General features: G+C 43.4%; 6 protein-coding genes and 1 non-coding gene across 19 annotated transcripts; 3 read left to right on the top strand and 4 right to left on the bottom strand.

Annotated features, from left to right (window-relative positions):
* Positions 1 to 6,615: 6,615 nt before the first annotated feature.
* On the top strand, positions 6,616 to 9,175 carry marcksl1a (MARCKS-like 1a). Its single transcript, XM_028984841.1, has 2 exons — positions 6,616 to 6,902; positions 7,943 to 9,175. The coding sequence occupies exons 1-2, from the start codon at positions 6,819 to 6,821 to the stop codon at positions 8,501 to 8,503; spliced, it is 645 nt and encodes a 214-aa protein (XP_028840674.1). The 5' UTR covers positions 6,616 to 6,818; the 3' UTR covers positions 8,504 to 9,175.
* A 1,265-nt stretch (positions 9,176 to 10,440) lies between these two features.
* On the top strand, positions 10,441 to 10,559 carry LOC114803017 (5S ribosomal RNA). The gene has a single exon (XR_003751858.1). It is a non-coding gene; the product is annotated as a 5S ribosomal RNA (ribosomal RNA).
* A 3,091-nt stretch (positions 10,560 to 13,650) lies between these two features.
* Positions 13,651 to 19,625, bottom strand: LOC114791274 (interferon alpha-inducible protein 27-like protein 2A). Of its 3 annotated transcripts, none has more exons than XM_028981977.1 (7): positions 19,614 to 19,625; positions 18,610 to 18,636; positions 18,208 to 18,369; positions 14,930 to 18,112; positions 14,815 to 14,844; positions 14,565 to 14,726; positions 13,651 to 14,194 (listed from the first exon to the last, which is right to left on the bottom strand). In XM_028981977.1, the coding sequence occupies exons 1-4, from the start codon at positions 19,621 to 19,623 to the stop codon at positions 18,030 to 18,032; spliced, it is 282 nt and encodes a 93-aa protein (XP_028837810.1). In that variant the 5' UTR covers positions 19,624 to 19,625; the 3' UTR covers positions 13,651 to 14,194; positions 14,565 to 14,726; positions 14,815 to 14,844; positions 14,930 to 18,029. The 3 variants fall into 3 exon arrangements, with proteins under 3 accessions (XP_028837810.1, XP_028837801.1, XP_028837792.1); XM_028981968.1 differs by lacking the exon at positions 19,614 to 19,625 and adding an exon at positions 18,745 to 18,987; XM_028981959.1 differs by lacking the exons at positions 18,208 to 18,369; positions 18,610 to 18,636; positions 19,614 to 19,625 and having other exon boundaries at positions 14,930 to 15,060.
* Positions 19,626 to 20,474: 849 nt separating this feature from the next.
* Positions 20,475 to 25,359, bottom strand: zfyve21 (zinc finger, FYVE domain containing 21). Of its 2 annotated transcripts, XM_028981322.1 has the most exons (8): positions 25,184 to 25,359; positions 24,171 to 24,221; positions 23,852 to 24,020; positions 23,242 to 23,317; positions 23,071 to 23,162; positions 22,299 to 22,352; positions 21,373 to 21,503; positions 20,475 to 21,259 (listed from the first exon to the last, which is right to left on the bottom strand). In XM_028981322.1, exons 1-8 carry the CDS (start codon positions 25,307 to 25,309, stop codon positions 21,224 to 21,226), a joined length of 735 nt encoding a protein of 244 aa, XP_028837155.1. In that variant the 5' UTR covers positions 25,310 to 25,359; the 3' UTR covers positions 20,475 to 21,223. The 2 variants fall into 2 exon arrangements, with proteins under 2 accessions (XP_028837155.1, XP_028837163.1); XM_028981330.1 differs by lacking the exon at positions 22,299 to 22,352.
* Positions 25,360 to 26,909: 1,550 nt separating this feature from the next.
* Positions 26,910 to 50,053, bottom strand: klc1a (kinesin light chain 1a). Of its 6 annotated transcripts, none has more exons than XM_029001250.1 (16): positions 49,644 to 50,053; positions 46,072 to 46,345; positions 45,608 to 45,838; positions 44,419 to 44,497; positions 42,372 to 42,600; positions 41,408 to 41,495; positions 40,862 to 40,963; positions 39,115 to 39,288; positions 38,641 to 38,740; positions 38,209 to 38,261; positions 37,956 to 38,023; positions 37,572 to 37,680; positions 37,221 to 37,382; positions 32,859 to 32,989; positions 30,323 to 30,383; positions 26,910 to 28,617 (listed from the first exon to the last, which is right to left on the bottom strand). In XM_029001250.1, exons 2-16 carry the CDS (start codon positions 46,342 to 46,344, stop codon positions 28,552 to 28,554), a joined length of 1,926 nt encoding a protein of 641 aa, XP_028857083.1. In that variant the 5' UTR covers position 46,345; positions 49,644 to 50,053; the 3' UTR covers positions 26,910 to 28,551. The 6 variants fall into 6 exon arrangements, with proteins under 6 accessions (XP_028857083.1, XP_028857099.1, XP_028857091.1 ...); XM_029001266.1 differs by having other exon boundaries at positions 37,248 to 37,382; XM_029001258.1 differs by having other exon boundaries at positions 37,956 to 38,014.
* A 372-nt stretch (positions 50,054 to 50,425) lies between these two features.
* bag5 (BCL2 associated athanogene 5) lies at positions 50,426 to 62,922 on the top strand. 4 transcript variants are annotated; one of them, XM_029001332.1, is made up of 4 exons: positions 50,426 to 51,256; positions 58,160 to 58,472; positions 59,855 to 60,498; positions 62,214 to 62,922. In XM_029001332.1, exons 2-4 carry the CDS (start codon positions 58,197 to 58,199, stop codon positions 62,740 to 62,742), a joined length of 1,449 nt encoding a protein of 482 aa, XP_028857165.1. In that variant the 5' UTR covers positions 50,426 to 51,256; positions 58,160 to 58,196; the 3' UTR covers positions 62,743 to 62,922. The 4 variants fall into 4 exon arrangements, with proteins under 4 accessions (XP_028857165.1, XP_028857155.1, XP_028857145.1 ...); XM_029001322.1 differs by lacking the exon at positions 50,426 to 51,256 and adding an exon at positions 54,323 to 54,389; XM_029001312.1 differs by lacking the exon at positions 50,426 to 51,256 and adding an exon at positions 54,532 to 54,864.
* coa8 (cytochrome c oxidase assembly factor 8) lies at positions 51,449 to 54,976 on the bottom strand. Of its 2 annotated transcripts, none has more exons than XM_029001343.1 (5): positions 54,788 to 54,976; positions 52,510 to 52,707; positions 52,351 to 52,414; positions 52,190 to 52,280; positions 51,449 to 51,738 (listed from the first exon to the last, which is right to left on the bottom strand). In XM_029001343.1, the coding sequence occupies exons 1-5, from the start codon at positions 54,911 to 54,913 to the stop codon at positions 51,606 to 51,608; spliced, it is 612 nt and encodes a 203-aa protein (XP_028857176.1). In that variant the 5' UTR covers positions 54,914 to 54,976; the 3' UTR covers positions 51,449 to 51,605. The 2 variants fall into 2 exon arrangements, with proteins under 2 accessions (XP_028857176.1, XP_028857186.1); XM_029001353.1 differs by lacking the exon at positions 54,788 to 54,976 and adding an exon at positions 53,716 to 54,674.
* Positions 62,923 to 69,066: the final 6,144 nt, after the last annotated feature.

Genomic DNA, 69,066 nt, shown 5'->3' with positions numbered 1-69,066 from the left:
TACATGCTCGCACATCGAGCATGTACCTCTCACGCACCTTCTTTGTGGTTCTCTCAGCCTCTGCACCATCTCGCAACAAACACGTACTGCACACACCTGGCCACAAAATGGCACAGATACCAAATGGTTAAAAAAAACGTTTCTCAGGAGATCGCCAATGAAAAAACTGATCAATTTACACATCTCTGCAACACCATCTTCCATTCTGTCCTTTTTACCAAAACGCCTTGAAGACACCATCATTAGACAAACTTCTGGTGGTAGAAATGGCTCTTTAGTGGTCTTCGTTCCGGAGGTCTCAATTTCTGCTAACAATTCTTGTTGGCTTGTTTACCTGTTTTTGAAAATTTTACATTCCACCAACTAGTTGGCAACACTGCTTCAGCCCTTTTTTATTCATGTACCAAAAATGATGTTTTTTCCTCTTACAGCACATTGTGTGATTTCGAAGAACATGAAGAAAGGTGACTGGCAAAGACAATCCAACGCTCCATACAAATAAGCATGATTTGGTTGCTTGGTCTGATTCTGTTCAACTGAGTTGATTTCTCTATTCCACACAGAAACTTGAACCTTTGTGAAAGTGTAATGTCTGTATCAGGAAGTGTTTGTTGAAGGTTCTATGTGATAAATTTGATTCTCCTCCTTTGAAAAGCACTGAGTTAATTACTCCATAATGCTGCTGTCCCTGGATGACCTTTTAGGGTGTGCGAAGGTGACAGCGCGATTTCGGGAATGTATAAACACTTCGGGTTGGCGGTAGAACAGCTACTGTCTCTGGAATAAACAGATCTGCTCCATATGGTAAATTAGCAGCTAAATCCATTGCAGGTCATGTTCCTCCTGCGGCCCCTCATTTATTTTTTATTTTTTCAAAGATAAAAGAGACCCTAATGGCCTTAACTGGGTTCAACATCCCATTAGGAGCGACCACTGTCACTGGTTGTCTGACAAAGTTGTAAATCTTAAGGCCAACGAGCCGCCCAAGCATTCAAGCCATCATAAAACCAGTGTTAAAGAAGACACTGCCAGCTGTTAAGAGGCCAGTAGCTGTACGTACAAGTGTGTCTGCAGTCAATATGTCTGGTTATGGGTCAGTGAATGACGAGCCTTACTTTTTTATTTTGGTAATCTTATGTTAATGTAGCTCCCTTTTTTTATATTGTCTTGCCTCAATCCTCATTGTTCAATACAATATTGTACATACAAACGTACAATGGTCAATTGGTATTGTGGTGGAGCTGACTGACCTTTTACTGAATTATATACTTTTATACTTGTATTGTATTGTAACCTGTTAAAGTATGATTAGTATGGTTCTACAATGAGAGTGATATTTCTTCCAGAAGGGTTATTTAAAAGAAACTAAAAACTCCAAGTCATTAAATATGGGCACCTTGTATTATTCATAATGTGAGATCCTCTCAGTAAGTCAACTATGAGTAGAGCATCTCCACGCGACGAGCTCAACCCAAGGACCTGAAGCCTCATCTGCTTATGCCATCAAGGTTGCATGATGACGCTTCTCATGTCATTGTCAGAGACCATGACTACACAGTGACCACATGTTTCTGGTGTTCTGTTGGTCCCCACTCTTATACCGAAACATGACCCCATTCACATCCAGCCAGCCCTTCCCCCACGTTCACTCCTGTCAATCCACTACAGCTCACTATAAATTTCCCGATCGGATGTAAGACTGTACTGGTCAACGGCTTTTACCAGAATACACTAAGGTCACAGTGTATATACTCCTATTATATGGTGTTTGGCAAATTCTAAAGTTTCCCTTTTTCCATTTTCACTTTCCACTGCTCCTTTCATTTTCTCTCAGCATCCTCTTATTCTCTGAGTCTCTCTTTCTTTGACTTCCACAAACACACACACAACAGAGAGAGAGAGGAAGAGAGAGAGAGAAAACTCATTATTCTCTATTTTTAAGTGCCTTTATGTATGTACCATTTGTGTGGACAAAGTGGGGCTCAGTGAGGAAGAGTGATGGTGGCAGGCCCCACAGACCCATAAATCACCCACCACCTGATGAGAGCCCCCATTCTACTCCCTGCACCACTTCACTGATCAATATCTAATCAATCAACTCTGATCACTTTCACACAGTCACACAAACCATCTTGACCATTTTTTGGAAGATCTGTGTTTATTAGGAATTTAGCACAAATGTTTGTGCTGCTGCTTCTCAAAAAGGAAACCAGGGTTTGAGTTCTGGCCTGGGTTCCTCGTGTAGTTTCCTCTGACAGTCAAAGACATGCAGGTTAGCTGAACCGGTGATGCTGAGATGTGTATTTAGCCAGAAATGGAGTGTCCAGTGGGTGGTAGTAGCCTAATGGGTAAGACATTTGCCTATGAACCACTTCCCCAGACTTTGGACTGATCTGGCCTCTATTATCCATGAACTGGAATAAATAGGTTTCTGTAAGGATGTGAGTGTAGTTGTCATGGAGAAGATCAGTAGAACATTTAGAAGAAGGATGAGGGATGTATTGGATGCGACCCTGGAATAATTTTTTGTTAGATACAGACCCCGTTCTGTAATCATTCTGGAGTCTTGTGATTATGTACATGCTCTCACTTGTTTTAAGGCTACAGCAGTGACACTGCCAGTTTTCTCTTTGACTCTGCCCACTTCTGAGAACAAGACAGTCTTTGAAGTTGATGCTAAATGAAACTGAAAATACTGGGAACACAACCAACATAATGGAACATAATGGAACACCCCATATTGAGAAACCAAGATTCATGAGGTCAGTCCAGGATATTCCTCTGTCCCGACCGGAAATCTGCAGTTCTCATAATTTCAATCAAAATCAACCTTTTCTACCTCTTCAGAAAGAAAAGTGTAAGAACCTTTGCTTAAGAAAAACATTAACTTGACATTTAGACCACAACACAGTTCTAACACGATTTCTCTCCTTGCAACAGATATTGTGAAAATGTGGCATTAGCGTAATAAAAGCTTTAAAGTCATAGGATCAGAAACCATGTACATTGCTTTCATCCAGGTCGCAACTGGCTTATGATGCCAAGGTGTGCTGTCAACAGGAAATGTAGAAAAAGGCACCAGAGCAGCAGGGTGGCCCCCCCCCCCCATGAACATCAGAACGCAACTTCAAAGTCAAAAGCAATTATAGTGCCGCAAACAGAATAAAATACAGCCAGTCTGAAGCATTTGCTGCAACATGCCACCGTACACAAGCGACTTGAAATCGATTTGAAATTGTTAACTAACGATCACTAATGTCGCTAATTTCCTGTAAGAAGACGCGCGTATGAACATGGCGACATTGTCGAGGCGGTAAGATATCTCGTGCATTTTTTAAGCAGAAGCCTGGTTGGGGGAGGGAGAGGAGTGGATGGGGGATTGAGGGCAAAAGATGGGGGGTTAAAAATAGGTCAGTGTCGTACATGTTAAACGCACTCTGCAAACATGTGCCATGGCAACCCAGCTGCAGTGGCAGATGGGTAAGAAAAGAAAACTGGAGCAAAATGACATACTTTTGGTCCCGCCATCCTCAAGTTTTCTGTTTTTGTGAAGTGGAACGTGTGTGCAACATGTGCATTTGAAACGGGGAGTGGGTGCTTTTTTTTTATTTTTTTTGGGAGGGGGTGGGTGGGCAGTGATGTACTCTATGTATGTGTTTAAAATACCAGTGGTTATGTGGTTTCTGAATAAACATGCTTCCCTTAAACACCATTAAACCATTATGGCCTGATTCTGATCTATTGGCCAAATAACCGAATCAGTTCAACGGCCTCCAGGGCAGCGAACGAACGGCCCGCCTCCCCGCCACCGCGCGGTCGGCCATTCGGGCTGGAGTCTGGGCTGCGCTGCTCAGTGTGGAGAAATGAAGGCAGAGAGGCCGTAAAAGAGAGCAAGACAGGCAGAGGGAGGGAGGGAGAGAAAGAGACAAGAGAGATGAAAGGATTACAGTGAGACAACTGGCCAAAGCTCAGGTCCTGGTTTATCCACAAGCTTCAAACACACACACACACACACACACAGTCTCCCTACATACGGAACGTGGCATGAAATTTGGCAGGTGAACGTCGCACGGATGTGAATGTAACCAGAAAAAAAATGCTTTACTCTGGGCTCAGGGCTGTCTGTGAGTTTGCAATTATTAGGAGTGATGAGCGATATGTCATCTTTCCTCAGACACTACTTGTCAATTTTCATTAGGTGGCAATGTGTGTGAGTTACGAGGATATTTCTGTACTTTTAATTGGCATTACATTGGAAAACTGACATTTCAAACTGAGCCCATATTTATGCAGAAAACGGAAATACATTTGTTGGAAAACAAGGAAATATATTAAAAATTACGTGACCATATTGGGTGTTATAATGTTTCTGACTACATTTATGGGATTTATCAGATGCCCGTATCCAGAGCGACTTTACAGGGACAGTCCCCCCCCTGGAGCAACTTAGGGTTAAGTGTCTTGCTCAGGGACCCAATGGTAGAAAGTGGGATTTGAACCCACTAGGCTACTACCACTAAGGCTTTCTGTGAATCTCCCATGGCAACGTGGATTTTCCCAATGAAAAAATCATCTGGGTTTTATTTACTGATGTACGCATTACACATATGAAAACAATGCGTGTTAAACATTTCATATTATGTTCTGGGAACTTGAATTCTGACAAAAATGCTGTGATTGACTAATTTGGTTGTATCTGTACCTGTATGTGAGCGTGTATGTGTGTGTAAACAGTACCAATGGCTAATGGCATACTGACCCACTGACACCGCACCTTCAGCGCCAGCAGCTGTCTGCTCTGTCTCTCCCCTTCCCTCCATCCCTGCCGGTCACCACACCTCCCTCCCTTCCTTTACTTTCTCCAGATATCACCTCCCTACGTCCCTGGAGACTCACATACACTTCATGAAAGATGAACTGGTTGGTGGTCTCGGTTCTGCTTCATATTAATACTGATGTCAGCATTTTGAGTGCTTACTGAACTTTTTTGATCTAAAAATAAAAAAATGATGACAGAAAGCTCTGGGCACAAACATGGCCGCGTTCGTACTCTTTTAAAAAAAATCCCCGCTTTTTTTTCCACACACATTCGCTGTTGGGGAGATGTAGCAGTCACCATGGCAACCAGCAGAAAGAAGTGCTCGCCAGCGATGCTGAAATGATAGGGATGCATTCTGAGGGACCAAGTCGGCCTCTGTGAGGGAGGTCACTGAAATCAGAAGGATGGGTACAATTTAAAAAAAGAAATCGGTCTCTGTCTGTCGGAAATGTGTCGCAAAAGGAAAATTGCGTATCGTAATTCCTTTCACACGTTCCTTTGGATGAATTTGGTAACCCACCAAATAAATTGGATTCATTCATTGAATGGCTCTGTTGAGATTAGTCACAGCTCCTCATCTGTGATTAATCTCTCAGTGATCTCTTACAGGCCAAGAAGAATGTTCGTCAGTCCGTAGAAATTAGCAGCCTGGAATTACACAATGGACTGTATGTCATGAAATCTGGAAAAATATCGCAAATGACATTTCATTTGTCCAAGCCAGAGGAATCGTGCCACGACTCATGTCTTGTGAGAAGACATCTCCAGCGTTCCGTGGGAAAGGCAGACAGGAAATGAGGTGTGGCGTGGTTCAGCCAAACTGCTGCTGAGGTGTGAGAGCCCCGAGGCTCTGATACGTTGTCTGATGAGTGCAGCTTTGCCAGGATTCCCCTGAATTTCCCTTCTTCCTTGTCACAGTCATCTCCTTGTAAAAGTCCTCCGGCACATTTCCAGCATTCTACACTGGAAATGGTGCTTATGGGAAAAAAGCATTTCAGATATTCCTGTTCTTGATCAATACACACATATACACAGCATATCCCGGGGTGGGGTGGGGGGGGAGGGGGGCACTTCCTCTCTGGAAATCATCCTGCTCTTAAGGAGGCCTAGAGAACTGGGTGGCATACAGCATTCCCCACATTCCAGACCCTCCTCCAAAGAAACATGAAACACACTGTCTGTGGGAGCTGACTGGGGAAAGAGGGGGAAGAGGGGGAAGAGGGGGAAGAGGGGGAAGAGAAAACTTACTGGACCTCAGTTTTTGTGTGACGTTTCTCCAGCTCTTGGGAATTTTGTGGCTAAAATCCAGGACCCACTCACTTGGAAATTCCAAAGCTTATGTCCATAACTCAAACTGTCCCTGATGCTATTTTCCACAAATGAGTATTGTGGAGAGACCCACGTTGGGGGTGTTGAATCTGTGTGAATCTCCTGCTTAGTTTTTTAACTAAAGTTTGTTCATTTAATGTTGCTTGGAAATCTTAATAGGCAAGTTTTGACAATCATGGTCTAGTGACCTCAATATGTGTTTGATGTCAGATATTTAAAAAAATGCATCTCCCATTCAGCTGATTTTTACATATAATTCATAAAAGATCAAATCAGAGATAAATGAAACCAACATTTTATAAAAAGCACCAAACTGTCCCTTGACCAGGTTCTCACCATTCGGCCATGTGCGGAGGGATCTGCGAGGCTCGGCTGCGGATTGGTCGCGCCGCTCGGCCACGCCCATGGGTGGAGTCCTGCGCGCTTTTTGAGGCTCGGCTGGACGCGCTCGCCAGTCGCCGTGTCGCTGTGGACGGGGCGGGTCGCATGCTAAAAGCGCGCCAGGGCGAAACGTGGATTTCTCTTCTTTTTTTTTTTTTTAAATTCACGCCTCTCCGCTTCTGGCTCGAGAGTCTCGAAGGAGTTCTCGTTGCGAGTTTTTTTATTTTTCTTTTAGTTTCTTTTTAGGGAACGTGCATATATACATTTTTAAAAAGCCGATACAGAGAGGATGGGTGCTCAGTTGTCTAAGGGTGGAGTAGCCGCGGATGGGAAGGCGGTGGCCGACCCAGCAGCCGCCAAAACGAATGGCCAGGTAAGCATCCAGCCAGCGTGGGGGTCTGTACATCCATCCTTTTATAGTGCGCAAATCTAGTTTTCACTCGGATTCTTATTTTCTGCAAGTGAGGTGTCTAGACGTCTGACGTCTGGAAATTATTGGAATTATTATAACTGATCGTTTTCAGTTAATTGGCTTTAATTCCACTAATTTATGGGAGAGCTTTACAGTCCGGAATTGTATTGGTTTTTGGTGCGCCCGGCTACGGCAGCCAGGCATTGTCCCCCTGTTGATTTCTCTCAAACGTGGTGAGAAATCGCTGCTTTTTTGGAGTTATTAAATGTGCTTACAGGGCACGTCGGTCGAGTATTTTTTAAAATGTATGTTCGTATTAATGCCGCTCGGTGAGCCGGACACGTTTACTGTGTTTGGCGCTGAGTGTGGCAGAACAAAAGGCGCAACGAATGCAAATGAGGTCGATGCGCGGCGCATTCTGCCGAGTTGCGAACAAAGCCCCGTGCGGGCGGCGGGGCGACGCCACGCCACGCAGCCGCCCACCTCTTCACGGGCTTCGGCGGCGTGGCTGGAGCCTCCACGCCGCGACTCTGGGGCGAAGGATGGGCTCCACGTCTCACGTTCGACCGGGAGGTAAGAGGGTCCGGGACGCGGGTTGATGCTGGAAGATACAGACCCCCACTTTTTTTCTGGGGGGGGGTGGTGGGTGACTGGCGAGGCGAAATCAGATTTAGGCGTTTTGAGTGTCCCCACACCCACCCAGACACCCGCTATATTGTCAAAACTGTGTGCGGAGCACTTTGGAGGTTCGTAATAACGCCGGTCTGTATCGCCACGCTGAAATCTCTTTGTTCCTGGCGAGCCACGCTGACGCCCGGCCGTCTGGTGGAACGCGGGCGCCCCCCAGTGGCCGCGCCGAGATTTTTTTTTTTTTTTTTTTCTCGGTTCTGTGCTTTTGTGTGACGTTTCACGTTCATAATTTTATGCCAGATTCGCAGTTTTTGTGAAATGCAACCCGTATATTATTCAATTGGCTAAATGGTTTTCCCTGCTTCCCTTAGGAGAACGGCCATGTCAAGACCAACGGAGACGTGTCTGCCAAGCCCGATGGTGACGTGGCTGCTGATGGCAACGGCACAGCAGAGGTCCCCAAGGAGACCGAAGCTGGAGCCAGCGATGCCATAGAGCCAGCCCCATCTGCTGAGGGTGAAGAGGCTGCCAAACCTGAAGGCGAGGCCGCTAAGGATGCGAAGAAGAAGAAAAAATTCTCCCTGAAGAATTCGTTCAAGTTCAAAGGGATCTCCCTAAAGAAGAACAAGAGTAAGGGCAGCGAGGAAGCAACATCGCCCGCAGCCGAGGAAGCCAAGCCTGAGGAGAATGGCCACGCCACTGAGGAGGTGGCCAAGGAGGAGGAGGCGGCGGCAGTAGCACCAGAGAAGGAGGCTGAAGCAGCCAAGGAGGAGGCAGCACCAGAGAAGGAGGCCGAGGAGAAGCAAGAGGTGCCTGCTCCTGCTGAGGAAGCCCCACCCACTGAGGAGACTCCAGCTAAATCTGAGGAACCCAGCGCCCCGGCTGAGGTCACGACACCTGTGACCTCTGACCCCGAGCCGAAGGCAGAGTGACCTGGCTACACCACATCTGGACTTGTTTTGTTTGACTTCTTCTCTTGGTTTTTGGTTATTTTTTCCCTCCAAGATTGAAATATATAAAATATATATGAGACTCTTGACACATTTGCGGAGTTACAGTAGAGAAGAGGGATGACTACACACATTTTTTTTTTTTTTGGCCACCTCACTTCTGAGCCCATGTCAGTAACCACGAGGAAGAGGACGGAGTAAAATTTTGTGACTATCAGGAGTAACGCCACATTTTCCCAGCTCACAAACATTTTTATTAATCATCTCTTGGGATTTTAATATTGCTGACCTGTTTTATGAGTGAGATTTGACGTTTCACTCAGTATGAAGTGACTTTCAGGATGGGGTTTGAGTTTTACATTCCTGCATTTTACCTTCAACAAAATAAGTATTTTGTGCTGTATAGAAAACAAAATCCCAATGAGGGGAGTTTGCTTAGTCTGTGTTTTTTTTTTTTTTTTTTTTATTTGCCGTGTCAGCCATTTTCATGTTTAAAAAGTTCATTACATTGTTTTGTACAGGCTCTTTTTCATATCCCTGTCTCTGTACATAACTTTTGGGCTTTCTTTTCTTTTTCTTTTTTTGTTAATGTTGAAATATGCTAATGGTTTTATTGTAACATTTTATGGGCAAATAAATGTTGAATCCCCTCAATTTTTCCCTTTTGCCTCTTTCTTTGTGAATGTAGATTTTGTTGATTCGTGAGGAGTTTGCTTTTTATTTTATTTATAATATTTTATTTACGTCACTGAAAGTGATGTAAGTGGTCAATGGATTTTTAAGACTTTTTATTCTTCTTAGAACCACTTTCTTCATGTAGGGGTAGTAGCCTAGTGGGTAACACACTCGCCTATGAACCAGAAGACCCAGGTTACTACCATCGTGTCCCTGAGCAAGACTCTTAACCCTAAGTGTCTCCAGGGGGGGGACTGTCCCTGTAACTACTGATTGAAAGTCCCTCTGGATTAGGGCATCTGATCAATGCTGTAAATGTAAACGGGTAAGTAAAGTCTTATGTTTCATGTCCAGATAAACTGCACATCAGGAAATTATTATAACCACAATCACAACTCATGTGACTGCAAGATGTTTTTTTGTGATTCAGTGAATATCACATGTGGAGAGATTGATGTGATTTGTCAATTTAAGGTTTGCTCGAGCCACTTTCAGAGCATTTCTTTTTCCACTTTTCAGGGCCAGACAAGAACCGTTCCCTTTCCTCCACAAGCCGCCCTCCATCTACTCTTATTTGTGGCCCAGATGCAAGCCTTGTTCTCCACAACTGTCTAAATTATGAAATAAGTCACAATACAGCTCCATTGGAAAGTGACATTTCATGTCCGACACCACGTAGGGGCTTGAATGGTGTTTCATGTCTGACTAAGCAGATTAGATGCTGAATTATAATTGGAACCTTGCATTGGAGGCACCAGAAGGTGTCTGAAAGGAAACTAAATCAAAAATGTATTTATACATGTGCATGTCGGAGATACTGTAATATACAAATGAAATGAGCTACATTTTATACTACTAATAAAATGCAGACATCATTTTGTCTCATTGTTTCGGTTTGTCTGTCATATTGCGATTAAACTACAAGCGATGGAACTGGTTGTTATCAGATTAAATAAAAGAAAAGTAAAGATGTAACTGAGCTGTAGCACTTGAGCTACTTAAGTTCTGTTTGTGTGAGGAATTACTCACAACTTTTCACTGATACAGAGGGGGTCACTTACCAAACTCGGGACGTGGCCTGTGCTAAAAAAACCCGCAGCTTTCCATAAAACAGGAGAGCGTCTTGTGGTCACCACCACGTCCTCGACCTGCACAATCACGGGCTCCACGGAAGCCTTCCTGCTAGTAGAGGTGAAACCATTGCTTCCTTCCTCTTAAAAGCAGCCTTTCCGACAGCAGCTCTCGCTTACGGCCATACCACCCTGAGAACGCCCGATCTCGTCCGATCTCGGAAGCTAAGCAGGGTCGGGCCTGGTTAGTACTTGGATGGGAGACCGCCTGGGAATACCAGGTGCTGTAAGCTTTTCTCTTTTTTTTTTTTTTTTTACCCCAAACCCTTCAAAATGACCAGCAAACTAACATTACAATATGGAATTCTGATCTATAAACGATCTATAAATCTGTTTGTCTGTCTAGACAGCAGTTTAGGAGTGTGCGTCAACTCACTACGGTGGATGCGGTGAAACGTTCTGCAACGTAAACAGTGACCTCTAGAGGAAATGTTGTGTTACTTCGTCGCTCATTGGCCCTAGCACACCAGCCCAGGACCTCCACATCCATGTTCACCTCCATAATCATCTGAGACCTCCCACCCATACAGGGTCTTACAACCCCAATGCCTGACATTCCATCACACCGTGGTCCAGTTCTGATCTTCATAAAAAACCTTTAAATACTGCCTGTCCAAAAAAATCTCACCAGCAGGATTTAACAAAGCAAATAGGTACAATTATAGTGACATGATTAGTTGGCACATGTGACACACCGCAGCAGTAACGAAATGTGTCCTCTGCATTTAACCCATCACCCTTGGTGAGTAGTGGGCAGCCATGACAGGCGCCCGGGGAGCAGTGTGTGGGGACGGTGCTTTGCTCAGTGGCACCTCAGTGGCACCTTGGCTGTAACCTTCTGAACCTTCCAAAAGTTTGGACACACCTTCTCATTCAATGTGTTTTCATTATTTTCATGACCATTTACATTGGAAGATTCTCACTGAAGGCTTCAGAACTATGAATGAACACATGTGGAGTTATGTATGTAACAAAAAAAGGTGAAATAACTGAAAACATTTTTATATTCTAGTTTGTTCAAAATAGCCGCCCTTTGCTCTGATTACTGCTTTGCACACTCTTGGCATTCTCTCGATGACCTTCAATAGTCACCTGAAATGGTTTTCCAACAGTCTTGAAGGAGTTCCCAGAGGTGTTGGGTCTCCACTTTTTGTTAAGTCCATAACTCCACATGTGTTCATTCATAGTTTTGATGCCTTCAGTGAGAATCTACCAATGTAAATGGTCATGAAAATAAAGAAAACACATTGAATGAGAAGGTGTGTCCAAACATTTGGCCTGTACTGTATTACACAGATTTTATATGAGCCATTTATGATGGTTTTAGGTATTGTTGGTTTTTTCCACTCGTTTTAGCCAGTAGGGGGTGAATTGGTCACATCGGTACAGGTGTACAGTCGTGGTCAAAGGTTTTGAGAATGACACAAATACTGGTTTTCACAAAGTTTTCATCAAAGGATGCATTATTGTTGGCTTATGGTGGCGCTCACCTTTTCATCTCCGGACAATCATTTTTCCAGATACCCCAAACAATCAGAAAGAGGCTTTAGCCCAGTCCTCAGCACTCCAATCCCTGGACTTTTTGCAGAATATCAGTCTGTCTGTATGTTTTCTTGGAGAGTGGCTACTTTGCTCCCCTACTTGACACCCGGCTGTCATGATCCAGTCCAGTTTCATGTTCGTTCTGTGCTATTATGTTTCCTGAGTGGTTTCAACTGTATATGATTGTATAAAGCTGCCAAGTTTGAGTCAATGTTTCCCCTGTCCTGTTCACCATGTATTAAACCCTGTTTTGTGACTCATGCATATGTGTCTGTTACGTCCCTGGTCTAGGGTCAGGGACATAACAACACTTATGGCTAACCGTTTATTACAAACATGGACATTGAAACAACAAAACACACACAAAACAGGTCTGGCCAGTCTAAGTTAGTCTTGTCTTCTGGTCACAATCCTTCACACCAACAACACCCTCTCCTCACACCACATCCTCCTCTTGTCCCAAAGCAGATGCCATTTTGAGTCCTCTTCCCTATTACAGCCCACCAATCATGGCAGGAAGTGGGAGGAGTCCAATCATGGGCTGATGTGGAGCCACCCTGCAACATTTACAGAGAGAGAGAGACAGAAAGAGAGACGCATACAAACAGAACACACCCATACTCTGCCACGGGACGTCACAGTGTCCTTCTTCCTTGCCATGTCCAGCCATCATTCCAGATCTACTGCCTCGCCAAGTCAAACCAGCGTGACACAGGCCATCCTCAAAAAGTCTTCACCTCACTGTGCATGCAGATGCACTCACACCTTCCTGCTGCAATTCCTCAGGAAGCTCTGCACTGGTGGCACCCCGATCCTGCAGCTGAATTATATTTAGGATACAGTCCTGGCGCTTGCCAGACTTTCTTGGGCACCCTGAAGCCTTCTTCACAACAATTGAACCTCTCGCCTTAACGTTTTTGATGATTTTCATAGCAAAGAAAGACTTTGCAATTCGTCTGATCACTCTTCATAAGATTCTGGTTTATATGCAAATTGCAATAATAATAAAGGAAGCAGCAAACTTTGTGGAAACCAGGATTTGTGTCATTCTCAAAACTCTAGGCCACCACTGTAGAGCTGGCACTTTAATTGACAGAGTATGGATGGTAGAAGAAAACACTTTTTTTTTGTACCGCAGCCATACTAGTGCTCCATAACTGCACACCACACACAGCACAAGCACGAGATCAGTGCAGATTCCTACTAAATGGGAACGCTACCCAAAATAGAACGTTGAGAATCTTTTAAAAATGTTTTAACCCAGCCACTGGAAATGCATGTGACAATCTGCTTCTGGGTGCTGGTCCTAAGCACGGGTAAATGGGGAGGGTCTGCATCAGAAAGGGCATCCGGCAGACTGAGACCAACTTTTATAAGAATCAGACACCAATTAAGGCAGAACACTGAGTGAAATTAAACTTGTGGAAAAGGCATGAAGGTGTGCAGTGTGTTTATTTATCCCAAGAATATCAGGATTGCACTGACTGGATCTAGATATGCATTATTGAATTTGGATTCAGTAGGCAATGAAGGGTCATTGCTTAGCTTTCGGTAATGGTTTGGAGATGTGTGGTTTTTGGTGCCTCTCCAGGTAATATCATATTTCCCCACTTGCACATTTGAAATGAACAGTATTTTACCAGGTCATGTACTGTGATGCCCCATCACCCAAAAACAAAAAGGATCCTTGAAAGCAAGGCATCGGCAACATCTTGACCCTCCAGGCTCATGACGAATGTTGAAGATGTGCGTCCAACTTGGTACAACAGCACAAAGGCAGGACACAATTGTTAATTTTTAATCAACAGAGCAATGTTTAAGGAAATTGGGTACAAATATGAAGGTCAGAAAAACAGGTCATATTGTGTGACATACAGAACCACAAGCTAGTGTCTGGGATTCCCTACCTCACCCCTATATGACAGCGAGAAATTTCTTGACCTTCCTCACCAATAACAAGTAAGGCCATGAACAATGCTAAATCATTGATAAATCATTTTTGACCGAACAGAACTTTATATGACATTTATGAGTAAACATGAAATCTACTTAGTTACTCTACACATACAAGCAATCAGCGAACACTTTCAGACAGTAAAATCATTCGTACACATACAGGGTGACACAAGGGTGAGAAAACAATGAAATTAACAAAACGAATAATTGCTTGGTCAGAAACGCCGGCGTGATTTTGGTGTGTGATTTTATGCTGAGTCTTAATTCTAGCAGCAATCTAGCACACATACAGCTGCGGAGGCCATATAGCCCACAGCCCCTCCAACCGCCCCCACCACAGCCGTAGCTCCTCCGGATAGGCCAGCAGCACCTAAGACGAAGCAGTGCCCTGTTTACATTAGATATGCGCTTAAGACTTTAAAAGTTACATTTTAACACTGACTTGGAGTATTGTTTCATGTATTTATTGAATTTGCACAGGGACGACACAACAAATATACCGCGATCCGCAAGCCGACAGGTAATGGCACGCGGATTGTGGATCCAGTATTCTATGTATTAGTGGATTGTCTTCTGTGAGTTACAAATAAAAGCTTCCATATAAATCAGGGAATTAAATAGAGAATTTTTGTTTATTATATTATTGTTATATATTTTTGTTTATACGTACATTGCTTGATTAATAACCATTTCAGTCCTGAAATACTAGCGTATGCTGAATGTGTAAATATATGACCCACCCGCGGACTGCAGAGCAGCCACCATGCCAGTAGCGGCCACCCCTCCTCCGTTGGCCACTGCTGCAGTGGACATCATCGCGGATGCCACTGACCCTGCCACTATTCCAGCGCTGGTGAAGCCTGCAGCAGCCAGAACTGCAGGGGCCACCGCCACGGCACCAGCTGCACACAATTTTTCTTTAATGAATTAAAAATTTTGGTCAAGGTGTTCAGTCTCATAACACAAGATAAAAATGGAAAATAGTCCTACCGCTTCCCAGAACAACAGCTGCAGTGGTACCTACATGGAAAAGAAAAAATAGCTCAGGACTATTTCAATGTGAACAGAAGGCAATTTTGAGACAACGAGACACAGTTTTACTTACAAAGATCCATTCTGAGGTCGGATGATGTTCTGATTCACCACACGACCTTTATAGAGTTTGGGCCCGCATGGAGGCAGCGCTATACAGAGAAACGAAACTTAACAAGGAATCCACGCCCATCTGGGGTTTAAATCAACTCAGTTCTCATGAGACGGGACATTTTTTTCATGACTCCACCATCTCATTTAAATAACAGCTAAAAACATTCCTGGGCTCTTATTCAGACCTAATTGGTCTTAGGCTTTTTAATTGTTTTTTTTTTCATCCTTTTTTTGAGAGAGGGTTTCCCCATCGGTTAGTATTTGCTCTGTTTGTTGGCATACAATCCCTTACTGTCTGTGAAAGACTTACTTCATGGTCGTTTAAGGCCTCCATACCTGTCAGTCAATTATTTTTACTAATATTGTGATTGTTGTGTTTGTATCAGTGACATTGACATAGGACCCATTTAAAACTATAATAATAGTAGGAAGAATAGTAAGAATAGTAAGTAATCCCACTCTTTGTGGATTAAGGACATTATATATGATATATGAATACATTATACATTATGTATGTGTGTGTGTGTGTGTGTATTATTTATTTGTTTGTTTGTTTATTTATTTTCATTTAATCTTTTACTCGCTGAACGGGTATTTCAGGTCACAAAAACTTTGACCTGATTCTGTTTATGTCTTACATCTGACACAAAACCTTTTAAAGTGTTTCAAATCATGCAAAGAATATGAAAAAAAAGAAAAAGAATATGAAAAAAATATGATTCTGAATAATTTTTCTGTAGCATAATACTGTGAGGGTTTTAATAGAAGGGTCCACAATTTACGGTAAATCAACATTAATTTTAATTTTAAGTTGCTTAATTATTTTATTTAGGTTATTCTAATGTATTTTATGGTTTGATTAACTAAGTTACAATTAACTCAAGTACACCACTATTACAACTGGTTATCTTACAAATATGATATTTTTAAAACTTATTTAAATAACTACATGATTTACTTAAAACAAGCGCTTTTAACAGTTTTATAAAAATTGAAGATTACTTTTTACTGTGTATAAAGCTGCCCTGTTCATTTCTGTTCACGTTTTGTGACGTCGTGCAATTGCGTCCTTCTTCCTTGTCCAATTTCATCCTCATCTCCTGCCTAGTCATGCCACCAAGGTTGTGACAGAAAGACCCGACCCGCACTTGGACGCAGCAGACGCCACCCCACTGAGATCAAAGAAGCCGCGACTCGCCGGGAGGACGCCAGCTTCCTTGTTCCTGGCCAACGTTGGCTTCATTTTCTCCAGGGTCCCAACCCTGCCTCTCAGTCCCGTGTCTGGTGGTGTTGAAGGTGAGGAGCGGCCATTCAGCGAGGCGAGCCGGAGATTGACCATGAGCAGCGTGTGCTGGCGGATGGCGGACGAGGTGCCGGTACCACACCTCCTGAAGCTGTCTGCACAGGACTACCGCCGCTCGTCCATCGTGAATACTGGGCCAGTCATCATTCATTTACCATTCATCTCAGTTGTTCATCTTCTCATCTCAAATCGATTCTTCTCGACTCATCTCATCGATTCATAAAGACTCAGTGTATGGGCTACCTTCCCTCCTTCGTGGACTGCTTTGGCGGGCCCACCGGGTGTCGTGCCCAGGAGGGGGGGTACTGTCATGACCTGGTCCGGAAAGGGTTAGTTTCATGTTTGCTATGTGTAATGTTCCCTAATCGTTTTCATCTGTGTCTAATGTATAAATCTTCCTTCTTCAATCTCCACCACTTGATCTTTGGCTCTGCCTTCACTATCCTCCTCCACTTGAGTTCCAAATGTATTCTACAAACCATAATCCTGTGCTGACTCTCCTACAGCATCCTTCAAATTGCTCCTCATGCACAGGATTTAATCGAACTTTGTGCTCCTTCCTCTCCGCTTTTATGTTAACCTGTGCACCTCCTTCTTCTTCTAAAAAAAAAAAGATAATCGCTACGTGCTAAATCTACTACAATCTGACCTTCTGCATTCTTTACACTGTACCTACTTCCTCATCAGCTTTGTTGCCTTCACCAGTGTGCCCGCTGATCTCACTACTGGCGAATGACCTCTCCCTCTGCCTTCATACATGATCTTTCTCACCCATCTCACACCCTACCTGCTGGGTATATGCACTGAAAACATTCATCATCACCTCTTCTTTTTAAACACATTCTCTCCTACCCTTCTTCCTTTCCTTCCTCCTCAGCCAACTCGGCCCAATTGAGGCTAAAAAGTAATAGTGGCAGTCACTGTTAACGGATCCGGTGTGGAAATTTCTGTACTTGTCCACACACTGATATGACATTAATCCGGCCTTGGGACAGGCATTAAAGAAATACACCGGCAAGTGCCTCCCTAGAGGCTGGGTTACGATTAAACATTTGGCTATTACAGTATTTCATAATGTTGTACAGAAATGTGAAAAACAATGTTCACTACAATTGAGCACTAAATATTTAATCAGCACAGACTGCAATGACAAGCCAGGATTTTTTTTTTGCAGACCAAACTAAATTGTAATTTCTTTTGATTATTAAGATTTCTTAATATTTATGCAAGACATATTAGGCACATAAATCATAAAACCTGTCTAGTTTTCTAAAAATCAAAATCATTTTTTTTGTTCTCACATCACCAGTGTAACACCAGCATTGTTAGTTTTCTGATGAACCCAGTGACAAAATTGACAAAAATTTTTGTTATGAATGGATTTTGTCCACTTTCTTTTTGTACATGTAAGCAAATGCAGGCAGGTGGTTAAAACTGCAACTAAATCATCTGCACGCCCATCCCAGCAATCCTGGCCATCTACACAGCATACCTCATAAACACAAAGCTCATAATGAGTTATTATCACACCCTTCACTGGAACTTTTCTCCATTCTACTCTCTGAAAAGCAGTGCGCAAAGCAAAATGTTCACCTGAAGTTTCTGCGGAAACACTGTAAGAGCCTAAATAATGTTAATAGTAACATTCATGAAACAATATCTCCCCTTAATTTAGATTAACTTGTGACAGCATGGAGACATAAAAAAGAAAACACCAAGTTCAAGAAATGATAAATGCAGCAACCTTAAACGACAGCTAGAACAGAGATGCCACCCAGCCCAAAGCCCCACCGATCGCCCCCGCCGCAGCCGTGGCTCCTCCGGACAGACCAGCAGCACCTAGGAAATAAAACCCTCTTTTTTTTATGCACACAATAATATTAAATCCGGGAGGGGTATTGGACGGCCAACTTGAACTCATTGAATAAACGTACCTGCGGACTGCAGAGCAGCCACCAGGCCACCAGCGGCCACCCCTCCTCCGTTCGCCACTGCTGCAGTGGACATCATTGCGGATGCCACAGACCCCGCCGCTATTCCAGCGCTGGTGAAGCCTGCAGCAGCCAGGGCCGCAGGGGCCATCGCCACTGTACCAGCTAAAAAAAAAAAAATCGCATTACCATATGTTTTTATAAGTCTATGTTTATGTGACTATATGACACATAATATAGACATGTATATATTTTATGGTTGTATTTTATATATATATATATGTTTATATAGACACATCATATAGACATATATGTAACACAAATACATAGACACAAACATGCATATTCATATCTGTATACACACACACACACACACACACATATATACAGAGGGAGAAATCATACCGGCTCCCACAACTGTTGCAATGGTGCCTAAAAATAAATCAAGAGGAAAAATATAAAATTAGTTTAGAACTAATTTAGCAGAATAACAAAGCAATCATTGAACAATTTCAGAACTGGAAAACATCCCCTACTCACCAATATCCATCTTCTGGTTGTATGTTTTGTGCTAAGACTTTATGACTTTGCGCTAAGAGTTTATATAGAGGCGGTGTAGAGGCAGGGTGGTGTGAAAAATGAAACTTAAAAATCCTACACTGTAAGGGGCGTGTGAGTATGCAACCATTCTCCGCAACTTCATTTAATATATAATACCACAGTGGTCCTTTAATCTGCATGAATTTACATCATGACTAGATGGGTCTCTGTTCTGGCTGTAATCATTAAGCTTTTCTACACTTATATAAGTTCCCGCTGCCATAAATTAGTTTAAGGAAATAATCATTCATGATGTACTTTGTGTTTATGATACATGTTATGGGGTTTATGAATGGGATTTCTGATGATTTGATTGCGGTTTTGTCCTCCCAGGTCTCTCTCTGATAAATCTGAAATAGAGAAACGCATGTTCACATTGTACATGACAAGCTTGTCACAATGAGTACCTCACACAGGTGATATAGGAGGACCAGAAAAGGAGATTATTACAGTAAATGGAAGATTAGGAAAGGGAGACCAGTATAGATTTAGCGCCACCTGGTGGCCCAGAGGCGCAGGACGTGACAAAGGAACTTAACTTTTAATTAGTGTGTCAAATTTAATTTGACACTGCGATCACAAGTGCACGCATAATATTGTACTATTCATTGTCGGACAGATTTGCGTTAACGAATGGGGTGGAAAACGTATTCACACCCCCATGCCTGAATCATGAAGGCATGATTAGGTCTGGATCTCGTGTGAATATGTTTTGAACTGAGTGTACAGGTTTACCTGAAAGTGTAATTGTGAGACAGAAGCAACACAGAAGTGATTCATTTCAGGACTGAAAAACATCCCATAATAACCAATATCCATCTTCTGGTTTAATGTTTTGTTAAGACTTACAAGTGTATATAGAGACAGGGTGGTATGAAACTTGAAAATCCTACCCTGCAAGGGCGTGTAAGTATGCGCCCATTCACCGCAACTTCATTCTGGTGCTGATTTAACAGGCACAGCGTGTGAAGGCGTGATGGTCTTGGGTGTGTGAATGTGTGTCTGACTTGCATAAGACCGGTGTATAAGGCCTAGTGGGCAAGGTAGTGGAGCCGTAATCGAAATGTAGTCGGTTCGAATCCCGAGCAACCCAAGGGTGATGGGTTGAATGCAGAAGACACATTTCATTGTGGACACATATTCAGATTGAGGAACTGATGTCAATACACATCATATGCAGAGTAGTAAAATGCTAAAATTAAATGTTTATTTATTGATCCAGTATAAAGACTCCCTGTAATAAAGTAAATATATTGAATCATTTGAATCCACATTCCAATCATTCAAGAGTGTTTTAAATCAGCCTGAATTACAGAGGGGGAAAAATTAAGACATTGTAAGCCTCGTAACAAAAATCCAGGTAATATGAAGCTAAAACTACATTGCGTTTTGAGTATATACACAATGTGTGCAAAAGTAAGAGACTAATATTATACATAAGGCCACCAGCCGTTAAATTTTCAATGGCAGCTCTGACAGTGGATCCAAATCTATTCAAATAAAACTGACCCAGAAGTAAGTGCTTTGGGGAAATAAATAGAATTAATACTGTGTTCAGTTTTATCTGAGTGGAGAGTGTGCTGAGGGTTCTGGCTTCCAAGATATAGGAAAACAGATACTGATCTTCAAAAAAAAAACAAAAAAAAAAAAACAATAAAAACAAGACAATGTATTTGTACAAAACCATCTTATTTTTAACGTCCACCCCCAAAAGTCAACATAGAAACACACATATTTGTAGAGATTAAACAGAAATTAGTTGGTCAAACGTAGAAAGTCAGCCAGAAGTAAACATCTGGCATAGCGCTGAAGGCTAGATATGAAAGGGCAGTTATTATGATCATTGGATTAAACCAATTTAAGTACTTGGATTTAGAAACATTGTTTCATAGCAGCATAAACAGTTTAGTTACTCAAAAGGAATGAGCCAAGGTGTACAGTCATTTACCTCCACATAAACCAACAAAAACACATTATAGTTAAAGTGTAGTGACTGTAGGCATTTGCACAAGTTGTAGGAAACAAAACAAATACAAGTGCTTTAAAAAAAAAAAAAGTTATCAGAAATACTTCAGCAGTAAAAAGTACAATAGCATTGTGTTAAAATAGGAATATCTGACAAAATATTTTTGTTGTACAAAACATTCATACTACTAGACTACATTTAAAGCATTTATTAAACGTGTGTGTATTTATATGTACTTATATTTCCATATTGCACTAGAATAAGTGAATAACGTAGAGCAGCAGACACCCAGATGTTCAGTCGGAACAGGAAGCAGATTCCAGAAACATGGAGGATTCTCATTCTGCAAATGAGCCATTAGAGACAGACGAACAGAAAACACTTGGTTGTTGGTTTTCTTTCTCTCTCTCTTTGCCTGTCTGTCTGTCACTCGGCCGGCCTCCTGTGTTAGTGTCACTGGTCCCGAGACTCATAAAGAAGTCTGGCAGCCTGGACAAGAACAGGAACCATGTTCAGTAAACTTCATGTCTACATGGATGATCTCATATTTTACAGGGGGGGGGGGGGGGGGTTACACAACACCGTTAAAAAAGTAGGTTTGCCTTGTGCATGGCTGCAAACCAAGATGCTGCAACTTTCTTGTCCTCTGCCGCCTCCATTCGGAGCTGCTGGGAGTCCTGAGATCCGGGGGGCTTGTACTGGAGCAGCATGCCACTGGCCCGGGAAGTGCTTCCTGAACACACACGGTCACAGAAAAAAATAAAAACTCAACTTCATCATAGAAAACTGTCCACGTGAGACCGAGAGTGTCAGAATACAAACTACAGCCAATACAGCTGCCTACTGATAGTTCAGATGGAACTACTGCCATTCATGGCGCGACTCGGGTGGCCGAGATCTCAGGACAGGCCATGCAGTTCATTAGCATGACTAACAGCATCCCAGACTGTCTTCAACTCATGGCCCTTATGGTTTAAATCCAGCTGATTGGATTTTGTCCAGAGTTGAAATCTAGGTCTTATTTTCTTTTCTTTAAAAAAAAAAAAAAAAAAAAAGGCCCTTTTACTATTAGCCTATAATAAACAAAAATGCCCTCTGAAAAATGGGTGTCTGAAATGAAGCCACAGTGGAGCAATGGAGTCGTAAGTCACGGGCCAGATTATATCGGAAATGACTAAAACGGTGTGGATATCTCAGCACACAGACTGAAGAACACCAGTTGTGAGCAGGTCGTGGTGTCCGAGCACAACCTGGCACGTACTCCACAAGTCACACATTCTAAAAGAGGTGGTGCATGCTGGGAAAACACTCACAATAACAACACACAGGATAAGAGGGTGGATGACCTTTTTTGTAAATGTTACATGCAAAAAAACACAAGGGATTGCCAGAAGGGGGCATGCGGGGCATGCAACAAATCAACACCACTGTACTCTATTCAATAAGCACCGTACACTGGAGCAGAGCACAATGGGAGCCATTAGACGTGCCCCCTGGGGGGGAGAGAGAAAGAAGATAAAGTTCTAACCTTCAGATATAAACTGGCTCTCCAGCAGACTGGTGTATGTGTGAATGTCGTTATCTGAACCCCCCCAAAAAAAAGAAAGATAGAAAGGGGGCAAAGCAGCCCAGAGTGTTAATTTATGAAACCATGTAAATAAGCACAACCAAATACAGAGGAAGAAAAATTAAAACCAACCCTGTTGGTAAAGGGAAAAAAAGATACAGTGTGATTGGTTAATAAATACATGCCAAACATAAAATACATTCAAATAATCAATCACGTTTGGCAGATTATGTCCGAATAGAATCCCTTATTCAGCCAGAAATTCCCAGAAGGGGAATAATAAAACAAAGACGGAACATTTAGAAATGCCACATTTGAAAGTGCATCAGCACTCAGGAAGACCGTTAGTCACAGATCAGCACATTCAGAAACGGGTGGGGCATACGGTCAGTGAAGACAGGAAGACAGCCCTCGTCTCTCTCTTTCATGAGGGAAGCAGCACTCAGGCAGAAGAACGTTTTGTGTGGCTTCAACGTCTCCCCCATATACATCTACGCAATACTGATGCATAAGGAACCTGACCCTGAGAAACACTGAGAAAGACCAGTCGATTAAAGAAAAGAAGCCTCCTGCACCATGAAACATCTGATCTGATCCTGCTTTGGGTCACAACCAAGAGGAGCTTAGTTCTTCGACAGAGTGACTGGCTGTTCTAGAACCTTCCCCAATATAGGATGCAAAGAAAGAAATTCTAAAGAGGGGTCACTCCGAGAGGCATGAACCCCTCTCTCACCTCCAGGGCTGGAGCCTTCAGCCAACACCTGCATGCTGGAGATGCGGGACAACTCCACCTCAAAGTGACTGTCCCCATCTAGAAAGAGATACCTGTGACACACACAAAAGCAGATGAATTTCAGTTGCATGCCACCAGGCACACGGCCTCACGTCCATCTGTGTGCCGCACCTGTGGTTGTTGGACAGACGGCAGGTCATGGTCTCGGACTTCTCCGACGTGCCCGGTGTGACCAGGAACGTCCCACCTGCAAGGAGGCGGGGAGTTTCATCCCTGAAGACCAATCTAATGAAGCATGTAGTCCCTCAAATGCACACAACTTACACACCGTAAGAAATAAACAGCACCGTCCATGATGAGTAGAGCCGCCCTCTTCCACTCTGTCAGCCCCACTCCTCCTTTATCACTCTATTTCCCATCCCTCCGTCCTCCCATTCACGCCCGTGCATTTTACAGAGCAACAGTGGTCACACTTCATCCCCTTCCAACCACCACAAATTTCACCTTTTCCGCCAGTGAAACCAATTCAAGCACAAAACAGGCCATGTCACATGCCGTGTGACCCTTGCCCCCCCCCCTCACAAAAAATGATATACATATGTATACACGAAACATGGAATTGTACAAAAATAACAATAATAAACAGGTCGTGTGTTAGTGTGTTAAACTCTTTGCCTTTGTCGCAGACTGATGCGAACTACAGCACTCCGGAGAGAACCAAAAAAAAAAAAAAAAAAAGCAAATATAGAAATTAGATGAGGGGAGAAGGTGTTTTTCTGACCTCCCATGAGAACTTTGAGCTGTTTGTCGTAAAACTCCATCTCTCTCTGGGAGACGGTGCTGCAGTCGGCGCACTGCCTCACCGGGTCCACAAAACACATCCGGGGCAGGGCCACCTTCTTACAGCAGCACTTATCACAGAAACAGCGGCCACAGCGCCGGCAGTGGTGCTGCAACACACACACACACACACACACACACACACACGAGGTATCTCTTCACCACGTTCACAGTAACAGGACACGGCTTATCCACGCTCCGCCGTTTTACACTCGATCTTTTCCGGATCGTTCCTGTTTGGGAATTATCCAAGCGCTTACCTTTCTGTGGATGAAGTCGAACTTTGTGTCGCACTGCATGCATCTTGGGCACTAAAAGAGAAACAGAGGACGCACACAACACCCCAGATCAGCAGGAGGAGGGTGGAAGTGGGAAGGCAGATATTGAGCTCTTCTCTCTTCACCACTAGGGTGGTGGTAACCAGAAGACCCAGGTTCAAATCCCGCTTACTACCATTGTGTCGCTGAGCAAGACACTTAAACCTAAGTGTCTCCAGGGGGGGACTGTCCCTGTAACTACTGATTGGATAAGGGCGTCTGATAAATGCCATAAATGTAAATGACTTGACTGTGGTCCTGCTGCCTCCCGGGCTCGTGATGTCCCCTTTACCTCAGGACCAGAGTTCAGGGAAGCAGAGAAGTGCTGACCCAGTTCCCCATTCTGCAGCATATTAATACGGACTGAAACCGCGTTTATTCCGACGGTCCTCTCTCGCGTTGTGAAAAGCAGCCAGAAATAATAATAATAAAAAAAAATAAAAAAAACCTGCGTGGAATGGAGACGCACGTCTAGCGAAGCCGATGGTGGGGTGCGTGGAGACAAAGCGAATCCCTCGTCCGCAGACAAAAGGCGTGCTGTGGCTGTGGATTTAGGAGGACAGGGGAGGAGTGTACTAGACTGTCCCGACCGAGCCCAGCCTTAATCCCCGGCCCGATCATAGCCGATAATACACGCCACGATGTATTATTGTGGTTATTTAGATTTAATGCACTTTGCTGAGGGCCTTCGGGTGCAACAAACGTGCAGCAAGGCCTTTTGCTCTTCTTCTCTCTCCGGTTGCCAACACGAGCTAACCGAGCCGAGAGCCAGAAGGAGCGAGACACGCCGCCCCGGCCGCCCCGGCCGCCTGGGGAAGTTGCACCGACGCCCCAGCCGTGCAACACGTCGCTACGAGCGCAGAAAAGTGCACGCATTTCGCCTCCAGGCCTCCGTACATCCGAGGGGGGCCGCAAACACCAAACTTCCGACCGGGCTTGCGGGCCCAGAAACTCACCTCTCCGTCCGGAACCCACTGCGGCTCGTCCAGCGAGAACGGGCTGTTGAACGCGCCGTTCTCCGGGACCATGCGCAGGCCGCTCGGGCTCCGAACCAGCTTCTTCCCGTCCGGCACCGCTGACATTTTCCCACCCGCTGGCAGCGATCCGCGCGGCTCCGTCGCCCGTGGACCCCACCCACTGACGGACAGGCGCGTTGACCAATCACAGCAGAGGAACGGCAGTCAGCTGACCCGCCGTCTAGCGGGCTTGTTTTGGTTCCTGGATTCTCCCGCCTCCCCCACCACGTAACGCGCGTTCTTCTGCTGCTTTTCTGCTTGTTGTCTGGAGAAATGTGATTTTACACAAAGCCAAACGTCAGAGACCTAATCCACGCCCTAAAGGTCTTTTAGTAAAAAGTAGGAGAGAAGAGACTTTTATTATGTCTTCACAGGAAAAGTTTTCAGGTTTCCAGTTGACAATTTTTGTAGGGTAGCAAAAGTAAAATTGTACAATCGTCGTGTTTAATGAAAATCACGTGCCACATTTGAAGCTTATATCATCTTTTATGTGTTGAAAATATGATTCTCCGACAATCCGACGCATAATTTCAGAGACTCGGAAAAACAGGATTTAAGTGTCCAGCAGGGGGCAGCAAACCCGCGTTATTACACATCACCTTACGTGCTGCTGATACGTGCAGTTTATTCTATTTCATTGTACTGTTATAGATGGGGTGAGAATGCGGGTGGGTGTCAAAATACATTGGGGTAAAAAAAAAAACGCACGTTAAACGCAGGCAATGTTTGCACAATTACAGAAACACAGCAGCACACTTTTACGATCTTTATTAAATTAAGCACAGTTTTAGCATACATCAATGGTGGTAACACAGAAAAGGGTCCAGCCAGGCAGTATCCAAACAAGGCAAAAGGAAGGCGAAGACGTTGCAGAAAGACTGATGCTGCACAGGTAAGAACATTCCACAGGATGCAAGTACATAGAGAGCTCAATAAGCAGAATGGCAGGCATGGATGCCTGGCCAGTTGAATATGTTTTCAATCATTCGTTTAAAGTATATACTCTAAGGTCAGACATCACAACTAATGATAGTACCCACCACACCATATAAACCGTTTGGCTTTATAGGTACAATAAAACCAAACCAAGCTGCCAGCTCTGACAGACCCTTATTTAAATAGTGACTAATATTTCCAACTGAAATACAATTAAATTGGAACATCACATTTAAATGGAAATTAGAATCATAGGATATATCCCAAAATTAGTACAGAAAAGGGGGGGGGGACTCCATAACATATGTGCCTCCAAAGTCAATGAATCAAGAGTAAAATGAGAAGGTAACATAAGGGTTCATGCCCTGAAGACATTTCTCAAGACACTAGGAAGAGGTTGGTGCTAAATTACACAGACTCGCTTCCATCCTGAATGTTTTCATCTCACAAATGTGCAAGCATTTTAGGACATTGGGAAAAAAATTGCATTATTTTGACAAGATAACAACAGTGGCAAGAAATCTCATTAATTTACACACACATTTACATACATAATGCAAGTATACTGACACAGAAAAGTAACGTTTCTAGTTAAGCAGAAAATCCAGCTTTTGTCAGTAGATGAGGTGCAACAGACAGTCATACCAAGTCCACAGAGCCCACAATATTGCACATGGTTACAATAAAACCCAATGCAGAGAATCCACCCGTGCCAATTTAAACTATGACATTAGAAAGAGAAGAGATGTTTTTTTTTTTTTACTCGTATGCTTATTGCACATGTCTGTCTGAGGCATAATTCAGTATTATATACAAAACACATTGTGCTTTCTATTCAGAGCAAGCAGCTATGCAACAGGTTATTTAGAGGCAGATAACTGGAATCTGTTCTTTTGCAAAGGTTACTTTGTTTAGTATTAGTTCTTAGCTACTCAAACTGTTGGACAATCTGATCATATGGGGCCCATCTCTACACTGACACAACAATCAATAATGGATGAACGCCTGTATCACCGTGCAACAAATAAGGACAACGACAACACTTCCAGTTGTCATAAAAGCAACCGTTTAAAACATCTGAGTGCTCTTAAAAAACATTTTGTGATTGGGTGCCTATACCAAGAGCAGAATCAGAGCTCTCAGGAGTGCCCATGATTATGCAGGTGGATTTTCATAGACTACATTTTCCAATTTAGATTCCTGCTCAGCTTTGGTCAATTGATGTCACTGAATATGTCATGTGCATTCTGTTTTTAGAACATGGGACATGAATTATTCAAATCGCAAACCAAACACATCGTAGACGCGTCTATGGATGGCTAGACAGACGGTTCTCCTGCCTCACATACAAAAGCAAATCATGAGCCAGATCATATTAAATGGCATCCTTTCCTTATCATTTTTATGTTACTGGACAGCCTGGTCATAATGACCTGTCCATGAAGTACTTCTTGCATTATATATTTTTTTACAATATGGTCCTACGAAAGGCACTTTTCTACGAAAGGCACTTTTCAAAAGGGTTTAACCTCTGTCAGAAAGATCAGATCAATATTAAAAATCAGTTCAATATATTACAGTTACAGTGCATGGTATACGGTGTTAAGTAACAGGTTTGCAAACCCCACGTGGATTAAAGTATTCATTCTTTTGTCAGTATTAACATGCTATGTGATGTAAACATCTCCATTCTCTACATCACTTCTCAAGCCGTGGCTGGAGTTTCTGCTGTGAGAACTAGGTTTTATTACAGCTTTTACGACCATTTTTGAGTCAGCTGTTTAACGCGATGGGATATCTTCTTTTGTTACAAAGCATAGTTAAACGAATCCTGAGAAAACAAATTCTAAAACAAAACCAAAACAGCACAAAATATATAATCCCTATAGATAAAATGAGTTTTCAAAAAAATCACCAGGTATCTTCATATAAAATGTGATACTTGCACCCGTTAAATAATTAAACAAAAAAGTTGGACTGTTTGGAACAAGAAAAAAAAAAAAAAATCACACACTTCAAGTTCTCCCTCAAACGTCCTTCGTTCATCTATTAACATTCATTGAGTATAAAGCCAAAAAAAAGATGTTGACTGAAGGCTACAAAGGGATAAGGTTATTGGACTATTGTACAGATTATTGGACTGCTTGTGTTTAAATATGCTAATGCATGATTGACATCAGGACAAGAGAAGTAGATTTTTTTTTTTCGTTAGCTTTGACATGTAAATATCTTTTTGGTTGGATACAGGGACACTGAGCATCTGAGGTCAAAAGATAGAAAGGATTTCTCTTTTGTGGAGGGCTGAAGAGAAGATGGTTTAAACGGGAGCGTCCACTGGATTCCATTCTCCAGATGCATCCCAGTCCAGACCTTCACCGTGCCAGGTTAGTGTGACTGGCACTCAAGTCCCGACTCTTCTTCAGACGATTATTTCGCTCCTGTGAAAGTCGAGAAAAAGAACACTTAAAAAAAACATTTATCAAACAAATAGTAATCCCTTTGAAAGTACACAAGTGATACGTTTTGAACCGGAAAGCATAAGCCACCTAAAACAATTGACCAATTCATGACCTGGCATGACACAGTGAAACTTTTTCAGACTAAGAGCAGGACAGGACGTCCTTACAGCAAACGGCTCGAGTCAGCAGTTTGGACGGCCTGATTAATTACAGTTGAGTATTTTTAGAGCGAGGTCATCAATCACCTGAATAAATGGAACAGTTCAATGGATCCATGGGGACAAGGGGAAAATATATAGCCAGTTTTTAAAATATTAATTGCTGCTAGCCTGTCAGACCAGTATATTTAATTCCACAATGTGAGGTTTCTAAGAAATAAAATGTTGTAAGGGAATGAACAATAAACTCCTTATTAGCATCAGTGTTTAAAAGGGATTCAAATGTTTCATAATATAAACCCTAATATTCACACAGAAATGCTGAATATGAATCTCACCTAATACAGTTGTACTGATAATTATTAAATTATTATTAAACTATGCACAAAATATGTGTGCTTTCTAATTCATACAGTCTGCCTTTTTATGTTGTTTGGAATAATCTATTAGATGGAATAATCTATTAGATGTAAAGGCTTGTTATAGATACATAACTACAGACATGTATAAGAGAAATTACGCAGAAATTATGCAGACCCCATTACCTATATGACACTGCATGACATAGGGCTATATGATATATGGGGCAGTGGTGGCCTAGAGGTTAAGGAAGTGGCCCCGTAATCAGATGGTTGCCAGTTCGAATCCCAATCTGCTACTGAGGTGCCACTGAACAAAGCACCGTCCCCATACATTGCTCCCCAGATGACTGTCATGGCTGTCCACTGCTCACTAAGGGTGATGGGTTAAATGCAAAGGACAAATTTCACTGTGTGCTGTGCTGCTGTGTATCACAAGTGACAATCACTTCACTTTTTATTAGAGATGGTCTATTTGTTTACACTAAATACTCAACTCAACTCAAAACTCAAACAACCTGATACATCAAGGATAGTCCAGACAATGTTATGATCATTCATGCATGGGAAAAGTCTGCAATCTCAAGACACCCATTTCACAGCAAGCAGAGAATTGATTTGAACTGAATCACAGAACCAAAACATATCTAGAGAAATAAATGAAACAAAAATTACACCAGAGGAAAACTGATGCACAAAATAACTGTGAATAACTTCACTTTCACCATTATTATTGTGTGGGTTACCATGGAGATTAGTGAATACAATGGGATATATCGGTCTGCCATGACCATGATGTTATTGTACACATGTTTTAGTATTGGCCAGTGTTATAGACACTGAAGTTTGAGTAGGCGGTGTTGATGCATAAGAGAGTTAAAGAGAAGAAGATTATGTTTAGAAAGATCTGTGTGTATTTGGGGTAATAGGCCTATTAGGGGTTGCCTAGCAGGTAAGGAGACGTAATCGGAAAGCTGCAGTTTCAAATCCCGAACCGCCAAGGGGCCCCTGCTCGACGGGTGCCTGTCATGGCTGCCCACTGCTCACTAATAGGTGATTGGTGAAAAGCAGAGGACACATTTCGCTGTGTCACTGTGTGTTGTGCTGCAGGGTTTCACAATGACAATCACTTCACTTTCAATAAAAGATGAAGGAGAGTGTCCTTACTTTGTCCCCGAAAGCTTTGTCCGGAACGTTGAGTACCCCCAGTGAACTGGCCCTCTTCATGCTGCATCCAGGACAGCCACATGCAAGCACACGCCAGCAAGGGCAAAGGTCAAGGCAGTGTGTGCATATGTGTGGCAGAAGGAAGATGTTGGACATGATGTGAGTTAAGTGAGTTATTAACATGGTTGATGGCTTCACAAAGGTTAGTGTCACTTATTTACACATTTAAACCACAATACATGCAGGTTTCTCAGAAATGTGCAGCCCAACGTGGCTGAAAGTCAACGTTCCAAAAATATCCCAGTGCACCATTGTGCAATGAGTGTCTAGATAGATACATGCTAATTTATTAATCGAACCTCTTAATGTGAGGTGCTAGGTTAAAACACCATATCCTTTTACAGCCACTGTGGGACACTTCATCTTTGTTAAAAAATATTCCTCACAACCAAAAACTAAAACAAATACAATCAGAGCTGCCACAAAACCAGCAAAGTGAATATTTATGTGTGTTCGCACACTGTTCAACAAAACAGGACTGTAATCTTACCCTAGTAAGATTTTAATTACTGCTTTTTTTTTTGTGTGTGAAAACCCACCCACTTTTACCTGTTCATGTAAAGAATTAATGACTATTTTCTAGCAATTATGTACTGTATATTCTCTACTGTAAAACTGCTGTTTTTTAATGATATGTGCCTGGGCACATTGTTGGAGAACTGCTATTTTAATGCCATGAACTTTTGATTAAATTATAATAAATAAATAAATATAAACATAACCCACCTAGCCAATGGCACATAAGTTGCATATTTTAGAAATGTGTGGCTACACAATGCACTCCAGATACACACATGCCCTATAACATCTTTCTATACTTTTTATTTCCTCCATAATAAAAAAAAAATCTTTTACCACCAGGTAAACAAGATTTTAAAAGCAATTTGGCAACATTCTGATTGGTTTATTGCACTGTACACCCAAAACAGTAAAATGATTTGGTGGCATAACAGTCATTGAAGGAGACTGGAGATGTTATGGATCACTGAAGGTCCAAGGTGGTTCCTGCTGCCCAGCACCTGTCACTATTAAGGTTTTTCAATCATCTGTTTATGATACGAAATATAATTTAACAGTTGTCTACAGCCAGTAGAGCACTGCTGCTGATGTCATATTTCTGCACCAGCAGCTGACCTGTGTTGACCAAATGTGAAACATCCTGAGACACTGATAATTGAGCATCTTGGTTTGGTGACCAAATTTCAGTTTATTTGTTACAGGCAGGTACTGATGTCAACTGGTTGAGAAAAGAAGACAGCGAAAGATAAAAAAATATATATATATATTAAATAATGAAAGATGGGAAAAGTGATGAATGGGGGAGGGAAAAAAAAAAGTTAAAGGAAACTTGAAACTGGATGAAGCAAGCATGCAGAAATCAGCCATTTTCCACAAAATGTTTATTAAGTTAAATAAAATACAATAAAGAAACATGAAAAAATATTTAACAAAAACACAAATCCATGCAGACTTTCAAAAATCAAGACAATGGGGAAAAATAACCACAACATTAAAAAAATAATTTTACAGAACATTTAATAGAAAATACTTATAAAAGCAGTTGAGACAGGGAAATAACACATTTAAATAAAATGGCATGTGTGTTGTGACAAGAAGGAAAGTAAGTGGTATTTGGTATATGTGAGGAGTGTGTAATGCACTCGCAACAAATCCGAATTAATAGGTTTCAAAGACACATCATACCAGCCCATATTTGTGCAAGTAGAGGTCAAGTCAAGCAGGCAGACAGACAGACAGACAGACCCACATCATCTCCCAGACGAGACGAGACAGATAAAGAGAGAGAAAAGTAAGAATATTTGGTAGAACTTCTACACAGGCTTAGCATCAGTACCCTTTGGTCAAGTCTATAGAAAGTTCCACATTACACGCCCGTCAGGACAGGTCAGCCTACAGAGCACGCAGAGCAGAACATCACTGGTTGCTATGCTACAGCAGTGCTTAAGAAACGACATTTCATTTAAGGAAAAAAATTTAACCACCTCTAGCCCCTTCACATCAAACTAAAACAGCCAGTGCATCTTCATAAAGCAACTATGAGCACATTCAGAACAGTGGTTCTCAACCCAGTCCACATTTTGGTTCTGTTTCAGCTCAGAATGTACTAGGGCCACGGTTTACGTGTTTCAGGCATGTTCTGAGCTAGAACGGACCAAATACTCCTTGGTGGGTCACCAAGGATTGGATTGGAGACCGTAAGTGTCTGGAGGACACTCTTCTCTTGATATCTCCAAGAGAAAGTCATTAATATGGGCCTAAGCCTGGCCCCATCCACAATTCATCTCCCCAACCCACTACTGTGTTCTAGCAGGGCAGAAACGGAGAAGCAGCCACAGGTGAATGTTAAACATCTTTCCCTCCCTCCCCCATCACAATCTCATCATTGATAAATCCCTCCTGTCTAATGATTTTTTTTACGGGGTTATGGGATTGGGTGGATGTAGGGGCTAATTACCCAGGGTTCTTGGGTTCGTTGTCACGTGAGCTGCCTCCTTTCAGCTTGCGGACGAGTTTCTCGCTGCTGCGGCGTAGGGATGCGCGGAGTTTACTGAAGGAACCGCTTCTTTTGAGAGATCCTGAGCCATCCTTATACAAACACAAGAAAGTTAGAAAACACACACACACACGCTTAACTATTCTATACCGAAACACCACATGCTCAGCTAAGGATCACACATACAGACACATAGAAACAAGTGAACCTTTTACTTATACACACACAAACCTAAATCCTGCCAAAACCCAGCCATGCTCCATCTCTCAGACACCCAGAGCTGCACCATCACCACGTTTAGGTACTACCTGCAGATGACTCCAAAAGTGTTAAAACGGCCTCTAACAGATGTTTCAGACCCAAAGACCAACACACACACACACACACACACACCTCATAATGTAAACAGTCATTCTTAAGAGACTGCAAGCTTTCACTAACTCAGACAACTCAGTTGATGAGCTATGTTTACACATAATATTCTATTCTCTCACGCTCCATTACCGCGTCTGCCGGAGCCATGCCAGATCAACCGGGCACAGGGCAGGGACTTGTGCAGGGCCCATGCCATCTACTCATTCACCTACACATATGCACGACTTTGAGTCGCTAAATAGTTAAGAAATTATTTAACTGAAATGCTTCAGTTCATGATTATAGTCACAGCTGATTTTCTAGGAAGAAACCAGATCAGTATTACTCTCTCCTCCTCCTCATCACCCCTATTTCACCAATATTCGGGCAATAAAACAGTTTCTAATCAACTGATAAAATTACTTAATGTCTATTTTGAATACCTTCTGGACATTTAAGAAAAGGTACAACATTGTCACTTTAGCTTAGACACACCAAGAGACAGAACACATGCACAAAGTGGAAACATCAGGCTCTAATAAGGCTCTTTCTTATGTGCAAACACATCAGGAGACAGAAAAAGGACACAGAGAGGACACCAGACGTGGAAGCAAGAGTCAGTTTTATTAAGAGGTTAAAAGGTACAGACATGAGCAGTCAGTCAGTCAGCACACAGCAGAGGAAGAGGATGAAGATGAGAGGTCTGGTCCTAACAGCATGCTAACTGTTCATCTTCCTCCCTCTGTCCCTCCCAGAATCGCTGCATCTACTCTAAATTGTCAACTATGGTCACATTAACCTCTCATTGCTTTAGTTTGAATGACAATTAGTAGGATGAAACAGAGCAGGAGACTATGCAACCTCTATATAAGCTCACAAATGCAGCCATTTCAGTGAGTGCACAAATCAACCAGGAAGAGAGAGAGCTGTACAGACAGAAAGTTAAGCAGTGCTGCAGTCAGCCAGCTCCACTGCCCACAAATTTTCTAGGATCAGTTGGGCTAAGCTATTTACAACAGGATCCTACAAAATTCCACCCACCCCCCAACATTGAAAAACTGTAGGACTGAAACCCACTAAATTTGACAAATTACTGTAATGTGTCAAAATTGTTTTTGAGGGGAGAAAAATGCATTTATACAAGTAAACAGACATAAAAGTTTGTCCCACATCAGTAGCTGAAGCTGTGAAGCAACTGAACACCGTACACACACACACACACACAGGCAGAGCTCTGAGTCAGTTGCAGTACACAAAGTCGAAAGATAAAGATTTATGGTGAGCATGAAAGGCTGTCAGAGGACGGCATGGACCCCACCCTGGCCGCTGGGTGGGAAGAAGAAAAGGAGTAGAAGGAAGAAGCAGAGGGGGGGGGGACCAAAGCCGGTGAGAAGAGAAAAACACAGCAAAGCTGGAGGAGGAGCTGCGGCCGGCGTCCGCCATGCAGAAGACCCACAAGAAGGCATCTGGAGTTATACCTGATAACCAAACATGAAAGAGAGAGAAAGGAAGGGAAAGGGAGAACGGTCAGAGTGAGTGGAAGAGAAAATAAAAGAGGGGGGATATGCCGCCTTAGTTAAAACAGCTAATCCTTCTCCAAACGTGAACAGTGGCAGCTACTCCACACACCCAGGGAAGGCACGCAGAAAAGCAGGGATTCTTTTTCACAGATTTCTATTACGATGAACGGTGAAATCAAAAGACAAAAACAAGTGGACAACCACTACAAATCCTTCTTTCCTACTGACCTAATTAGTAGAGTAAAAAAAAAAAAATCTGCCAGCAGAAAGGGGTCAATTTAGTGGCTCAACCCGCTGGGCTTTTTCCATTGTCGGCATTAAAATAAAAGCCCCGAAATATCGTCCTCCAGGACCCCACAGGCATCTCATCCTAATGCCAGTCTAATAATTCAGGTTCTTCCAATGCAGCAGCTTCATTTAACAGAAGGGGCAAAGAAAAACAGGGAGGAGGAAAGGACAGGGCTCACACACATCGGCAGAAACGCTCATGGAGCACACGCCCATGCAGTTTACACACATAACATAATACGCATTCGTTTTCACAGTTGGAAACAAACCACTTAAAGGGCAGAGGAGTACAAAACACACAAGCCCACGCCAACAGGTGTATATGAGCCACAACATACACAGTATGTTGAGTAATGAATGATAGATGGACAGTCCCCTCAACCCACAAAAGTGTGTGTGTGAGTGAGTATATGTACTTGTTGGAATAACAGGAAAAGCACCAGAGAAAAATCAATGTTTCCCTCTGGAGCCTCCCAACCCGGATGGGGATCATTGATTGGAGGATTTGGTCCTACGGTTACTGTTGCTATGGTAGCAGGAAAAGCTGGAGAAGCAATGAGGACAAAAGAGAGACTACAGTAAATCTCAGAAGAAATGTATAGAGAGAGGTGAATTTTAGTAATGAAATTAGAGAAAACAGACATGCATTGGAAGATCACATTTAATTATGTCCCACTTATTTATTTATCATCATGTCACTGGTTTTAAATAGCAAATCTCTTTGGTGTGAGATTCTCACAATGGCTGAGGAATTTATCTGCGAGTCAAGATGTCGACTGAGGTCAAACAGGGATAATAAATGAGTCACAGCTCCGCCCCTTCTAACAGGGTGCTCTGGAGTGAATTAGGCGAATGGAAGCGCTGTCGTTTTCAACAAAGAAGAGAACTCAGTCTAGTCTATGAGATGGAGGCAACGACGACTACAACTAGAGAGCTACACAGGTGTGAGGTGGACTACACAGTCTCTGGAAAGAGGAGCATGTTAATTAGTGGGGTTTTAGGCAGGATCCTCTAATGCACTACAGTCAGTCAGCAACTACAGTCTACATGAATTTACCCATTAAATCACGCCCTCATTTTTATTATATACGCCCAAATATGTCTGAGGCTTCCTAGAAAGAAGCCACTCATCATGCAAAACCGATTTATCGGTCAGACGAAATAAGAAATGCAATATAGAGATCACGGCAGAGGTAACATTTACTGCATTCTGGTACAATATGTGATTTTTTTGGGGGGGAAAGTTGATACCAGGGTTTTTCTCTGGATTAACATTTTAGTTCTAAAGACAGACTCAACCAACCCAGTGAAATAACTAGAAAACCCCTTCCAACATTCCCCCTTGGGTTACAGCAGAGGTGTATAAATTAAAGGTCCCCTGACATGAAAATTTCACTTTTTGATTATTTAACATTAATATGAGTCCCCTAGGCTGTCTATGGTCCTGCAGTGCCTTGAATGCGATGTGTAAAAAGTGCAAATCTGGAATTTGGCCCTTTATGTAATCATAAGGGGAAAGGATTCCTCCCAATTCTCATGCTTTGTCCACCCAGAGAATTTCCCACCCCTACCTTAAAAAAGGTCCACCGACAGTCATGGCTTCCAAACGTGCGGAGCATTGCAGTTGCTCGGTGATTGGATGTAAAAATGACCAAATTTCTTTTTTTGTTCCGTCAAACGAGACTCAATGGGTTAAATATTTTTGGAAAATGCATACACAACTTCCGGTTTGCACCAAACATTGTGGTTGGTGAATGGTGTTTACGTCATTTCCGTGAATGCCCACTTACTTCTATAGGCCACTCTCTTCCTCGCCCCGTCCCTCTCCACCTCATTTGCATTTAAAGCTACACCCCGAAACAGCACGTCCGGGTGACTGGCTACAAATGGTTATTCTGCACCATGGGACAATTTTGGATTTAGGGGACCACAAACACCTATTTAAAAGCAAAAGACTTCATGTCAGGGGACCTTTAAAAAAAGGTCAAGTAAAATAAAATCCATTTAACAAGTCTTGACTTAAGCTTCATAGATTTAACCCCTGTTGTCTCACCCACCTTAAATATTACCCAAGCTGTAGTGGAATGCATGTAGACTCATGTAAACTAGAACACCACCCCTCTCTTTCCCCTCTGTTGGCAGGGCTGTGTGCTGTACTTACCCCATTCCACTCCACGCTCATACTCACTTCCTCCCCTCCGTCTGGGCCGCTCTCGTACTTCACCGTGTCCGAGGTCAGGCTCTCCCTGCTGCGCTGCTTCTCCCGCGTCTCTGGCTCCCCCAACACCTCTGCCACGCGCTGCTTGTGTGCAGAGTCCAAACCCTGACATGGACACAAAAACAAAGAGAGGAAGACTGTGCATGTGAGTGCCAGAAGAAGTCAGTCCACTTGTTACAACAAAAGCCATGGCGACAGCAGACCTCCAGTCCAGACCTCCAGGGTGATCCTGGTTGATTCTCTCCCATTAGCATGCCTAATTTCAGCTAATAACACAGAAACATAACCACTTACCTGCTTTCTAGAGCGCATGGCAGCCTCCTCCAGTGTCTCAGCTGCCTCAAACTTGCCCTGCCGCTTATAGAGCGCACCAAGGTTCTTCAGCGTGGTAGTTACTGTGGGGCTGAGGGGAGGTCACATGATCAGAGCCTTCAGAGTACAGTGAGGTCGTCCGCGTCCGTGTAATGAAAGCGATTACAGATGCTGAAAGGCTGTATGCGAAAATGAGCTACTTTATAAAACACAATCCAGATTACAGATGTGTCAAAAGATATATTCATTACTTTAAAAGCAACAATAAAATGTATGTATACTTCTTATTATTATAAATAATAATAATAATAAGAAGAATAAATGTTATACTAACATTCACCAGTCCTTTGTTGCATCTGGACTCACCTGTCCACTTTGCAGGCTTTGTACCACCCTCCATACTCCCCGAAGGGTGATCCTTCCTTCTGCTTCCCCTGAAACAGAGGACAAGCTCAAAGAATCCTACAACCAGACAGCTGTAACATTTATACAAACTACAGCTGCAACAAGACAGATTTCAGTCTGAAGAAAACATTTACAACAGTTGGCAGTAGTTAAACACAGTAAAAAGGAAAGGTCCATTCCTTCTCCAGCGATCTGTGCATTTAAAAACACCCACCTTACTCTGCTCCTCCCTCTCCTCTGCGTGCATCCAGATGGGCTTATTCTCATCTGCGTGGAAAGAACACAAAAATGTGCAGACATGCACAATTATTGTATTTGCGGGGACCAGAATTAACTGAAATTGTACATAAAAATGTGTTTATTATTGGGCAAACAGATAGAGTACTCCTGTGGGATGCTACTAAAGGAAACCCGCAAGGTCTTAGAGGGATTTAGGGCAGTAACTGTCAACAGGTTATATATTTAACCGTTCACCAGTCTGAGTATCATTGCAAATATATAAATGTATTGTTGTGTGTGTGTGTGTGTGTGTGTGTGTGTGTTATATATAGTGGTATAAATGGCCTGAAAACAACAATCATTATCAATATTTTAAAAATAAATAAATAAATAAAAAATACATTATAATAATGACCATCTCTCTTACCATCCACAGAGCCAAACTCTCTCTCGTGAGCCCTGGTCAGGATTTCTTTATACAGAGTCTCTGCCTGCTTAAATTTCCCCTGCTTCAGATAACAAGAGGCCTGAGAGGAGAGGAGAGACATAGTAGAGAAAAGAGCAGGACAAGAAAAACGAATTATTGTTCTGCAGTCACTAGCTGGTATAATTTGCTTAACATTTCTTAATCATAGTATAATGTTTCTAACAAAGAAAATATATTCTGACAATGTCTACACACTATTATTTGAATATTTTTTCTCCATCATGTCTTTTGACAAATCTCTGAGGTAAAAAAATTAAATAAAAATGAGAGTACTGTAAGCTACTTTCTGCTCTTGGTTTCTCTACGGATTACACAAGGCTAGAGTCGACTTGGCTGAGGGGCGTTAAATTCTGCACCATGACAGCCAGGCCTGAAGGTAAATTGCTTTGCTCCCAGAGGACAGTGCCCACGCACCAGGTTGTTTTTGGTCTTGGCCACGTTGGGGTCGTCGGGGCCCAGTTTGCTCTGATAGATGTCCAGGGCACGCTGGTAGTAGTACTCCACCTCATCATACTTCCCTTGGTTCTGACACAGTAGGGCCAGGTTATTCAGCTGCTTTGCCACATCTGGGTGGTCCTTTCCAAGAACCTGTTGTGCACAAACACGAGTGCTGGTTACTCAGATGTTTACACATAAGTCTTGCCACACACCTACTGTATCGGTTCAGATCAGACCAAACATTCAGGTCTTCATAATACATTTATATTTTCAATGAACTCAGAATATAAATATGTATCAGTTTTTCAGATTTTGTTTTTCATAGTGTACTTTTGTTATATTCTATTTAGTTTTAATAGTCTTATCTTTCATGGCTCATCCCAGTTGTAGGACTAATAGAAGATTATTATTATTATATTTCTAGGCACACACACACAGATAGAAGAACCTAAGACTACTTTGATACATTCTGGTCTCCTTTTTCCTCTCTCACAACCTCATATTTCACTAATGCTTTCATTCCTGCAGCCCCTGATCTGATTAAGTCTCATCATTCCTCCCTCCCTGTCAGTGTTTGAAAAATCATCTCGTTTAAAGACGCCTTTCTCTCGCTCACAGGGTGCATCTCTCCGGACTACCGCAGTCATTTCTTTAGGGAGCTCCGGCCAGTTAGACTGTAGGGCTGAGAGCAGGACTTGACACAATGGTGAAAGGTGGCAACTTTATGACTTATTGAGTCATTAAGATCATACAGCACATCAAGATCGCATCAACGTAACTATCTTTCTCTTACAAGTTCCCTGCATTCATCAGACTGAAGGTCAGTGGTGGACAAGAAATAGAGTGCGGACGTCAGAACCTTTCTTTCGGTAAAAGATTTAGAACTTGAAATCTTGTTAGCAAAATAGAAAGAGGATGAGAGAGTGTGTGTGTGTGTGTGTGTGTGTGTGTGTGTGTGTGTGTGTGTGTGTGTGTGTCTGGGGGAAACACTCGTCAGTCCCAAAGGAATTTTGGCTTTCACTCTCACATCTCTCTCAGTCATTGTCTGTGAAAGCGCTGGCTGAAGATAGCGTAAAGTGAATCATGGTGTGAGTGAAGTATGGGCCAGTCTGGGGGGTGAAGCCTTTCTCTCTGGGTATTCAATTCTAGAGATGACGGTACACTGTAAGTGCATTGGCACTGCTCTCCGTGTGGGAGGTGTGTTTTAAAGACAACTTTATTGATCATTAAGGCAGACATCTCCCACTGAGACTGTCCTTAGTGGAGCTCACTTGGCTCCCAAAGTTCTATTTACTGTTCTGCAGCACTGCAAAGCATAAGTGAACATGTTGCATTGGGATTCTTCATGTCTACACATTCAGCATAAAATAAAGGGGGCAGAAAAGAGTCCTGTGTGTTTTATAGCACCAAGACTACTGACATACACCTACTGCAGCAACACTTCACCACCAACACGAATAAAATGAGCTGACAGTGGAGAGACAAAGGGCAGGGAGAACTGTGAAGTGTTAAAACAGGGGGGTTTAGGGAGAAAAAGATAAGAAGGGAATATAGAAAACTGTATGAAGATAACATCAAGGGTAGGGATAAAAGAGTAAAGCAAGAGGGTGGGAGAGAGTGATGGAAGGGTAAAGAGCAAAAATGAGAAAAAGGATGGATAACTCTACGCTACAGATCACAGTAAATTAAGTCCCTCAATCCATCTTGCTTACAAGACCCTCACCTTTTCTCGAATCTCCAGAGCCCGCTTGCACAGTGGCTCTGCCTCCTTGTATTTCCCCCGTTTCCCATAGAGAACGGCGAGGTTGTTCAGTGTAGCCGCCACCTAGAGAAAAGCACACATACACAACAGAACTTTTTACCCTGAGTTACAAAAGCAAAAGCTGCCACATAGAGTAGAAATCACCACCATGTTCATGCACTTATTCATGTGAAATTCTGAACCATCTGACCAATCACTGTTACCAATCAGCCTGAAATCATTAGCACCAGTGTCTGTCCAATGACTTTTGACCTTTAATTTTCACTGCCAATGGTGAAGTAGCGGTAGAAAAGTTGAGAGTGGAATATTGCGAAAAAAGGGATGGTGAACCAAGCCAAGATATGGGTAGTAGGCGATAAAGGAAAAGAAGAGTCATTGGGGGGGTCTGAATCTGACCTCAGCACTTTGCTGGTGGGATGCAGATCCTAAAAAGTGGAAGATACTGACCGGTTAAAATGAACACAACAACTACATGCCACAACCACACACTTCACCAAACCCACTCACCGCTGGGTGGTCCTTGCCCAGTGTCTTCTCTCTGATAGCCAGTGCATCGTTCAGCAGGTTTGCTGCCTCTTTGTACTTATTCTGGTCTCTGTGGAACAGGCCACACAGACATGGTTAACATGGGTTGACATCAGTGGAGTCAATTTCGTGTGAACAATGGAAAACGTTGTCATGGTTTCTGCAACAATGGGCAATTACTGAACTTGGATAACAATAGGATGTTTGTTGCTGTGCTTTTCCAGAGTTACATGGACAACTTGTGTCAGTGATTCCAATTGCCTACACTGTTATGAGTGTAGCTGATCAATACAAAAACCGGACCACCATTCCACAGCACAGGTTCCAAAGAACATTATCTCTTGGTTTTGTAATTGCTGTGGGCGGGATCACAAACAGAACGCTGCCGCAGGTCATCCCTCCCATCTCTGCTGGACATTTATGAATATGTAGGAGCAGAGCCACCAGGACTGCCAAAGACCCATCACATTCAAATAGCTTCTGAAACCCGGCAAGAGACTAGGAAGCATCATGGCCAGGACTGAGACACTCAGGAGGAGTTTCTATCCTCAGGATGCTCAACCAAGACATGACACCTGACCTGAACACACACACACTACTCTCCAGTGATGTACGTGTTTAATGTTCATCTAGAAAAATTTTTTTACTTGCACTTTCCTTCATTTTACATAATATAAGAACATTTCAGACTGCGTGATGTGATAAATAAATTGAAACTTGACATTTTTCTCCACTCATATGTTAATGAGATTCAGGTAAGGTGACATTTTGGGAGCTATTATCATCGAACACCCTTAGCAGCACTGGAAGCATTTATTTGAAAACTATACTCCACACTGGCCAAGGGCATGCAAATTTCTGTAGTGTTTCAGCTAATATTTCTCCACACTGTCCAGAGCAGATGCTACAGAACTCAAAGGAGAGATCTTCTGATGCCGACCCTCACCTGTAGACCAGAGCAAGGATGTTCAGCATGGTAGCCACATCAGGGTGGTCATGGCCAGAGGTCTTCTCCAGGTCCTCCAATGCCTGTTTGCAGAGGGGCACAGCAACCTCATAGCGGCCCTGAGAGGCGTACTGGATCACCAGATTGTGGAGGGTTCGCAAGCGGGCTGGGATCTCATAGCCACCCTGTTGCGCAGCTGCAGCGGCTGCACTGCTGTGAGCTGGCTGGACTACAGTAATGGAAAAAACTTTTAGTAAAAACCTATTTCTTTCTTCTTTTTTTTTTTTTTAACATGACAAGCATTTGAATTACACATATCTGACAACACAGGTGCAGTCTTATGTTTAGGGATACAATTTCTGGACAACTGACATTAAAAAAAAAATTCAAAGAAGAGTGAAAATAAAATGAAAGTGAAGTAATTGACATTATGATGCACAGAACATGGTGCACACAAAAAAGGCGTTAAAAAAAAGGGGAGAAGTGTGACCTAAGTGCACCTTGGCGGGTCAGCATTTGAACCCACAACCTTCCGTTTCATTACCCGTTAGGCCACCACTGGCCCAGAGGAGCTTTATGTAAAGTAATATGATTTACCACTTTCGGTGCTAATGTCCAGTTACACTGAATAGCTATGAAGTTGAGAAACCTTACCGCTAAAGGTTCCCTTTATACTGAGGGATGCGTATATCACACGAACAGCCAAAAATTGAGAAAAAAAAACAAAACAAAGAAAGGACACTAAAAAAAGGAAGTTAAGAACTAAATGCAGGTGTTAAAGCAGCTCTTAGGTTTCAGTGAATTCATTTCGTTCGGTTTTTGCGACGCTTCCCAAGAAACACAGCGAATACTCAACATGAAATAACCACACCAATATCTGTACAGATCTGGCCTGAAGCCTTCACAAGGGCTATCCCTAGAAAGGAATAGAGAAGCGATGCCCAATGCTGCTCCTGGTGACCCCATGACCTGCTCAGTTTAAAACACAGGAATTAGCACAGGAATTTTTTTTTTTTTTTATTAAAAAAATGAGATAAAACAAACTATAGAATCGTGAATAATGATCTCCATCCATTCAATGTTCTATACTTGTTCCTGTTTGAATAAAACTATCCATGAATAAACACATTAATCATCATGATAACGTTATCCCTGAATGAACAGCCAACATCAGATACGTAAAAGCCACTAACTATGGATTTCTCTCAACGATGCCCAAAACGGACCAAATGCGTAACAGAAATCCACTACAACAGACCAGACCATTCCCTAAATCAGGGATATTCTGCAGAGCCCTCCTATTCTTGGCAGGATCAGAGCATCATTTTAAAGGATGCGCAACGCCCACATCTCCTGGATAAGTTCCCACTGTGCCATTATCCCTGCTTCCCTTTGATCTCAGTGGAGAGAAAATTCAGACAGAAAGAGGTAGATAAGAGTCAGTGGTGTCCACTTCCACCCGCACTCCTTTCTCAACCACTCATTCTCTCTAGCTTCTTTTTGCACTCCTCTCTCACTTCCACTGTTATCTCAGTTATTTTCCTCTATTCATGCATTCTTGAGGCTGTTTAAGTCTTTGGGTATTACATCGATTGATATTGAAAGTCTCCACATCTTCAGTATCTGATTTTACAGAGACAGACAGCCAATCCATCTAGTATGCATACCTTTGGAACCCATGCAAACTCCACACACACAGCCTGGAATCAAACCAGTCCATGCAGTACACCAGGCAGTTCGCATGATGTTTCAATTGAGAGCAATCAAAAGCTGTGGTGCTCCAGTTAAGGTGAACTGAGGCCATTAAAATGTGTACTGACATCCACATTGGGAGATTTTGGTGCTTAAGAAAGTTCCAAAGCAATTAAAGTCAAAATCGAATCAGCCCAGGAGCGATGCTTAATAATTGGAAAACAAGATGAGACAGAGGTCTACTTCATCTCTGGAAGTTCTTCATATACTAACTCCAGTTATATAACTCCAGTTCGGTCCAAGAACACACAAACAAACTGAGCAGGGATGGACATTAGATCAAAAGTGCACTCACTTCCAGGGCCCTGCTCCTCTTGGTCGTCTGGGAAGAGGTCATCTAAAGTCTCCCTACCGGAGTCAGAGTCCTTCTCATCCTGGAGGGTAGAAGGATGAGTAAACGTGATTTAGTCCACGTCTCTTGGTTTAACGGTATAGCCCCAAGTTGGAATGTAAATAAAAACAGAATGATTTGCAAATCCTTTTCAACCTGTATCCAATTGAATGCATGACAAAAGACAAGATATCTATTGTTCAAACTTTTGCAAATCTTCACTGCAACACATTCCAAAAAAGCTGTGTTACGTCACCTTTGTGTTTAACAACACTCAATAAGTGTTTGGGAACTGAGGTGTGTAGGTGTAATTTTTTTTCCCCATTCTTGCTTGATGTACATCTTCAGTTGCACTTCATAACGCGCCACACATTTTCAGTAGGAGACATGTCAAGACTGAAGGCAGGCCAGCCTAGTACCAGCACTCTTTTACTAAAGTGAAGTGATTTTCACATGTGATACACAGCAGCACAGCACACGGTGCACACAGTGAAATTTGTCCTCTGCATTTAACCCATCACCCTGTGTGAGCAGTGGGCAGCCATGTCAAGCGCCCGGGGAGCAGTGTGTGGGGACGGTGCTTTGCTCAGTGGCACCTTGGCGGATCGGGATGTTTACGTGGGCCGCTTCCTTAACCGCTAGGCCACCACTGCCCCGGTGGTACTACGAAGCCATGCAGTTGTGCTAATACCCTTTACAGAATGATTGGCCTTGCCGCTTACATGCAGAGATTTCTCCAGCTTGTCTGAATCTTTTGACTATATTATGGACCGTAGATGATGAAATCCCTACATTGCTTTGCAATTGTATGTTGAGAAACGGTGTTCTAAAACTGGTGGAACATTTGTCAACACAGTTGTTCACAAAGCGGTGAACCTCGCCCCATCCTTGCTTGTGAAGGAGTTTTTTTCCCAGCATTCCTCAACTTTCCAAGTCTTTTGCTGCCCCTTTCCCAGCTTTTTTGGAACATGTTGCAGGTATAAAATTCGGCATTCTACTCTTTATGCTTTACACAACGTTCCAAATTTGTTGTAATTGAGGTTGTACATATATCATAGAACCAAGCTCAGTGGGCTCAATTCTATTCATTTTTTTGTCTTCTTAATCTGGACATCATCTTACTACACTGTAATGGCACGTGACAGTCTCTCACCGATGGACTCAGGTCCTGGTCATACTTCTTCATCTGGTTCATGAACTCCAGGTGCTTCTTCTCCTCCTCCAGTTGTGCCACGTTCTGCTCGCTCTTCTGCAGCTTCTGCTGGGTGTTGGCCAGCTCGTCCCGCAGCCACTGGTTCTCTTGGCACAGCCGCCGTACCTGCGCCCGAAGTTTCTGCTTCTCAGACTCAACCGCGCTCAGGTGGCCAGACAGAGCCATCATCACCTGCGTCCGAGAGGGAAGGGGAGTGAATACTGTATATTTTCTGTTGAGCAGTGGTTGTCCACCATCTTCAGCTAATTAATAAAACCTTCTCGATTAGAAGGCCAATTAAACCTAAAAGTTAGGGATGAATCTTAAACCTCTTTTTAAAAATCCCTCCACAACCCCATTCAAAGCACCAAACATCAAGTCATAAACCCTCCCTTCTTTCCAGGCCACCATCCATCCTCTCATACCTGAGCTTCGCTTAGACCCAGCTCCAGCATCTCCAGGGAGCGGCGGATTATAGCACTCTTCTCCTCCATGGCGCGCCCCTCCTGGGTCTGCTTGAGGCATCGCAGAGTCTCCAGCAGCCCCTCCAGGATGGCCTGGTGCTCGGCCCGGAGGGCTTCCAGGCCCTGCATCACCTCACGTGTCCGCAGCAGCAGCTCATCCTGGGACAACTTCTCCCCAGGGTCTCCCTCCACCGACTCCTTCACACAAACACCACTCGACATGTTCTCACGCATCCTGAGGAGAGACCCGGAAAGGAGTTGTGAGGGAGAGAGGGTGGTGATGGACAGAGGACAACATACACCGCGAACACTGTCTAAACGCAGCATGTCTTACAGTGGTATCTAATGCACTGTCCACCCCCACCACACACACATAAAAATAAAATTTTGAAGGTCTACAAAACACATCACCAGTGGACAATTCTTTTTTTCTCTCTTCAACCACCCATGAACAGCGCCCGGGGAAGAGTGTGCTGGGCTGGTGCCTCCTTCCTAAAGGGCATCTTGATGGTTAGTGGACCAAAAACCACAGAGGAAACAACCTCAACACGACCGGTTATTAAGAGAAAGCCTGATTAAGTTTATATTAGCAAGATGAATAAAAGACTTTGAAGCAAAGAATAGAGTTCTATAGTATGCAATACCAGCTTGAGCCAAAAGACAAGGTGCCTGCATAAAGAATACATTATTCAGCAGGCACCTCGACTGCACCACTGGTGCAAACTCGGAATCTTAAAATCCTTACAAGCCACTGCCAAATAAAGTCAGTCACAAGCTTATTTCACACAGACGTAATACTGACCCCATGCCTCTCTCTCTCTCCTTACATTCAAATGAGCTCAATGTTCACCTGTAGACATGTTGCCTGGAACCAATTCACATGGGAAGGTGCTGTTGCTGGGATACCAGCAAACAGGATACTTGGTGTTTAGATGGAGTGTGGACCTGTTTTGCCATAAAGAGCAACACTGCTAAACAGACAAAGGTCCTCAGCAGCACATGAGAGACCTCGGCTGACTTTCTTTTTGAGTTACACACGCGCACACACAAATCCTCATGCCTTGGTGTAGGAATTCAGATCTTAGTGGATATCAGTTCCAGCCCCAGGATCATATGATGTTCTGTAAGAGATTGCAACACACACACACACACATTACATGAGGGTCAGACACTACTCGTGCTAAAACTACATCTGAGGCTGATGCACTGAGACCAATAAGCATCATCTGAAATGCAATTCATTCACACGTTGATCGATTCTGCAGACCAGCTTACCCGAATTGTGCAAAAACGTACACTCAGATGAAAAGGTCTTTTTTTCAGCAGCCAGACAGGAAGCAGAGCAGGAAATGGACATTCAGAAGGGTCGCTTGACACAAAGAAACCACCAGTTTGTCATGATGGCACTGCACAGGAAGTACAGCACACAAACAGCACCATGCTACAAGTTCCTGTCTTTACACAGGCACACTGGGAAAATTAATGATCTTAGTAGCCATAATGAAGCAAAATCCCAAATTAATCTCCCCTCCACACACACGTACACACTCCTTCAGTAGAACATAACTCTCAAACGTTCTGGCTGTGCTTCGCTTGCATCTGTGACATTCACAGCTCTGTTTCTCTTCTCCCCAGCGGTACCAGGAAGAACAACGCGGAGCGCAGGGAAAGGGAGCCGTACCAGCGGGAAAGTTTGATGTTGGTGTTTGAAATGTAAATGACTCGTTTCCAGTGACGCTTGGGGGCTACGTCCTCTCCGAGGATGATCGCTATTAAAATACAGGCCACCTCACTCTACAGGTTACAAAACAAGTAATCTATGCAAACAACATCTTCAAGGTACTTTTTCCTGAATCAAGAAATGGGCAATATTATAAAGCAAGCAGAACTCTCTTAATACGATAAAGATAGAAATATTTGCGCATACATTATTTATTTACATATATATTTATAGTCACAACTGCTGTGTGAAGTTTGATCTGATCTCAACCTGTTTCTAAGGATTATATTTAAGAGCTCAACTGTCAACAGGTACAAAAACACCAAACCAACACACACACACCTCAAAAGCTTCTGCACTGCTTTATTTTCTACAGGGAGTGACTACACACCCACACATCCTGACTGATTGGCCAACAGACATAAATGAAATACGAGGAAGTTGCGGTTTCAACATCCACATTCTTTTTAGTAAAACATACTGACTGAGTAGGACAGAAGAGGCTTGTTGGCTGGACGTGGGAGAGAAAGAGCCCAGACCGGGCACACATACGTGCCCATTTGTGAAGGCTACGTGCTAAGAAACTACTGCTCATCCTGATTTATTCTAAACCATAAGACAGGAGAGTACAGACATCACTTGGCCACGTCCCTTTTCTTACCAAACTGCAGGAAAGGGTCAGGGAGGTGACTGCCACGCCCAACCTTCTCATGCCTGCTCTGGCCATAAGGAGGGTCTGCAGAAGACGGGCAAAGAGGAACAGCACTCACTTGCATTCTGGTTCAGAGACCTACCGACAGAACGTCGCCATTCCAGCTCAGGGGAGACATTGGCTGCATTTACACTCACACACACAAACCAGAACATACGTAAACAAAGAAACACCGCTCTAGTTGTCATACAATAGAAATTACACACACACTACCCATAGGTAAGATACTGATCATGTCCACGCTGTTCATTAGGCATTTAGATGCTAATCTGAAGCAAGGTGTCGTGTTGGAGATTTATATTCCTTATTTAGTTCTCCGTGAAGGAATCGCTGCTTATAGGCGCCACTGCAGTGGAGATGGATGTGCAGCTGGCGGCAGCAAGTGCTCACACACACACACATTTACAGCATTTATCAGACACACACACACACACACCTCACTGCATCCTGGCCAAAACAGTCGCACATTCAGAGAAGCGCAGTCACCTCCGGAATTTCAATAGCAAACTACAGACAAGAAAGGGCACCATTCAAAACACACAAAACGCCACCATTACATCACGATATCTGCGAATCGTTTCAATCAAGGATCGGGACAAGCGGGGGACAAGTGGCCGTATTTACACAAACCCGCGTCGTTTCATATCCTGCCCCATGACAGACAAAACACAAGTGACAAACCACGAGGTGACAGCAGCAGGATCCTCGCGAAAACCAGACCGACCTGCTAACTCGGCTAGTGGCTATTTACAGTTCTATTAAAGACTTTTTAAATAGACACAAACAATAAAATACAGTAAGATCGTATAAGTTTCTTTACGATAAAAAAAAATACATTATATTGAGATATACTGATTAGGAGGCAACACAGGCTGTCTGTCTGTTTATTTGAAACAGGCCGGTCGGGTTTATGGTTAATTCGGGGCTAGCTGGTTAGCCTGGCTAGCCGCTCCCTGTTCGGTGCGGCGAAGTGAAGCGTTTACACGGTCCATGCGTGGGACACGTGAAGGGTGACACGAAGACGTGGTCACCGACTGATTCGTAGGTAGTTGTTGGCAACTTAGCGCCCGTGGAAGTGTCTCGGCGGCTGAGGGACTTTACCGTCCTGCGGGACATCCAGCAGCCCGGCGGGTTTGACAGGGCGTGGAAAGCAGAGTTTAAGTCCAGCCTGTGCCGACAGTCAGCTCCAGCCTCTTCAGTCTCGTCTGGAGGAGGAAAAAACGACTAAAAAGACCCGGCGTTTGGACACGGTGATCCGCGCCAACGCTGTCCCGCCGTCCCCCGGACCCAAGGCAGCGCCAGACGGGCGCGTTCGTTGCGAGGCGTGCGGCTCGAAGCGACCGCTGACGAACGACGGAACTCGGCAAGCTCGGCCCCGGGTTACATGGCAGCGGGAAGGGCAGGACGCGCTGCCGGGGTTAGCGTGGAGCTGCCGGGCGCGCAGCGGGAGAGGCGTCCGTCTGAAAATGGCGTTGCGTCGGTCCCACACCTCCCCGCTTCCTTAATCATGACGTCATCCCCGGATTAAAGGGAACGCGACACTAAAAGAAACCTGCTGCATTAAAGCGGATGCGATGCCTAATATTTTAAGTTGAAGCAATAAAGCATTTTTAGAGACATTTACAGAAAGTTAGCATGCTAGCAGTGACCCCGCCTGTTGGAGGGACAGTGATGGCGAGTTACTGTCCTCACACCTGCACTGAAGGACAAGGTGAAATGGACAGTAAACAGGCATACGTCACAGCGGCGCAGAGAGAGAAGCAGTTCGCGTACAGGTAACCATCAGTAGCAAGAACAGACAGGACTGGCACGGATCGTGGTAGCTTAGTGGGTAACGCACTCGCCTATATGGACCAGAAGACCCAGGTTCAAATCCCACTTACTACCATTGTGTCCCCGAAAGGCACTTAACCCCGAGTGTCTCCAGGGGGGACTGTCCCTGTCCCTGATTGTAAGTCGCTCTGGATAAGGGCGTCTGATAAATGCTGTAATTGTAAATCAGTCCGTCCACCTTGTCCCTCGACTTTTACTCCTTGCAAACCTGGGAGGAAAATCCGGATTTGGTGAAATGCTGATTATAACAGTTTTGTGCGTGGAGACGCCACACAGCTGTGTGAAGGCTCAGTTGTTCACTACAAGTCTGAAAAAGCAGTTCATGGCTTTCTTTTGAAATACTGCCGCTTGTTTCATTGCCCCCATTTCTAAATCGTAGACATTGTACTTTTAACTCTGAATTGAATGTGCACAAATCGTGTTGACTACACATTACTCAGGTACTTTAACATACTGTTACAACAAATAATAGGATTATGATTATGTAACACGTAGGTGCATGTAGCCAAACACTAGCAGTTTTGTTTGACATAATGCAAGTAATACATGGTCTCAATGTAACAATTCAGGAGATCAGCAGACTCTGGAAATATATATTATGTTCTCAGATTATCATGCATAACAATGCCTGTGGTAGAGTTTATACCATGGAGTTTGCACCATGCAGGACAGGCAAGCCCTACAGAGCTCTACCTAGCTCCCCCAATCGATCTACAGCAAGCGGTGCCGGACCAGGGCCAGAAACATAGTGAAGGACCCCCCCCCCAAATGGACTGTTCTCTCTGCTGCGATCAGGGAAGCGCTTCCGCTCCCTGAAGGCCAACACAGAGCTTCTTCCGGCAGGCTATACGAGCATTCAACCCCAACACAACATAGGACAGGTCAGAGCACTAATACATTCCTGCACCTTCAAACAACTTAGACTCACATATGGAACATTTGCACATCGACACATTATATATAATTTATGTTTAAATATATATTTCTGCTCTATTGTATTATTATCTTTTGTAAATTTGAGGTCAACAGCAGACGCAAAAGCTTTTACCTGCATAACATACCGCGCATGACTGTACATGACAAATAACATTTTAATTTGAATACAGACATACAAGGAGACATTTACAGAGATTTGGGCTTTGGAGCTTTTCCAAGTGTGATCAGATCATGTGGTTGCTGTAAAATCCAACACAGAGAGTTAATTGTTCCTTTTGAGACTTTATTGGGATATCATGTTGTGGATCTTCCGCTTGTCCTCCCTTCCTCCTTCCCCCGTCCTTTTCCCATGAGCGTCCTCAGCGTGTTCTGTAGAGCCACTCTTGCCATCAGCAGCGTAATTCTAAAATTGCGCCTGTACCATTCTCTGCACAGGGAACAAAGGAAAATACACGAATATTTAACAACATCATTTCAGTGCTGGAAGCAAAAGACAAAGCACTTCCTTATTATATTATATATTTCCAAGTGCCCATAATGTATCCTGCTTGCATAGTTTCCCAAGGTAAACAGGGCATGTGCTAAAAGAAAGGTGATTTATCAGACCAGGCCACATTCTTCATTCTCTGCATGTTTCACTATCGTTACATATTAGCAAATTATTAATGATTTAATTGTCTCTTTTCTGTAAATAGTAAACACAAAACACATAAATACACATGCATACTGAACATAATCACAAATAATGACTTGCGGCATTATGTACCCCACCCCACATTCACTGCACGGGTCCGTTCTTTTAATGTTCTGGCTGGTTGGTATATGTTAAGCACATTGAATGTATTATTCATTTAGTAAAATTGATATGAGAAGCATACTTGTTGTAGCTGGCATGCTTTTGGAAGTTCTTGTCCAGAAAGTCTTTGTAGAACACAGCCATCTCCTCACTATTTAGAGTTCGTTTCCTCCCTTGAACACAAAAAAAAAAATTAAAAATCTAGATATGCATGAGCTTTTAAGAGATTAAAATGTTGCTCACCAGTTTCATCCCTCTCAGACAACCCCTTTGCTTTCAGCTGTAACAGGATATAATCTTCTTTTTCCTTAAAGCACAAACAGATATCACATGTTCACATTCTGCTTGGTCTTCAAGCGATGGACTGCTGCCCTCTGCTGTCAAATAAAATGAAACACAAACCTGGCTAAATGCCACATTTTGATTGGTCCAGAACGCATGGTTCCAGTCTTCTGTCTCTTGCCTCAAGTGCCTTAGTTGCCGTTCCAATGGGGTTTCTTGTTCAGGTATATGATATATGATTGGCCGCAGATTTGACAGTCTGTCTGGGGGACCAATCCAGTCATGCTTAGAACTGGAAGATGGGCTGAACTGGATTTTCTAGGACGAAAAAGCAAATACACAATCAAATGTCTCTCTCTAGACTAATACCTGATACAGCAATTTGAAGCAGTATCAGGTCATAATATAGTTCTCCCCTTCAAATAAAACTAGACAGTTAGATGAGTAGGATAAAATTAAACACTGAATTGGTAGTAGCCTAGAGTGGTAGTAGACTAGTGGGTAGCACACGCCTAAGAACCGGAAGACCCAGGTTCAAATCCCACTTACTACCATTGTGTCCCTGAGCAAGACCAGGGGAAGACTGTCCCTGTAATTTCTGATTGTAAGTCGCTCTGGACAAGGGCATCTGATAAATGCTGTAAATGTAATTCAAGGACTTATTCTGGATTCTGGTTCATGTTACTTTTTAATTGTAAAATGGCATTCAAAGCAGCTTCACTGTATGTGGTTTATGTACAGTACAGTGTAAGAATGACATTGTCATTCTCTAGTGCCACATTTGAAGCAAACCATAAGTTTGAACCATTGGACCTGATTCACTGGAAAGACGAGATGGCGGCCGGATCGAGGTACCGACCCACACACCCAGGTCCTGCGTGAGTTCACGAACGGTGGCTTTTTTTTTTTTTTTTATCACATCTAGCTGTGTTTATGCACCAACTCAATTAGTTATTAGGCAGAAATAATAAAGGCCAAGACTGGGATAACTTATCCAAGGGGAGCAGTTTTACAAACACTGATTCTTCAGGATAGTTGTGTCCAAACCTTGGCCTAGTACAGCACACCTAGTATTCTGAAAACAAAAGTTATGTCCATGAACTAGAAGTAACGTAATTTTGCCACCAAGCTGGCATTTGTGATTGAACTGACATTGCAAGAATCTACATGTGGAACGCTTGTACAGCCTATACAAATCTAATAGCATACAATACAAATAAACACTTTCGGAAGGGCGTAACGATGATCATTTTCAAGTCTCCCTGTACCTCGCTGCCATCAACAAAACGAGCAGCCAGGTACAGATCGAGAGGACCTGCAACCTACCTGCTCTCGCGGTTTCTGCTTCTGCGTTTCATTCGCGCTGTGCCAGCAGCGGAGAGACCTGAGCGAGTAGCGCGAGCATGGCGACCTTTTTAATACCGCCGTAGTTATGGTTAAACTCATTATCTGTGCGTTTTAACAACCTTTACGACCTTTGCAATCAGACAAGCGTGCACAACACGGCCCGGCCACAACACAGGCGCTGTCGGAAACACGTGACCTCCCTATCCACTTCCGGTACGGGGATTATGACGGACGACCAAGTACTTACACAGAATTGTGTATTGGCCAGTTCCGTACTACACCTTTCTACTAATAGAACAAAATTACACATTTTCAGTTTAATAAAACACGTTTTTTCTTATAATATGATGTGCCGTATTAGTTGTGATTAAGACGAACTGTTTTAAGTTAATTTATCTACTACACACTAACATGTTAATAACGATAAACACGTTTTTATCATGCCATGCATGCTTCCAGAAGATTAAAAAAATGACAGAGTAGTAGCAGCCTTTAAGAAGCACGCTAAAGCAGAACAAGCCGAGTGTTAGGCCGGCGCCGGTTGAGGTTTAGTCTTGTTTGGCCACCCGGGCGCCTTCCTGCTGCACTTGTACGTTGATTTGTGTTTATTCGCCGTAACCGACCGCGCTCATGGCTGTCCGCTGGTTGTGCAGGTAAAAGCCGTCTGGACCTCCCGGCCTCCGGTGCCCGCCGCGGGCCTGGGGTAGGGTGGGTAAACGTGGGGTTTGCCTCCCCGGCCCCCCCCCTCGCCCCGTCCAGGCGGATTATTAGCGAGATTTGTGTATGTATTATAGTGCGCGTGTCAGTCATTGTTGAAGTCGCTTCTAATAAAACGTTTTAATAACGTTACTCCGTAGTTATAAAATTAGATGAATAATCAGCTACGACTGGTAGTAGTATGTTGTCTTGGCTGGAGACCCCTCCCGTCCGGTGTGTGTGTGTGTGTGTGTGGGAGGGGGCGGCGGCATTGCAGCTGTGTGTGTGTGTGTGTGTGTGTGTGTGTGTGTGTCTGTGCGCGTTCGGCGGTCACCGGAGCGCGAGGTGAACGCACCGCATGTTTTCCCGGTACAGCTGACGGAAACGAGCCTCTTCGGGGATGTGCGCGAATGTCTTTGGCGTTCTGAAGAGGTGAGGCGTGTGGTTTATTGTTATTTTCAACATTCTGTCCTCGCTGCATCTTCTGTAAAAACGGTTGAACCAAAGCCGACGACGGCGTTGTTCCCACCGCCGCACCGCCGTGCGTCACGTTATAACGCGTATTGGCGCGGCCGGAGTTGGGGACGTCAGGGGTCTCGTGGGTGGGCAGATCAGTTCGGCGCGACGCGCGGTGGAGTTTTCCAGAACAGCCTTTTTTTTTTTTTCTCCACCTCCGATCATTCCCCGTACCGCCGGAACCCCCACCTTTATGGTTAAAGAAGCGTGATGTGACTCTGTGAAGTTCTTGATCCGCCGTCTGTGGGCTGGGTGGGTGGGTGGGTGGGGGCATATTTCACATGCCGGCGTATGGCTACATATGTGCAAGCTGAGAGCATCTCCTAATCAAAGAGGCTGCATATTGTTCCCGATGCCAGGGAACCTGGTAATCGGGTGTCATCTGGGCGCCACATATTAATCGGATGTCGGCACCGTATCTCTGCCAGGGCATTTTATAAGCAGTGGGTTTAGTGGAGGGTGCAGGCAGGCTCAATATTTAGGCTCGTTTAAGGACGTCATCTTCACCTTTCGGTTCATCCAGTTGCGATCTGTAAGGCCCTGTGTGTTACATTTTTGGCGCTGGAGAATAGAATGCATAGCATAGAATGCTGCGGACTCCTGGTGAACAGCTGATCGGTGTGCCCTCTTCTGTTCTTATCCCGCGCGACGTGTATGTTTTTTAGCGATCTGGTTACACAACTGCGGGCATTTTCTTTCCGTTCACACCTAGCCCAGGACTGTAAAGTGCAGACGAGTAAAGAATGAGCCATCATCTTCATCATCATCATCGTTGTGTCAGTGTCCAGTCTGTGGCGGCTGTCCCATCCATTGCATACACCGTGTCACTATAGATGCTAGCCTTTACTCATGAAAGGGCAGTGCGAGGGCAGAGTAGAGTACACTGCAACTGCTGTACTACCTGTACCTTCAGCTACACACCGTGGTATTTTGAGACGGGACGACGTGCTGCTCACTGGCCAACATCAGCAGAAATCTCTGCAACTCAGTAGATAGATTGTCATCGAAAAGGTTAATGGACGATTCTCTACATGATGCACAGGACTTTATCCCCATAACTAGTGGTCGGAACTATGAACAGGTGTGACACGTACGATTCAGAGTTCCGGTGTACCAATGTGGCTGGGTGGGGAAAAAATACAAATCAAGTACTCTTACTGATTGGGCACTAGATCTGAGAGGCGCAGCTCAGAGCGCAGAGTTCACTCTCAACCACACCAACAATTGGCCCACAAGTCACTAAGCCACATTCAGAAATAGGGAAGGGGTGGGCCTTGGAGCTCGATGGCAAAATTCTACACTCGCCGTCCGACGTGATCTGAGAGTGGGAGTTCTCCTTATAATAAACATTTCTCTGATATTACAGAACCAGGAATAGCCCACCGAGGAGGGAAAAGATTGTTCCTGCATTTTCTAAATCAAATGAGACAAGCCTTCAATCTGTCAGTAAACCACCAGCCACGGTGCGCTGCACACTTCCGGGTTCACAAGTGCAGCGCTGCACAATTACAATGTGCGATTACAAGAAAAAAAAATTATGCCATTTATATTATTGGTACACAGGCTGATGCAACAGTATATTATGTCATTCTCTCCAAGTTTACCAACTGACTAAACTGAGACCGGCTGCTCGGTCTCACTCTAGTCTGTGATCCGTTCCTGCCGTGTTCCAGACTGTATTCGGGGAACGCAAGGTAGACTTTTCAGTCGGGTCAACCTTGTGCGGTAAATGAATGGTCAGCAAACATGAACTTCTGGTCTTTAGTTTATACTTTCCGTATGACTCGCTGCTTGTAAATTAGTTTCAACGATTGGTTTAAAGTTAGTCTGGGGCTAACTACTGTTCTTCCGTGGCAGAGTATGTATTATTGCATTATTATATGTATTATTGTTTATTCACTGGGTTTTTGTCTGAACACCACACCTCACTGCTTACTCGTTCGCTATTCAAAGCCACGCCGACCCCATACAACAGTGCAGCTTTCTGAAAGCACCCCGCACATGTTCAAATAGTATGTGTGACGTCACAACAGCAGCCCAGGTGGGAATGGATGTGGAGTTGGGCGACGGTGACCTTAGGCAACACGATAAATTTGTATCAGCACCTAAAACATCCCATTTATATATAGCAGTTCCTATATACTACTATATAGTACATCTTGTACTTTACTACTAGTTCAATATAATGTTATGACAAAAGTCACACAAGCAGTTTGAAAACTTCTGCAAGTGGACAGTGGCCTTCTGTATTGCTAATCACAATTTGTGTATTTAAAATAGAATGCTTTTGATTGTCACCATACACACGTACAATGAGATTTATTGCAACCAATTTAGTACAGACATGTGTGTAGAAAATTCAAAATTTGTGTAAGAAATTGCAGAAATGACAGTGCTATCTACATTTGGAAAGATGTGTGGTCGTGAATGAGGGGTTTATTTCGATTATTTTAAAATGTGATTTTGAACAACAATGTTAATAGTATTGTAGTGTTAAAGGATACTCAGATTTTGGCTGGTCTCTACCATAGCTTTGTTAATCAGACACATGGTTATGACTGGACGCTGCTGAGGCTGATCAGTGTCATAACACTAGAGCGTAATTGTGCCTCTGCTGAGCATTGGCTTTGGATTTCATTTCATGTTTTTTTTTTTTTTTTTTTTTAATTGTCCTCTGGTTAGGTTGTGTGTCACAGAGCTGTTCTCTAAAAGGCCATCTCGTTCCAGAGCCACCCTGTTTTCTGCTGGCTCATGGAATTCCCTAGTCATTCGTGGAGAGGATTTTGTTGGGCCTTTATTGTTCAGATCTTTCCACTTAGGGTGGAGATTTCTGGGAAAAAAAAGGAAAATGGTCTGAGTCAGAATTACTCATCAGGGAGTTGTCTGTGTGTGCCTGTGTCGCTTCATGCTGAGCTGAATTTCCTCTTATCTTACACATACACACACACACACACACACACAGACAGACTGATAAGGTGAGGTCATATTTTCTAAAGTGATTATGTTTGATGCCGGGCTGACGCACAAGAAGTAAAGTTTACTTCATGATCTTTTTGTGTTGTTTCCCTTGCTTTGTTGCATTCTTCATTCCTCTTCTACCTTCATCACTATTCCATGCTTTATGTGGGTTTTTTTTTTCCTTTGTTCTTGTCTTCCAAATATTTTATCTTTCTTTGCTCATTCCCCTTCCTCTAACTTTCAACCCTTTCAGCCTGTTTGGGAAGCCCTTTGACGGCGGGAAGAGAAATATGGATCATGGCGGGCAGCAGCACCACCAGCAGCAGCAGCAGCAGCCTGGGCCCTTCCAGCAGTTCCAGGCGTTCCAACAGCACTTCCAGGGTCCGGGACCCCAGGCAGGGGGCTTCTCCCCGGGACAGCACCCAGCTTTGTCTCGGCTGGATGAGGTGCAGCGGGAGGTGGCCGGGCTCGGCCCTCAGGTCTGCTCCTTCAGTGGCCTGCAGAGTGATCGGGAATACCGGCGTCTAGAGCGTGAACTGACCCGTCTGCTGCTGGAGGCTGACAAGGTGCAGAGAGGCGCACACACACACACACACATACACACATCTCCTGCTTAACAATACAATAACTATAGAAATAAGAGCAGTAGTGTAGTGTTCACCATTCAAACTTTGTAGATGTGAGTTTATAGTTGTTTTTTTTTAGTGATGTGTTTTTAATTAATATTTAAATGTTAAAGGACCAATAGTTGTTAATCAACTTGTTACGTCACCTTATGTGTCTTAATGTGTTGGGTTTTAATATTACTTAGTTCTTGCTTTGAACTCATGCTTGTCTGGTTATTAAGCAATTATTAATTAAATTGTGTTGGCCAGAACTTTAGGTCGGAATCAGCACTATAGTAAGGTATACATTTTTAAATGTTTGATTTTTTTTGTAAAATAAGGTTTATTCCCACTCTTTATGGAGGTTATTCCATGCCTGTACCCAGTACAGAGTAATCATGCTAATTTCCTTTTATAGTAGTGCTGTCTTCATAGATTACTGATAACTAGTTCTAAACATCTAACCAGTAACATGGCCAGAAGTGAAGGACCTGTTGTATTTCTGTGTGACCTGTATAATGTTGTCGTGCAACTAGTAATATTTGCCTGATTATTGCAAAAAAATGCTAGTATTGTGATACTTGATGGGGCAGTGGTGGCCTAGCGGTTAAGGAAGTGGACCCGTAATCAGAAGGTTGCCGGTTCGAATCCCAATCTGCCGAGGTGCCACTGAGAAAAGCACCGTCCCCACACACCGCTCCCCGGGCGCCTGTCATGGCTGCCCACTGCTCACTCAGGGTGATGGATTAAATGCAGAGGACAAATTTCACTGTGTGCACCGTGTGCTGTGCTGCTGTGTATCACAGGTGACAATCACTTCACTTCACTTTACTTAAAGTAGTACCAATATCCTGGTCCTTATTTTGGCATGACAACAGTAGTCCCATCTCAGGCAGCAGCAGAAAAGGCGAGTAGGTGGTTGATTAAAGGGTTCGTGGCTGAGGCAGACTTGGCTCCCGCTTTTCATTTAGACACATCGACATGCCGCCCATACCCACACATTTCTGCTTCCAGGGACAGACCTGCTTCTGCTGTCGGCTGTCTCTGTTCTGTCAGCGTCCTGAGATGAAATGCCTGCGTGGTACTAGCCTCTGTAGCCTGTGTGTGTGTGTGTGTGTGTGTGTGGGCTGAATGCAGCATTTACAGCAGTGTATGTTTAAAGGGTAAGTGTGTGGGGTGTTTGTCTGCCTGGTTACTGAAAGTGTCTCAAGTTTTGAAAGCCATGTAACCATTTCCTTTAATGGACCACTGAAGATCTTCAAACGGTTTGCGTGGGTCTAGGCCAGCACAACAGGTACTGTTCTGCAAGGGGGTTAAATGTGTGTATGTGTGTTTGTGCGCAGGTGGAAACGGAGGGCCGCCCCGAACTGCAGCAGGCCCGTAAACGTGTAGCCGGCGAGGTCGAGGGCCTTCTGCGGTACCTGGAGGGCAACGCCACGCACCCGTCACGCCTGGCCATCGAGGACCTGAGTCAGGAGGCTCGCTCTCTCCTGCTCACAGGCGTGGTCGAGCCCCACCGGGCGGGCGTGGCGTCCGAGATCGGCGAGGAGCTGGTGGAGGGGGTGCAGGGCGTGGCCATGCGGCTGGCGCAGGTGAAGACCGGCGGGAGCGTGCCGCTGCGGAAGGCCCGGTACCGGGCGCTGACCCGAGTCTGCGCCGTGCAGGAGGTGCTGGAGGGGCGGGTCCGCATGCGCACCCTTCCGCTGCCTTTGTCGGAGCAGACGCACGCGTCCGTGCAGCGCATCAACCAGGTCATGGTGGAGGTCAGCGGCGCGCGGTGTCAGCTCATCGCCCTGCTCATGGGGCTCAGCGGGCGGGACAGCTGCACCCACCTGGCGCGGGTCCTTACAGAGTTTCTGGTGGAGCTCGACGCGCTGGATGTGTCGAGCAATGCGGCCGTCCGCAACTACCGCAAGCAGGTGGTGGAAGAGATCAACGGCATGCTGAAGCACCTCGACCTGGAGGGGGAGGGAGACGACACACGCAGGTACGGTGGGCTTTCATCGCACATGAAAGGTTCCAAGATGTAATGGTTAGCACTCTGGACTCGGAGTCTCGGTGGGACCTTTACTGAATGGCAAAAAGCCATTCACTCAAATTCAAATGCATGTGTTTGGAGGCAGTGGTGGCCTAGCGGTTAAGGAAGGTTGCCGGTCCGAATCCCCACACACTGCTCCCCGGGCACCTGCCATGGCTGCTCACTGCTCACTTTGAGTGATGGGTTATATGTAGAGGACACAGTTCACTGTGTGCACCGTGTGCTGACAATCACTTCACTTAATGACATTGTTTAAATTCAAGCTCGTTTCAGCATTCACTCAACTCAGTGAACTCAGTGTTCACAAATGACCTGAATAGCACTTCTTTCAAATGAATTTAGGATGGGGGTGCACCTCATCCATGCAACACAGGATAAGTAATAATATTTATTTATTCATGTAAGTATCCAAAGGATTCGAATGCAAAAAGTGACACAGTTATCCCCCAATTGTCTGTTGTTTCTAATAGAAGCCTCCTGTTTTAAAACATGTGGGTGCCCTGTAGTACCCCTTTGTTCATACTTTAGCATTAGGTCACATGACTGACCCACTTTTAATGATCATGGCCTGTTTTCCAAGGTCACATTGCAGGTTTTGAATTTCAGGCGTCTCTGTTAGTGTTAAAACTGACAGGCTTGGGCTGACCTGTAATACAACTGCAAATGTAATTCTCCTCTTTACAATCCTTTTTCCACTTTCAATATGAGCCTTTTTATTTTCCATAACATGAGACCGGCACAGTGGAGCCACTGATTCATTGTGTTCCCCCATGTTACACAATCACAGGTCTTCATGTTGTGTAGATGATTCTTTTTGCCACATCCAAATAGGAGTTTGCTGTCTGCTCTTCCCAGACAACAAGTGGTCTTTTAATATGGACCCAATAAGGAAGACCCATGGGGGGTTAGAGCCTGTATGGCACACAGATAATTACAAAATGTAGGGACAAAAAAAAATATTATTTTATGCAGTATTAATGAAGAATTCATTAAAATCCCATGTAAACAGTTCACATTATGTAATATTTTCTGTTTATTATATAATATAGATTATATATGATGATGTGGTTTACCTGCAACTTAGACAGCAGAGTTTGATCATGACTTGTATCTGTCACCAGGAAGATTTTGAATACTGGCTCATCAGAAATGAAGTCCATGATTTCATTTTGAAGTGGCCACATTAATTTGCAATAGTTGTTTCTCAAACCACACTGTAGTTTTGTGGAAGACAATCCTGGTGAAATTCACATATTTTAAAAGGGAATGTTCAGTGTGACTTGATTCAGTGCTCTGGTTTTTACTTTTCATTTTATTTCATTAGGGTCAATGGAATTTTTTACATCTAAAGAGCCCCAACCATGTTCATAGGAAAAGACGATTCATCTGTACTGTACTGCAACGATTTAAGCAAAGCTATGATGTTTTCAACAGGATATTTTTTTTATAATGTGTGCATAACATTTGTGTTGATTTCAGCACAGTAGAATAAATGAGTCTAATCAAGATGGTGATGAGCCGTAGTGGGCGTGGCATCTGAATTTGATTGTATGTCGCCTTGTTGTTTTGACCAGGATAGACATTTCAGAATGTGATTGTAAAAGGCAGTGTATGAACGAAGTACATTTTATTTTTCATATATATTTGCCTTGACTGTTTTTCAGATATGACCTTGCCCAAAATGATTCCATCCGAGAAATAGAGGCCATCCGGGGGCGTGTCAACATCCTGCGCGGGGAGGTGCTACGACAGGGAATGGCCGGACTGGGGGCGGAGCTACAGGGCCTTTTAAACCAACTGGACCAGGTGGACACAGGCCGTAACCCCTGCATACGTGAGGCCCGGCGACGGGCTGTGCTGGAGGTCCAGGCCGTCATCACCTACCTGGACCTCTACGAGGCTCTGTGCAGGCGGCAGGAGTCGCCCGCAGAGGAGCATCCCTCTCATGCTGCCGTGTGGCGTGTGCTGGCCAGTCTCTCAGAGCTGCAGGCGCAGGTGCTGGGTTTCGACGGCAAGCGGGCGGACAAGAGCTACATGGTGCTGGAGGAACTACTGACCAAACAGCTGCTGGCCCTGGACGCGGTTGATCCCCAGGGGGACCAGATGACCAAAGTGGCCCGCAAGCAGGCAGTCAAATACGCTCAGAATATTCTCAGCTACCTGGACATGAAGACGGATGAGTGGGAGTACTGAAGGAAGGAAGGAAAGAAAGAAATAATTAAAAAAAAAAGAGGCATTATCCCACCGTTTTCTGTGGTTCTGTGTTCTGAACACCAGTGATTTTTGTTTGTACATAAGACTCCTACGCTGACTCCAAATCCCAGAATGCACTACAGCAGCTGCTTTTGAGTCACCTGTTTTCCTGCTGTCCTCGCAACCAATTTGAGAGAAGAGGAGCTGGGGTTTTTTTTTTTTTTTTTTTTTTTTTGCAGTAGAAAATATTCTGAGTTTTACTGAGTATGAGTTCCCTGTGTGCACTGTGTGAAGTTTATGAAAAATTTGGGTTTTGTTGTTTTTTTTCTTCCCTTTTGTGATGTGTGTGTGGTGCTAAATCCTGTTCTGCTGCCAAACCTGTTTTCAACTTCCTGTTAGAACACATGCCTGGGTGGAACCAATTTTCACCAGTTTCGTACACGCTGCTGTTTACTCTGTGGGCCGTGTTTATAATGGCCTCTTGGACTGATTTACAGCACACGAAACGTCAGGCAATTCAGCGTCAATTATCATAAAGGAAAAAAAAGTCTGATGTAGCTTAAACAGTGTGTTGTATCGTACACCAACCCCAAGGCTTCCTCACTACTCTCAACCGTTAAACATCCTTCTGTGGATTTTAGATCGGACCACAGTTCCAGTGTGGAAGACATTGACCAAGAGAACAGGGAACAAAAGAATTACTGTTTGGATATTTATTGGTGTGCGTGGTTTTTATTCAGAGGCTTCCAGGAAGTAAATACTTTTACTTAATGAGCTTCAAACTGTGTTGATGAGCTATGATTATTAAGCTGCTTTCACCCAAATTCCATAATGAAAGGATTGCACCCCACTCTCCACCCTCGCTATAAATACCAGTAAATACTGATCCAGTGCAGACTGATAGATGTGAAATGACAAATGGGCTCTAGACGCCAAGTCTCGTGATGGTTGGTTGTCATGGTGTATCGGCCGGGAATGAAAGCTCATTTCCCCTCATAATTCTGTTTGCAGGGAAGTTGATTCCATGCTCATTTTCAAACTTACTTTATTGGTTGCTATTGTTGGAGCAAAGTGTGTCTGTCTGCCCCCCCTGGGAAAAGCGTGTGTCTGTGTTTTATTTTAAGAACTGATGCTGATCAAAGAGGACGGAAAATTTTTCCTAAAAAAAAAAGAAAAGAAAAAAACGCTGCAGGGGGATGGATGGATGTTAATATGAAGTAATGCCCACCGATCTCTCCCCGTGCCTTTTTCTTCCTGCCACGTCCCTGGTTCATTCCCGCCTTGGAAACCAGGCTGGACGTCTCTGCTTCCTCCTATTTCAATGTTCAGTACGAAGCCGGGTGTGTGATTTTGGCACATATAAAATATACAGCATTTTGCACTGTGTCACGCCTCAGTTTGATTGTAATTGCCCGCGTATGTTTTCGGTTGAATGTATGCGACGGTTATGCAACATGTTGTAAACAGTAGGCACCGTTTTCAAGCTGGCGCCCAGTGCCTAAGCATGGGGCTCGTTTGCTAGCGTAAGGTCAGCGGCGTCCTTGCAATTTTTCATGTAGAACCAGAGGGAAACACAGCCTTTAATGATGTTTGCATATGTGATATATTGATGGGCGCGGGTTTAAATCGTCCAAAATGAGGAAGTGGCAGCATTTTAAACTCTATAAAACAAGACTGTGTTCTGAGTGACTGAAATAATTACACACGAAAGAAATTTCCTTCAAGATGCACATATCAATTTATGTAAATCCTGCAAACCAGCCAAACAATTAGCATGCAGCACTGCGCTTAGCCCCCAGTTTGAAAATTGTGCCCATAAAGTCATTGTTCTTATTCCTGTTTATTTGCTTCTTTGCACGTCGTTTATTAATGAAGGTGGTCATTAGTGTTTTAAGCCGGTCGCATACAGTGCTTCCTTTCACATTTTTAAGTTAAAAAGAAAGCCCCAAAGTAGGTCAGCGCTGTAAGTAGGGCACGGGCTGCCAGTCAGGACGCCTCCTATTGTGTGAAAACCCAAAGGTCAGTTTGGGAATTGGGGGCTGGAGAGTAACCTTAGCAGAGAGGGTTCTGTCACCGCGGTAACGCTCCACCGTCGGTGATTCTCAGACGCACCGCCACTCAGAGCTTCCTCGAAGGCCTTAATCATCCCGCTCATAGACGCGGAATAAAGGGGTGTGCCTGCCATTGAGCAACCGGATGACATTTTTCTTAAAACTCCCAGCACCCACCAGCACCCTGTACCACAGTTAGTGTAGGTGCCACATTAAAACAAAGATCTACATCCATTCCTCCTGATGAAGTAAATGCTCATTTCGGTTCTATGTTCTCTGTGTTTACAACATTGCTGTGGCAGCAGGTAAAAGAAAATGGCTTAACAAGCAGGGCAGACATTTTTTTATTATTATTATTAAATATAATTATTCTTTTTTAAAAAAGCACTGTAGTAATTGTGACCAAAGGGTCTCAAACCTACTTTATTACTTCACTCACCTTGTCAGCAACCTTTGTAGATTAAAAGTTGGAAGGAGTCAGAAAAAACAAAAGGCGTTGTCTGCTTTGAAATGAAATGTAAAAAAAAAAGGCAATTTCAACAAGAAAGCCAAAGTGGGATTTTTTTTTCCCATCTCATATACGCAAAAGAATATGTAAGCAGTAGAATGTAGTGAAAGATGAATGTCATTTGGATTTTTTTTTTTTTTTTAAACCAAAGTGGATTTGATTTTGTCTGAATGCTCATCACGAGGGGCTGTTGAAAGGGGTTTTCTCGTGTGGCTGGTGAGTTGTTTCAGTTTATCGACAGTATGCTAAAATGTGTGTGTTTTCGTCGAATTGTGTGTTATGCCTGATTGGATGTCATGTTTGGTGATGCGGGGATGGCTCCCCCGTTTTTTCGTCATAACTGGGCTAGTGCGAGCCTTTAAAGAAAACCGAAACAAAACCAGAGAGCACATCTGTACTGAATCTAAGTGTGAATGCTTTGATACGTGTTTCTAAAGAAAAAGAAGTAAAAGTGTTCATCCTAATGTGCTGAGAACTAATAAAAAAAAAAATCTTATCGACTCATTCAGGTGTCAGTGCATCAATTCATCGCTGAGATTAACCCGTCTCCACAGCAACAAAACTGGGTGGTGAAATAGTCCTCAATTAATCCCAGTCAACGCCTGATATGAAGCTCTAATGCTAATATGGAAGTGAAATCTACAATATGAGGCATGAAAAATCTTTTTGTGGTGCACTGTTTTGATGACCTGTTTTAGTTAATTAGTCATTAATCAATGGAAGCGGATGTTCCCAATGTCATGTATTCAAGACACTTTAAACTTCATCTTGTATGGGGTCAAATTTTAAGGTTAGGAAGGTTAGGAACATGGTTGTGTTGGTCCAGTCTGGGGTAAGGGTCTAGGGAATTAGGAACACGTTTGCTTGATGCGTAAATTGATGGACGTATGGTTGTGTCCTGGTTTTATTGCAATTCCGAAACTGCTTTTGCTGGCGGTTCATGCCAATCGGCATGGTGAAATTTATTAAACAATATTATTATTGACACAGTTGCTTTGCTAGCAACCAGAAAGTTATGTTTGGATCATGGTCTTGGAAAGAAAACACAGTTTTTTTTATGTGAACTGAAGTAGTATTCTTTATCAGGTTCTAAACACAAGGCCGTACATCCTTGCTGCGCTTGACAGGGAAAGCGCCTGCAAAAATCGAGCCAAGGGTTCAGGTGCAGTGAAAACCAATGCAACCCATTTCAGTCAGACGCTATGACACTGGATGCAACTGTTGCTATGCAACCGCATGATAAGCCTGCCCATCTATCAGCCAACATTTTTGGCTGCTGGTATTTTCAGCTGTAAGCTATACAGCTTAATCTGAATGTTTTTATTAATTGAAGTGTAGGTGCCACATTAAAACAAAGATCTACATCCATTCCTCTTGATGATGTAAATGCTCAGTTTGGTTCTATGTTCTCTTGTTCTACACACTTTTTTGTTTTCACATGCAACTTTACTTTTAGTGAGATGGCCTGTTTCTTATGTACATTTTTTGTTATTTTATACAGCTATACTAGTTAACCCCATACATGCATAACTGCCAATAGGCCAATGAAAGTGGTCATCCTTTTTATGTTTGTAAGTATGTTTTAATCTATGCTAAATGTACTGTATGCTTCTTTTGTCTTATGTGAAAAGAGCAGTTCTAAGAATCATTGTGGTCAAGGCATTATGGCAATTCACTCTGGCAACACAACATTATTCAGCTAAATCACCTAAATCCTGCCTTCTAAATCAGTACCTTTATATCTATGTGGGTGACGTACATCTTGGTTTGCTTACTCATTTTATGGCATCATGCTGCAGACCCAGTCCTCTTTCTGGTATGAACCAGTAATGTTGTGACTTTAGTCCACAACTTAATTTATGGTTGCTTAAATTTATATCAGACTTTATGAAAACAAATCAAACAAATCAGACCTAGGTTTGGTCACCTTTGTTGATCTCTGTGAAGTGAAGTTTTTAGCACCACATTTAAATGAACAAACCTCAAAATGCAAAGTACATGAGATTTCTTGTCGAGGATCGCACATTTGTGCCCTTACAGCTCGGAGCTTGGGTTTGCATTCTCTCCCCATGTTAATGCAGGTTTTCTCTGGGATTTCCGGTTTCCTCCTGCCCTCCAAAGGAATATTCACTAAGTGGAATGATGACTTTAAATTGTCTGTAGGTGTGAGGGTATGGGGTGTGTGTGCTCGCCTTGCGGTTGGCTGGTGTCCTGACCTGGGTGAGTAGGACTAAGCAGTGAATGAAGGACATACAGATTGTGGCATACAGATTGTATTTTTTATGCTACTGACCATAAAAGACCTTCTGTTGTGTCAGTCTTTCTCTTCCAGAGAACCTCTGCATAGGAACCTTTTTCAATTCCATACATGGCCAGCAGGGGGCGAGAGGTGACAACAGAAGCCTGGAGGGGGGCATCACTGAAGGGTCCTAACAGATCAGCATACCTTTCAGAAAGGCATACCGTTGGTAATGTGCATGCATAGTGTAGAATCACGGTCGTGTTTCCTTCACGTCTATCATTCTGTAATACCACCGAATAGAAATTAAACATAATTAGTGTCAGTTTACCATGCATTTTTTATAAATACAGTTTGGATGCAAGTCACTCTACCATGTAGCTGTGGTGCATGGAAGTATGATTTGGGTGTAGTTTCTTGTCAGTTGAGCAAGCATCCATTTAGTTGATTTGTCATGTAATGTTGAACTATAAAACACATTTCCCCCCCAGTGAAAGATGATGGGAGGACATTTTTAGCTACCTTCCTAAGGGGTCATACCAACCAGAGCTGGACAAAGGGCAGAGGCAAAGCCTCAGAAAATATTCATCAAAATTCACCATTCACAGTCAGTATATAAAGTCATAGGTAGTCATAGTCAAATAATGACTTAAAGCCGAATGATTTGCTTGGTTTTATACTTGATTAAAGCTATTATATTGATTAATTTTTAATTGTGCATATAGTCTTATTTTGTATAACAACACTTATTATTTTTCATGTCTTAGCTTTGGAGGAAAGTTGGGTAGAACTATACCCCTGTGGATGTAATAAATACCAAATTAAACCTTAGGAGGGTGAATGAAGGGTGAGTGTCTGCTATAGACTGAACTGTAGCTGGTGTCTTGTCGAAATAGCTCAGTAATGTTATAAATGTCTGCAGTAGTGTTAACTGCAGAAGGAGAGCTCTTCTATGGCAGAAGAAAAGTCATTAGGACAAAAAAAAAATGCTCTTTGCCAATGGGGGCATTCAGGCATCCTGAAAACCTGTACTGCAATTTTATTGGCTTGGGGTGACCATTGATATTGAGAACTGCCTTTTTTGTTTGTTTCAAATAATTGTGAATGCTGTATGGATATATTAAGAGTTGATTTCTTAAAGGTCTTGGGGAGATATATATATATATATGTATGTATGTGTGTGTGTGTGTGTGTGTGTGTGTGTGTATATATATATGTGTGTGTATATATATATATATACACACACACACGCACACGCACAAATATATATAAGATGTAAATCTAAAAATAAACGTATGTGCTTTGAAGCACCTCTCAAGCTCCATCAGGTTGGATGGGAAGCATCAGTGCACAACCATTTTAAGATCCCCAGTCTGAGTTCAAGAGTGCTCTGGGGCAGGTTTTTGTTATCCAGGATGTCAAATCATGCTCCCCATATTAGTGCTGAGTTGTGATGTTATATTATGAGATTATGCACTGGGAGTATTTTTGATTTGACGTATTGGTTTATTGAATTATGCAACCCT

The sequence above is a fragment of the Denticeps clupeoides genome, chromosome 1 (genome assembly GCF_900700375.1).
Source record: "Denticeps clupeoides chromosome 1, fDenClu1.1, whole genome shotgun sequence".
Lineage (NCBI taxonomy): Eukaryota > Metazoa > Chordata > Actinopteri > Clupeiformes > Denticipitidae > Denticeps > Denticeps clupeoides.
This window is presented reverse-complemented; position numbering and strand designations above follow the sequence as displayed.

What these genes read in the sequence shown, in the direction of transcription:
- marcksl1a (XM_028984841.1), top strand. Translation starts at nt 6,819, where the DNA reads ATGGGTGCTCAGTTGTCTAAGGGTGGAGTAGCCGCGGATGGGAAGGCG. An exon ending in CCGCCAAAACGAATGGCCAG is followed by an intron (nt 6,903 to 7,942) that starts GTAAGCATCCAG and finishes TGCTTCCCTTAG; the next exon opens with GAGAACGGCCATGTCAAGAC.
- LOC114791274 (XM_028981959.1), bottom strand. An exon ending in AGCTGTTGTTCTGGGAAGCG is followed by an intron (nt 14,727 to 14,814) that starts GTAGGACTATTT and finishes AATTGTGTGCAG; the next exon opens with CTGGTGCCGTGGCGGTGGCC. An exon ending in GGCTGCTCTGCAGTCCGCGG is followed by an intron (nt 14,195 to 14,564) that starts GTGGGTCATATA and finishes GCTTCGTCTTAG; the next exon opens with GTGCTGCTGGCCTATCCGGA.
- bag5 (XM_029001304.1), top strand. Translation starts at nt 57,700, where the DNA reads ATGGAATTCCCTAGTCATTCGTGGAGAGGATTTTGTTGGGCCTTTATT. An exon ending in TGCTGCTGGAGGCTGACAAG is followed by an intron (nt 58,473 to 59,854) that starts GTGCAGAGAGGC and finishes GTTTGTGCGCAG; the next exon opens with GTGGAAACGGAGGGCCGCCC. An exon ending in GAGGGAGACGACACACGCAG is followed by an intron (nt 60,499 to 62,213) that starts GTACGGTGGGCT and finishes ACTGTTTTTCAG; the next exon opens with ATATGACCTTGCCCAAAATG.
- zfyve21 (XM_028981322.1), bottom strand. Translation starts at nt 25,309, where the DNA reads ATGTCAGCGGTGCCGGACGGGAAGAAGCTGGTTCGGAGCCCGAGCGGC. An exon ending in AGTGGGTTCCGGACGGAGAG is followed by an intron (nt 24,222 to 25,183) that starts GTGAGTTTCTGG and finishes TTTCTCTTTTAG; the next exon opens with TGCCCAAGATGCATGCAGTG. An exon ending in CGTCTGTCCAACAACCACAG is followed by an intron (nt 23,163 to 23,241) that starts GTGCGGCACACA and finishes TGTGTGTCACAG; the next exon opens with GTATCTCTTTCTAGATGGGG.
- coa8 (XM_029001343.1), bottom strand. Translation starts at nt 54,913, where the DNA reads ATGCAGCGAGGACAGAATGTTGAAAATAACAATAAACCACACGCCTCA. An exon ending in GTCTGAGAGGGATGAAACTG is followed by an intron (nt 52,281 to 52,350) that starts GTGAGCAACATT and finishes TTTGTGTTCAAG; the next exon opens with GGAGGAAACGAACTCTAAAT. An exon ending in AAGCATGCCAGCTACAACAA is followed by an intron (nt 51,739 to 52,189) that starts GTATGCTTCTCA and finishes TTCCCTGTGCAG; the next exon opens with AGAATGGTACAGGCGCAATT.
- klc1a (XM_029001250.1), bottom strand. Translation starts at nt 46,344, where the DNA reads ATGCGTGAGAACATGTCGAGTGGTGTTTGTGTGAAGGAGTCGGTGGAG. An exon ending in CTCTGGAGATTCGAGAAAAG is followed by an intron (nt 39,289 to 40,861) that starts GTGAGGGTCTTG and finishes TGTGCACAACAG; the next exon opens with GTTCTTGGAAAGGACCACCC. An exon ending in CCAAGACCAAAAACAACCTG is followed by an intron (nt 38,741 to 39,114) that starts GTGCGTGGGCAC and finishes CTCTCCTCTCAG; the next exon opens with GCCTCTTGTTATCTGAAGCA.